We start from the raw sequence: 66,010 nt of genomic DNA, 5'->3' as shown, positions 1-66,010 counted from the left end.
AGGCACGAGGCAGCGGCTTATAGGACTCCGACTGTGCATTAATCACCTATTACTGCATACCTTCTCTTGTATTCCTGTCAATTCCTTATGATTTCTTCCCATCAAATAATTTTGGTGCTGAATAAAGTGAAGGCTTTCATTGTTTGCCTGTTCTGTGGGATCCTCCATCAGGAGATAAGATTCCTGTTCTGTGGGATCCTCCATCAGGAGATTTGATCTTTCAGACCCTGATGGACCGGCCCTGAATTCTGTTCCTATTTCTAATCTGGATTATCGGTGTTTATTTTTTCTCTGTTCTTTCACCCACTGCTCTGGACCCACTCCAACCCTTAACCTCAATTCTAATTAGAACATTCCACTGAGTAAATACTCCACACTCGAACGTTAAAGATTGATTAGCACTGGCTTAACCCACTCTGTTACTTCCAAAACCACTCGATCGCCTCAGTTAGAGATTTCTTCACTATTAGACCCACTCCGACTCCCGATATCCTTCGCTTTCCTCCTTCCCGAGAGTTCAATCAAAACCTCAGGTGCTGATTAATGCCATCGATGAATTCATGTTGCTTTCTAGGGGTGTATTTGAATTAATCTAATGCAGCCTTTCACCATAAACCTTTCTATTGTGTAAAAGAAATCTAAATATTGAACTGGATGAAGGAGAAGGTCAAACCGTACTGCATTAAAAATTAAAGCTTCTCCCCCCCACCCCCTCATGGGGTTGGCCATGGCTCCGTGGCAGCACTCTCGCCTCTGACGCAGAAGGTCATGGGTTCAAGACCCACTCCAGAAAGTTGAGCACAAAATCCAGGCTGATGCTTCAATGCAGTAGTGAGGGAGTGCTGCACTGTTGGAGGTGGCCATCTTTTGGATGAGACATTAAATCAAGGCCAGGTAGATATAAAAGATCCCACGGCACTATTTGGAAGAAGAGCAGGGGAGCTCTCCCCAATGTCCTGGCCAATATTTATCCCTCAACCAACATTAGTAAAATACAGATTACCTGGTCATTTATCAAATTGCTGTTCGTGGGATCTTGCTGTGCGCAAATTGGCTGCCGCGTTTCCTACATTACAACAGTGACGACACTTCAAAAGTACTTCATTGGCTGTTAAGCACTTTGGGACGTCCTGAGGTCGTGAAAGATGCTATATAAATGCAAGTCTTTCTTTCTCTTTCATAGATTTCAATTTCTAGGGCTGTAGAATATCCTGGTATATTTTAGTGGTTCCCGTCCCATCCACTGTGTTTATGGTAAGTTTAATGAGTGTCTTCTCTTCACCTCTTGGACGATCCCTCCTGACCCACTGCATTTTGTGCCCATCAGAAACTTGTTATTACACTCAGTGACGCATTCTGCGTTTTAATGGAAGTCGAGGGCTTCAGCAGAGCGTACGAGGGGTCAAAGGTCAACCTTCTCACGTCAATTACAGGTGAGGAAGGTCCATCGACCCACCTTTTAAAAAATAAATTCTTGGGATGTGGGCATCGCCGGCAAGTTCGGCATTTATTGCCGATCCCTAGTTGCCCTGAGAAGGTGGTGATGGGCCTTCTTGTTGAACCACTGCAGTCCGTGAGTCGATGCTGCTCCCACGGTGCTGTTAGGTTGGGAGTTCCAGGATCTTGACCTAGTGACTATCTTATTTCATCCGTCCAGAGAGATCCCAAAGTCCACCCCCATTTCAGCCTCCAGGGTTGCTGGGTAATCCCCACCCCCACCCCCTGCAGTTAACTGGTTGCAGTCAAAATGGAAGTAAGGACCTCAGGTCCTGTGGGTTATGGAGTGGGGAAATCAGCTGAGGTTCTTGCTCCCGCTCACTACCCAGTCACACCTACTGGTAGTGCGTGTGAGAACATTGCCCAAAGGGCAGAATTAGGCAAAGTCGGTAACACTCTGCTAAAAACCCCGCTGACACTGGGTGCAGTAATGGAGGGTGATTGGTGGAACCCATGGCTCACCAAAGAGTCAAGGATAAGATTGGGAAGGCAAGTCAGTACAACAGACCATTAACAGAAAGGCCCTGTGCATTATGAATCAATTAATCTGACTGACCACCGTTGTGTTGTCAGACTGTTCGTCCGACATCCAGTCCTGGATGAGCTGAAATTTCCTCCAATTAAACATTGGGAAGACTGAAGCCATTGCCTTCGACCCTATCACAAAACTCCATTCTCTAACCATTGATTCCGTCCCCCTCCCTGGGCATCGCCTGAGGCTGAACCCGACTCTCCACAACCTTGGCTTCCTCTTTGATCCGGAGCTGAGCTTCCGATTCCATACCCTCTCCATCACTAAGACGGCCTAATTCCACCAACATAATATCGCCCATCTCCACCCCGGCCTCAGGCCACCAGCTGCTGAAACCCTCATCCATGCTTTTGTTGCCTCCAGACTTGACTATTCCAATGCTCTCCTGACCGGCCTCCCATCTTCCACCCTCCATAAACTTGAGCTCATCCAGAACTCTGATGCCCGTATCCTAACTCACACCAAGTCCTGTTCTCCCGTCTCCCCCTGTTCTCGCTGACCTACATTAACTAAATTAGTCCACTAATGCCTCAAATTTAAAATTCTCATCCATGTGTTCAAATCCCTCCATGACCTCGCCCCTCCCTATCTCCGTAACCTCCTCCAGCCCGACAGGAACTCTGTGTTCCTCCAACTCTAGCCTCTTGCGCATTTCCAACTTCTTTCTGCCCACCATTGGCGGCCGTGCCTTCAGCTGTCCAGGAACATAGGAACAGGAGTAGGCCATTCAGCCCCTCGTGCCTGCTCCGCCATTTGATAAGATCATGGCTGATCTGTGATCTAACTCCATATACCTGCCTTTGGCCCATATCCCTTTGGTTACCAAAAAGCTATCTATCTCAGATTTAAATTTAGCAATTGAGCTAGTATCAATTGCTGTTTGCGGAAGAGAGTTCCAAACTTCTACCACCCTTTGTGTGTAGAAATGTTTTCTAATCTCACTCCTGAAAGGTCTGGCTCTAATTTTTAGACTGTGCCCCCTACTCCTAAAATCCCCAATCAGCGGAAATAGTTTCTCTCTATCCACCCTATCCGTTCCCCTTAATATCTTATAAACTTCGATCAGATCACCCCTTAACCTTCGAAACTCCAGAGAATACAACCCCAATCTGTGTAATCTCTCCTCGTCACTTAACCCTTGAAGTCCAGGTATCATTCTAGTAAACCTACGCTGCACTCCCTCCAAGGCCAATATGTCCTTCCGAAGGTGCGGTGCCCAGAACTGCTCACAGTACTCCAGGTGCGGTCTAACCAGGGTTTTGTATAGCTGCAGCATAACTTCTGCCCCCTTGTACTCTAGTCCTCCAGATATAAAGGCCAATATTCCATTAGCCTTGTCTAGGCCCTAAACCCTGGAATTCCCTCCCTAAACCTCTTTGCTCCTTTACCACTCTTGCCTCCTTTAAGTTGTTACTTAAAACCTACCTCTTTGACCTGTCATAATGTCTCCTTCTTTGGCTTATTGTCAATTTTTTTGTCTGATTAGGCTCCTGGGATGTTTTACCATGCTAAAAACGTTATATAAACACAAGTTGTTGTTGAGTGGAGAGAGACAAAACTAGGGCAGATCACACACTTGCCCAAGGCAGTAAGTGGAGGAAAGGTCACCAACACGTTCAAGCAAGCTGACTCCAACAGTCATGAGTCTAGATTGGGCTCCTGTGAAGCGCCCTGGGATGTTTTACCACATTCAATGCATTATATAAACGTACATTGTTGTTGAGTGGAGAGAGACAAAACTAGAGCAGATCACACACTTGCTCAAGGCAGTAAGTGGAGGAAAGGTCACCAACACACTCTAGCAAGCTGACTCCAACAAGCATGAGTCTAGAGATTGCAACCCAAACAGACAACCAACACCTGGTACATTGATAAGATCCGAGCTGGGTTATCACAGGACGTTTGGTTGTTCAGTCTGGAAGGGGTGGTTCAAAGTTTTCCAAATTTTTATCCTTACCCCCTACTGATGACGGTAAGTTTCAGAAAGAGGGAGAGGGACAAAGAGAGCGAGAGGGAGAGGGACAGAAAGAAAGAGAGAGAGGGAGAAAGAGGGAGAGGGAGAGAAAGAGAGAGAGGGAGAGGGAGAAAGAGAGGGAGAGGGAGAAAGAGAGAGAGAGGGAGAAAGAGAGAGAGAGGGAGAAAGAGAGAGAGAGGGAGAGAAAGAGAGAGAGGGAGAGAAAGAGAGAGAGGGAGAGAAAGAGAGAGAGGGAGAGAAAGAGAGAGAGGGAGAGAAAGAGAGAGAGGGAGAGAAAGAGAGAGAGGGAGAGAAAGAGAGAGAGAGAGAGGGAGAGGGAGAAAGAGAGAGAGGGAGAAAGAGAGAGAGGGAGAGAGAGAGGGAGAAAGAGAGAGGGAGAAAGAGAGAGAGAGAGAGAGAGAGAGAGAGGGAGAAAGAGAGAGAGGGAGAGAGCTGATCCCTAGTAGCCCTGAGAAGGTGGTGATGGGCCTTCTTGATGAACCGCTGCAGTCCGTGAGTCGATGCTGCTCCCACGGTGCTGTTAGGTTGGGAGTTCCAGGATCTTGACCTAGTGACTATCTTATTTCATCCGTCCAGAGAGACCCCAAAGTCTGCCCCATTTCAGCCTCCAGGGTTGCTGGGTAATCCCCACCCCCACCCCCTGCAGTTAACTGGTCGCAGTCAAAATGGAAGTAAGGACCTCAGGTCCTGTGGGTTATGGAGAGGGGAAATCAGCTGAGGTTCTTGCTCCCGCTCGCTATCCAGTCACACCTACTGGTAGTGCATGTGTGTGAACATTGCCCAAAGGGCAGAATTAGGCAAAGTCGGTAACACTCTGCTAAAAACCCCGCTGACACTGGGTGCAGTAATGGAGGGTGATTGGTGGAACCCATGGCTCACCGAAGAGTCAAGGATAAGATTGGGAAGGCAAGTCAGGACAACAGACCATTAACAGAAAGGCCCTGTGCATTATGAATCAATTAATCTGACTGACCACTGCTGTGTTGTCAGACTGTTCGTCCGACATCCAGTCCTGGATGAGCTGAAATTTCCTCCAATTAAACATTGGGAAGACCGAAGCCATTGCCTTCGAACCCACCACAAACTCCGTTCTCTAGTGATCGATTCCGTCCCCCTCCCTGGGCATCGCCTGAGGCTGAACCCGACTCTCCACAACCTTGGCTTCCTCTTTGATCCGGAGCTGAGCTTCCGATTCCATATCCTCTCCATCACTAAGACGGCCTAATTCCACCAACGTAACATCGCCCGTCTCCACCCCGGCCTCAGGCCACCAGCTGCTGAAACCCTCATCCATGCTTTTGTTGCCTCCAGACTTGACTATTCCAATGCTCTCCTCACCGGCCTCCTGTCTTCCACCCTCCATAAACTTGAGCTCATCCAGAACTCTGTTGCCCGTATCCTAACTCACACCAAGTCCTGTTCTCCCGTCACCCCCTGTGCTCGCTGACCTACATTAGCTCGCGGTCCACTATCGCCTCAAATTTAAAATTCTCATCCTTGTGTTCAAATCCCTCCATGACCTCGCCCCTCCCTATCTCCGTAACCTCCTCCAGCCCTACAGGAACTCTGTTCCTCCAACTCTGGCCTCTTGCGCATCTCCAACTTCCTTCTGCCCACCATTGTTGGCCGTGCCTTCAGCTGCCTAGGCCCTAAACCTTGGAATTCCTCCCTAAACCTCTTCTCCCCTCTACCTCTCAAGTCCTTTAAGATGCTGCTTAAAACCTACCTCTTTGACCTGTCGTAATGTCTCCTTCTTTGGCTTGATGTCAATTTTTTTGTCTGATTTGTACATTCAAAGATATTAAATGCATCGAGGGATATGGGGATAGTGCAGGAAAATGGAGTTGAGGTAGAAGATCAGCCATGATCTTATTGAATGGCGGAGCAGGCTCGAGGGGCCCTATGGCCTACTCCTGCTCCTGCTCCTATTTCTTATGTTCTTATTAGGCTCCTGGGATGTTTTACCATGTTAAAAGCATTATATGAACACAAGTTGTTGTTGAGTGGAGAGAGACAAAACTAGGGCAGATCACACACTTGCCCAAGGCAGTAAGTGGAGGAAAGGTCACCAACACGGGCAAGCTGACTCCAACAGTCATGAGGTGCCCTGGGATGTTTTACCACATTAAATGCATTATATAAACGTACATTGTTGTTGAGTGGATAGAGACAAAACTAGGGCAGATCGTATAGAATCAGAAAAATTTAACGGCACAGAAGGAGGCCATTGTTCATAACTGTGCCGGCCAAAAAAAGAGCTATCCAGCCTAATCCCACTTTCCAGCTCTTGGTCCGTAGCCCTGTGGGTTACGGTGCTTGAAATGCACATCCAATTGGTTTTAAATGAGTTGAGGGATTCTGCCTCTACCACCCTCTCAGGCAGTGAGTTCCAGACTCCCACCACCCTCTGGGTGAAAAAATTTCTCCTCAGCTCCCCTCTAATCCTTCTACCAATTACTTTAAATCTATGCCCCCTGGTTATTGACCCCTCTGCTAAGGGAAATAGGTCCTCCCTAGCTACTCCATCTAGGCCACCTCATAATTTATACACCTCCATTAAATCTCCCCGCAGCCTCCTCTGTTCCAAAGAAAACAACCCCAGCCTATCCAATCTTTTCTCATAGCTAAAATTCTCCAGCCCTGGCAACATCCTCGTAAATCTCCTCTGTACCCTCTCTAGTGCAATCACATCCTACCTGTAATGTGGTGACCAGAACTGTATGCAGTACTCAAGCTGTGGCCTAAATAGTGTTACATAAGAAACAAAAGAAACAAGAGCAGGAGTAGGCCATAGGGCCCCTCGAGCCTGCTCCACCATTCAATCAGATCATGGCTGATCTTCAACCTCAACTCCACTTTCCCCACCTGATCCCCATGTCCCTTGATTCCCCTAGAGTCCAAAAATCTATCTATCTTCGCCTTGAATCTATTCAACGACTCAGCATCCACAGCCCTCTGGGGTAGAGAATTCTAAAGATTCACAACAAGTGAAGAAATTCCTCCTCATCTCAGTCTGAAATGGCCGACCCCTTATCCTGAGATTATGACCCCTCGTTCCAGGCTCTCCAGCCAGGGGAATCAACCTCTCAGTATCTACCCTGTCAAGCCCCCTTAGAACCAAATATGTTTCAATGAGATCACCTCTCATTCTTCTAAACTCCTGAGAGTATAGGCCCATTCTACTCAACCTCTCCTCATAGGACAACCCTCTCATCCCAGGAATTAATCTAGTGAAATTTTCTTTGCACCACCTCGAAGGCAAGTATATCCTTCCTTAGATAAGGAGACCAAAGCTGTACACTGTGCTCCAGGTGAGGTCTCACCAAAGCCCTGTATAATTGCAGTAAAACTTCCTTACTCATACTCCAACCCCCTTGCAATAAAGGCCAATGTGCCATTTGCCTTCCTAATTGCTTGCTGTATCTGCATGCCAACTTTTGGTGTTTCTTGTACCAGGACACCCAAGTCTCTCTGAACACCAACATTTAATAGTTTCTCACCATTTTAAAAATATTCTGTTTTTCTATTCTTCCTACCGAAGTAAATAACCTCACATTTCCCCACATTATACTCCATCCGCTACATTTTTGCCCACTCACTTAATCTGTCTATATCCCTTTGCAGGCTCTGTGAGCTCCTCACGGCTTACTTTCCCACCTAGCTTTGTATCATCAGCAAACTTGGATGTATTACACTCGGTCCCTTCACCTAAGTCATTAATATAGATTGTAAATAGCTGAGGCCCAAGCACTGATCCTTGCGGCACCCCACTAGTTACAGCCTGCCAACCTGAGAATGACCCGTTTATCCCTACTCTCTGTTTTCTGTCCATTAACCAATCCTCTATCCATGGTAATATATTAGCCCCAACTCCATGAGCCCTTATCTTGTGTAACAACCTTTTATGTGGCATATATCGAATGCCTTTTGAAAATCCAAATATACGACATCCACTGGTTCCCCTTTATCTACCCTGCTAGTTACATTCTCAAAAAACTCTAATACATTTGTCAATCACGATTTCCCTTTCATAAAACCATGTTGACTCTGCCTAATCAGATTATGATTTTCTAAGTGCCCTGTTACCACTTCCTTAATAATGGATTCCAGCATTTTCCCGACGACTGATGTCAGGCTAACTGGCCTGTAGTTCCCTGTTTTCTCTCTCCCTCCTTTCTTGAATAGTGGTGTTACATTTGCTACTTTCCAATCTACTGGAACCGTTCTAGAATCTAGGGAATTTTCAAAGATCACAACTAATGCATCCACTATCTCTGCAGCCACCTCTTTTAGAACCCTAGGATGTAGACCATCAGGTCCAGGGATTTATTGACTTTTAGTCCCATTAGTTTCTCCAGTACTTTTTTTCTACTGATATTAATTCATTCAAGTTCCTCACACTCATTAGCGCCTTGGTTCCCCACAGTCTACATACGAACATATGAATTAAGAGCAGGAGTAGGCCATTCGGCCCCTCGAGCCTGCTCTGCCATTTGATAAGGTCATGGCTGATCTGATTGTGACCTCAACCCTACTTTCCCGTCTACCTACTATAACCTTTGACTCCCTTGTTAATCAGGAATCTATCTAACTCCGCCTTAAAAATATTCAATGACCCTGCCTCCACCGCTCTCTGGGGAAGGGAGTTCCACAGAGTCACGACCCTCTGAGAGAAGAAATTTCTCCTCATCTCCATCTTAAATGGGAGACCCCTTATTTTTAAACTGTGGCCCCTAGTTCTAGTCTCTCCCACAAGGGGAAACATCCCCTCAGCATCTACCCCTTCTAGTCCCCTCAGGATCTTACATGTTTCAAAAAGATCACCTCTCATTCTTCTAAACTCCAGTGTACACAGGCCCAACTTGTCCAACCTTTCCTCATAAGATAACCCCCTCATCCCAGGAATCAGTCAAGTGAACCTTCTCTGAAGCAATTATGTCCTTTCTTAAATAAGGAGACCAAAACTGCACACAGTATTCTAGATGTAGTCTCACCAATGCCCTGTACAACTGTGGCAAAACATCTCTACTTTTATATTCCATTCCCCTTGCAATAAATGACAACATTCCATTTGCCTTCCTAATCACTTGCTCTACCTGCACACTAACTTTTTGTGATTCATGTACTAGGACACCCAGATCCCTCTGTACCTCAGAGTTCTGCAATCTCTCTCCATTTAAATAATATACTGCTTTTCTATTCCTCCTGCCAAAGTGGACAAATGCCCCCCACTCAAAGAGGAGACCGCATTGTGAGCAGCGAGTACAGTATAACAAAGTGAAAGCAGTACAAGTAATCGGACATGGAAGTAGCTGTTTCCAGTCCACTTTTGCTAAATCACATCACAGCTTAGTAAAATTAGCCTTTCCCCAATTGAGAACTTTAACTCCTGTTCTATCTTTGTCCTTTTCCATAACTGTGCTAAATCTAACTGAATTATGATCACTACCACCAAAATGCTCTTCCACTGATACTCCTTCCACCTGCCCAGCTTCATTCCCTAAAACTAAATCCAGAACTGCCACCCCCCCCTTTCAATGGGCTTGCTACGTACTGGCTAAAAAAGTTCTCCTAAATGCATTTTAAGAATTCTGCGCCCTCTATATCATTCACACTGTTTGTACCCCAGTTAATATTAGGGTAGTTGAAATCCCCTACTATTACTGCCCTATTGTTTCTGCACTTCAGAAATTTGCCTACATATTTGCTCAAGGCGATAAGCGAAGGAAAGGTCACCAACACGTTCTAGCAAGCTGACTCCAATAGTAATGAAATAGAATCATACAATCATAAGGATGGTATGTTGCCTCCCTGGTGCTCGGGTCAAGGATGTCACGGAGCGGCTGCAGGACATTCTGGAGGGGGAGGGTGAACAGCCAGTAGTCGTGGTCCATATCGGTACCAACGACATAGGTAAAAAAAAGGGATGAGGTCCTGCAAGGTGAATTTAAGGAGTTAGGAGATAAATTAAAAAGCAGGACTTCAAAGGTAGTGATCTCAGGATTACTACCGGTGCCACGTGCTAGTGAGTATAGGAACAGGAGAATAGACAGGATGAATGCGTGGCTGCAGGGATGGTGTAGGAGGGAGGGATTTAGATTCCTAGGACATTGGGACGGTTTTGGGGAAGGTGGGACCTGTACAAGCGGGACAGGTTACACCCGAGCAGGACCGGGACCAATGTCCTCGTGGGGGTGTTTGCTAGTGCTGTTGGGGAACCTTTAAACTAGAATGGCAGGGGGATGGGAACCTGAGCGGGAAGTCAGAAGGGAGTAAAGTTGAGCGCAGCAAGAGAGGGAAAGACCCAGGGGAAATTTACAATACAAATAATACAAATAGTTGTTCAAGAACAAGTGAAAGGGAAAAGCGTAGAGCAGCAGAAAGAAAGTGTACTTTAGGCACTACAGATAAAGTGAAAACTAGAAGGCGTAAGGCGATTAACCCAGCATCAAAGCTGAAGGTCAGGCTAGGGTGTGTGGCCCAACTAAGAGTTCTATATACAAATGCACGGAGTATAAGGAATAAATTAAACGAACTACAGGTTCAAATTCAAATTGGAGGGTATGACATGATAGCTATTACTGAGACATGGCTGCAGGATGGACAGGATTGGGAACTAAATATATCAGGTTATAAGGTCTACAGGAGAGATAGGGAAAATGGAAGAGGGGGAGGAGTAGCCTTAGTGATTAGAGATGAAATCACTTCAATGATAAAGGAGGATGTAATGAGAGGTAAGCAGCCAACAGAGAACTTATGGGTTGAATTGAGAAATAGGAAAGGATCTAAGACTATAGTGGGAGTTGTGTATAGGACCCCTGGCAGCAGCTCTGAAGTGCTAGATTGTATAAATGCAGAGATTAGACAAGTGTGTAACAAAGGCATAGTGGTCTTAATGGGGGACTTTAACCTTCACATAGATTGGGAAAAGCAGACTAGCAACTGTCAGAAAGGTAGTGAATTTCTTGAGTGTGTCCGGGATAGTTTTCTACAGCAGTATGTCCTAGAGGCAACGAGGGGGCAAGCCATACTAGATTTAGTAATGAGTAATTAACCAGATTTAGTTAACAGCTTAACTGTGCGTGAACATCTATCCAATAGCGAGCATAACATGATTGAGTTCAATGTAGTGTTTGAAAGGGAAAAAAGTGAATCAGCTGCTAAATTCTAGACTTGGGTAAGGCCGACTTCAATGGGATGAGACCAAGACTGTCCACAGTAAAGTGGGCAAATCTGTTAATGGGTAAAACGACTGATGATCAGTGGGAAATGTTTAAAGAAACATTTAACGTGATACAGAATCAGTTTATACCCCTGAGGGGCAAGAACTCTACTTGCCAAAAAAAACAGCCATGGACAACTAAAGAGGTAAAGGACAGTATAAGACATAAGGAAAGGGCATACAAAAAGGCAAAAAATGGCACAGATCCTGGCGAATGGGAAAGATACAAAGACCAACAAAGGGTCACAAAACAGATAGTAAGAGCTACAAAAAGAGAGTATGAAAAGAAACTTGCAAGGGATATCAAAACCAATATGAAGAACTTTTATAGTTACATTAGGAAAAAGAGGGTGGTCAGGAGCAGTGTTGGCCCCTTAAAAACTGAAAGTGGGGATATTGTCATTGACAATGGGGAAATGGCGGACATGTTGAACAATTACTTTGCGTCAGTATTTACAGTCGAAAAAGAGGATAGCATGCCGGAAATCCCAAGAAAACTAATATTGAATCGGGGACAGGGACGCGATAAAATTAACATAAGTAAAGCAACAGTAATGAAGAAAATAATAGCACTAAAGAGTGACAAATCCCCAGGACCAGATGGTTTCCATCCCAGGGTTTTAAAGGAAGTAGGTGGGCAGATTGCAGATGCCCTAACTATAATCTTTCAAAGTTCTCTAGATTCAGGAACTGTCCCTCTAGATTGGAAAATTGCACATGTCACTCCGCTTTTTAAGAAAGGAGAGAGAGGGAAACCAGGGAATTATAGACCAGTCAGCCTAACATTTGTTGTGGGGAAAATGCTGGAGTCTATAATTAAGGATAGGGTGACTGAACACCTCGAGAATTTTCAGTTAATCAGAGAGAGCCAGCATGGATTTGTGAAAGGTAGGTCGTGCCTGACAAACCTGATTGAATTTTTTGAAGAGGTAACTAAAGTAGTGGACAGGGGAATGTCAATGGATGTTATTTATATGGACTTCCAGAAGGCATTTGATAAGGTCCCACATAAGAGACTGTTAGCTAAGATAGAAGCCCATGGAATCAAGGGAAAAGTACGGACTTGGTTAGGATGTTGGCTGAGCGAAAGGCGACAGAGAGTAGGGATAATGGGTAGGTACTCACATTGGCAGGATGTGACTAGTGGAGTCCCGCAGGGATCTGTCTTGGGGCCTCAATTATTCACAATATTTATTAACGACTTAGATGAAGGCATAGAAAGTCTCATATCTAAGTTTGCCGATGACACATAGATTGGTGGCATTGTAAGCAGTGTAGATGAAAACATAAAATTACAAAGCGATAATTGTTAGATTAGGTGAATGGGCAAAACTGTGGCAAATGGAATTCAATGTAGACAAATATGAGGTCATCCACTTTGGATCAAAAAAGGATAGAACAGGGTACTTTCTAAATGGTAAAAAGTTAAAAACAGTGGATGTCCAAAGGGACTTAGGGGTTCAGGTACAGAGATCATTGAAGTGTCATGAACAGGTGCAGAAAATAATCAAGAAGGCTAATGGAATGCTGGCCTTTATATCTAGAGGACTGGAGTACAAGGGGGCAGAAGTTATGCTGCAGCTATACAAAACCCTGGTTAGACCGCACCTGGAGTACTGTGAGCAGTTCTGGGCACCGCACCTTCGGAAGGACACATTGGCCTTGGAGGGAGTGCAGCGTAGGTTTACTAGAATGATACCCGGACTTCAAGGGTTAAGTTACGAGGAGAGATTACACAAATTGGGGTTGTATTCTCTAGAGTTTAGAAGGTTAAGGGGTGATCTGATCGAAGTTTATAAGATATTAAGGGGAACAGATAGAGTGGATAGAGAGAAACTATTTCCGCTGATTGGGGATTTTAGAAGTAGGGGGCACAGTCTAAAAATTAGAGCCAGACCTTTCCGGAGTGAGATTAGAAAACATTTCTACACACAAAGGGTGGTAGAAGTTTGGAACTCTCTTCCGCAAATGGCAATTGATACTAGCTCAATTGCTAAATTTAAATCTGGCTTTTTGGCAACCAAAGGTATTAAGGGATATGGGCCAAAGGCAGCTATATGGATCTTATCAATGGCCATGACCTTATCAAATGGCGGAGCAGGCACAAGGGGCTGAATGGCCTACTCCTGTTCCTATGTTCCTATAATTATAGAAAGGTTCCAGCACGTAAGGAGGCCATTCGGCCCATCGAGTCCGTGATGGCTCTATGCAAGAGCAATCCAGCTCATCCCACTCCCCCGCCCTTTCCCTGTAGCCCTGCAAATTTTTTCCTTTCAAGTATGAACCAGTTCCCTTTTGAAGGCCATGATTGAATCTACCTCCACCACCCCCTCGGGCAGTGCATTCCAGATCCTAACCACTCACTGTGTAAAAAAAAATTTCCTCATGTCACCTTTGGTTCTTTTGCCAATCACCTTAAATCTATGTCCTCTGGTCCTTGACCTTTCTGCCAATGGGAACAGTTTCTCTCTATCTACTCTGTCTCGACCTTTCATGATTTTGAATACCTCGATCAAATCTCCTCTCAACCTTCTCTGTTCCAAGGAGAACAATCCCAGCTTTTCCAGCCTATCCACATAACTGAAGTCCCTCATCCCTGGAATCATTCTAGTAAATCTCTTCTGTGCCCTCTCTAAGGCCTTCACATCTGGACACAATACTCCAGTTGTGGCCGAACCAGTGTTTTATAAAGGTTCATCATAACTTCCATACTTTTGTATTCTATGCCTCTATTTATAAAGCCCAGGATCCCGTTTGCTTTTTTAACCGCTATCTCAACCTGGCCTGCCATCTTCAACGATTTATGCACATATACCCCCAGATCTCTCTGTTCCTGGACCCCTTTTTGTATTGTGCCCTCCAGTTTATATTGCCTCTCCTCGTTCTTCCTACCAAAATGTATCACTTCGCATTTTTCTGCGTTAAATTTCACCTGCCACGTGTCCGCCCATGCCACCAGCCTGTCAATATCCTCTTGAAGTCTATCACAATTCTCCTCACTGTTCACTACACTTCCAAGTTTTGTGTCATCTGAAAATTTTGAAATTGTGCCCTGTACACTCAAGTCCAAGTTATTAATATGTATCAAGAAAAGCAGTGGTCTCAGCACTGACCCCGGAGAACACCACTGTACACCTCCCTCCAGTCTGAAAAACAACCGTTCACCACTACTCTCTTTTTCCTGTCATTTAGCCAATTCTGTATCCATGTTGCTACTGCCCCCTTTATTCCATGGGTCATAATCTTGATGATAAGCCTACCGTGCGGCACTTTATCAAATGCCTTTTGAAAGTCCATATACACCACATCAACCACATTGCCCTCATCTACTCTCTCTGTTACCTCATCAAAAAACTCCATCAGGTTAGTTAAACACAATTTGCCTTTAACAAATCCATGCTGGCTTTCCCTAAACAATCCACACTTGTCCAAGTGACTGTTAATTCTGTCCCAGATTATCATTTCTAAAAGTTTCCCCACCATTGAGGTTAAACTGACTGGCCTATAGATGCTGGGTTTATCCTTACACCCTTCTTTGAACAAGGGTGTAACATTTGCAATTCTCCAGTCCTCTGGCACCACCCCCGTATCTACGGATGTTTGGAAGATTATCCAGTACCTCCTCAATTTCCACCCTTACTTCCCTCAGCAACCTAGGATGCATCCCATCCAAACCAGGTGACTTATCTACTTTAAATACAGCTAGCCTTTCTAGTGCTACCTCTATCAATTTTTAGCCCTTCCAATATCTCAACTAAATCCTCTTTTACTGTGACTCTGTAGGTCGGAGGAGACTGGACAAGGGGAGAAAAAGTAGAGTCAAGATAGGAGGAAGCATTCTCTCCCTTGAATGCCCCACCTTGAAGTTCTGCTCTTCTCTCTGACGGGATTTCCGTTTGTCTCTTTTGCTTTGTTCACTTTTATTAATTTCTGTTTCCCTTCTTGTGTTTGATCATGTTTCTTCTAAAACTCACTTTCACAGCCGCATCTCTTTCCTCAGCTACTGTTTCCGGCTCCGACTTATTCCAACTTAAATTCCACCCTCCATGTTTTGGATCCACCCGTGATTGCAGGTATCTCCATGAGATTCAGCGTTCCTCGAATCACTGCCCTCGCCACTTCCTGAGATCCACGCTCACGCCATGCACCCCTTGTTCCGACGCCCTCCGCCACTTTAACAGTTTCCAGTTCCCCGGCCCTAAACGTCTCCTTTTCACCATGGACGTCCAGTCCCTCGACACCTCCATCCCCCACCAGGGCAGCCTGCGGGCCCTCTACTTCTTCCTTGAACGGAGGCCCAACCAGTCCCCATCCACCACCACCCTCCTCCGCCTGGCTCAACTTGTTCTTCAGCTCCTCCTTTGACCCCACTCACTTCCTGCAAATAAAAGGTGCCGTATGGGTCCGAGCTATGCCTGCCTTTTTGTGGGCTACGTGGAACATTCCTTGTTCCAGTCCTATGCAATGGAGACAGAGGGCATGGCTGAGGTGCTAAATGAGTGCTCTGCATCTGTCTTTACCAAGGAAGACAATGCTACCAAAATCACAGCAAGTGAAGAGGTAGTCGAGATACTGGATGGGCTAAAGATTGCTATTTCCTCTCAACAGCCTGGGATAGATTTCATCCGGCCCTGGTGATTTATCTACTTTCAAAGATGCTAATCCCCTGAATACTTCCTCTCTATGTTTATCCCATCCAATATTTCACACTCCTCCTCCTGAACTACAACATCTGCATCGTCCCCCTCTTTTGTGAAGACAGATGCAAAGTATTTATTAAGAACCGTACCCACATAATGAGAGGGTTTGATGGAGTTGACGTAGAGAAGATGTTTCATTTGTCGAGGAGACCCTCAGGGGTGAGGGAGGACGCGGTAGAGATCGAGAGCTTTCTGCTCCGTGTCCCCCGTGGGATGGGTTTGCTGGGAGGTTTAGAGGTCAAGGGTCAAGTGGACAAGCTAGTAGATGGAACAGGAGTGAGAAATGGAGACTGGGTGGGTTGACGTCAGGCACGGCCCAGCCCAGAGAGAGATAAAGAGCAGAGTCGGAGAGAAAGGAAAACAAAGGAACAGATTAAAAGAGAAGGTGATAAGAGACGGAGCAACAGATGGAGTCTTAGAAAGGTTCAAAGCACAGGAAGAATCAGCAGCCGCAGGAGGGGAGGGGAGTGGAGTAAAGGAAGAGCAGAAAAAACAAGCAAGAGAGAGGAAGAGCATAATAAAAGAAGGGGCACACGGAGAGAGAGAGAGAGAGAGAGAGAGAGAGAGAATCAGTCACGGTAAGTTACAAGTATCACTGGGGCCTCGAATCTGAACGCTTCCTCACTTTTCCTGATGCATGACCACTTGTATTTACTGACTGGTTACTGGGGAAAAGCACCAAGGATATTCAGGATTGGTCAAGCACTCCTCGACCTGACCTGTCACAGTATTGCACCATCCGTTGGGAATCTGGACAATATCAGTTTTTCACGTTCTCGTCCAGGTTCGAGAGCTGGGAATTTATTCCGGGGGAGGGGCTATGGGCAGTCGCAGTTCTCCAGCATGATGAGGAGGAGGGATGGAAGGACCTGGTCTAAATATAAAGGAACAATGTATTAATCCCTCGTGATTCAGCATAGACTAGGGGAGGTAGCACACACCGTAAAGACACAGCTGGTTAATGGAATGCTCTGAAGACATCGTCTGCTCAGCAGTTCAGCTCCTGCTGCACCCTGAACATGAGTAACCCTTACCCTGCCCAATAAACAGTGACTCTGTACAGTTACAGAGTGAGTAACCCTTACCCTGCCCAATAAACAGTGACGCTGTACAGTTACAGAGTGAGTAACCCTTACCCTGCCCAATAAACAGAGACTCTGTACAGTTACACAGTGAGTAACCCTTACCCTGCCCAATAAACAGTGACTCTGTACAGTTAGTGAGTAACCCTTACCCTGCCCAATAAACAGTGACTCTGTACAGTTAGTGAGTATCCCTTACCCTGCCCAATAAACAGTGACTCTACAGTTACAGAGTGAGTAACCCTTACCCTGCCCAATAAACAGTGACTCTACAGTTACAGAGTGAGTAACCCTTACCCTGCCCAATAAACAGTGACTCTACAGTTACAGAGTGAGTAACCCTTACCCTGCCCAATAAACAGTGACTCTACAGTTACAGAGTGAGTAACCCTTACCCTGCCCAATAAACAGTGACTCTACAGTTACAGAGTGAGTAACCCTTACCCTGCCCAATAAACAGTGACTCTACAGTTACAGAGTGAGTAACCCTTACCCTGCCCAATAAACAGTGACTCTGTACAGTTAGTGAGTAACCCTTACCCTGCCCAATAAACAGTGACTCTACAGTTACAGAGTGAGTATCCCTTACCCTGCCCAATAAACAGTGACTCTACAGTTACAGAGTGAGTAACCCTTACCCTGCCCAATAAACAGTGACTCTGTACAGTTACACAGTGAGTATCTCTTACCCTGTTGAATAAACAGTGACTGAGGCAAAGGGTACCAAGGGATATGGAGCAAAAGCGGGTAAAGAGAGATGAGTTACAGATCATCCATGATCTGACTGAATGGTGGACAGGCTCGAGGGGCTGAATGGCCTACTCTGGTTCTTATGATTTTCTTTTTGGGATCATTAAGCTTTTGCCCAGGAGATTAAATGGGCTGTAGTCCATACCGGACATGAGCTGTGAGCAGATTTCACAAGATAATCGGTATTTACGGTTGAGAAAGGCATGGATGTTAGGGAACTTGGGGAAATAAATAGTGATGTCTTGAGGAGTGTACATATTAGAGAGGGAGGTGCTGGAAGTCTTAACGCGCATCAAGGTAGATAAATCTCCGGGACCTGATGAAATGTATCCCAGGACTTTAAGGGAGGTTAGGGAGGAAATTGCGGGTCCCCTAGCAGAGATATTTGAATCATCCACCGCTACAGGTGAGGTGCCTGAAGATTGGAGGGTAGCAAATGTTGTGCCTTTGTTTAAGAAGGGCGGCAGGGAAAAGCCTGGGAACTACAGACCAGTGAGCCTGACATCTGTAGTGGGTAAGTTGTTAGAGGGTATTCTGAGGGACAGGATCTACAGGCATTTGGAGAGGCAGGGACTAATTAGGAACAGTCAGCATGGTTTTGTGAGAGGAAAATCATGTCTCACGAATTTGATTGAGTTTTTTGAAGGGGTAACCAAGAAGATAGATGAGGGCTGTGCAGTAGACGTGGTCTACATGGACTTCAGCAAAGCATTTGACAAGGTACCGCATGGTAGGTTGTTACATAAGGTTAAATCTCATGGGATCCAAGGTGAGGTAGCCAATTGGATACAAAATTGGCTTGACGACAGAAGACAGAGGGTGGTTGTCGAGGGTTGTTTTTCAAACTGGATGCCTGTGTCCAGCGGTGTGCCTCAGGGATCGGTGCTGGGTCCGCTGTTATTTGTTATTTATATTAATGATTTGGATGAGAATTTAGGAGGCATGGTTAGTAAGTTTGCAGATGACACCAAGATTGGTGGCATTGTGGACAGTGAAGAAGGTTATCTAGGATTGCAACGGGATCTTGATAAATTGGGCCAGTGGGCCGATGAATGGCAGATGGAGTTTAATTTAGATAAATGTGAGGTGATGCATTTTGGTAGATCGAATCGGGCCAGGACCTACTCCGTTAATGGTAGGGCGTTGGGGAGAGTTATAGAACAAAGAGATCTGGGAGTACAGATTCATAGCTCCTTGAAAGTGGAGTCACAGGTGGATAGGGTGGTGAAGAAGGCATTCAGCATGCTTGGTTTCATTGGTCAGAACATTGAATGCAGGAGTTGGGATGTCTTGTTGAAGTTGTACAGGGCATTGGTGAGGCCACACTTGGAGTACTGTGTACAGTTCTGGTCACCCTATTATAGAAAGGATATTATTAAACTAGAAAGAGTGCAGAAAAGATTTACTAGGATGCTACCGGGACTTGATGGTTTGACTTACAGGGAGAGGTGAGACAGACTGGGACTTTTTTCCCTGGAGAGTAGGAGGTTGAGGGGTGATCTTATAGAAGTCTATAAAATAATGAGGGGCATAGATAAGGTCGATAGTCAAAATCTTTTCCCAAAGGTAGGGGAGTCTATAACGAGGGGGCATAGATTTAAGGTGAGAGGGGAGAGATACAAAAGGATCCAGAGGGGCAATTTTTTCACTCAAAGGGTGGTGAGTCTCTGGAACGAGCTGCCAGAGGCAGTAGTAGAGGCGGGTACAATTTTGTCTTTTAAAAAGCATTTGGACAGTTACATGGGGAAGATGGGTATCGAGGGATATGGGCCAAGTGCAGGCAATTGGGACTAGCTTAGTGGTATAAACTGGGCGACATGGACATGTTGGGCCGAAGGGCCTGTTTCCATGTTGTAACTTCTATGATTCTATGATTCTAATTACAGATAAAGACATTTGGCCCATCTTAATTCATCCATTCAGAGAAAGCATAACACCCCTCCACACACTATCACATCCAATTGTATCTTAAATGATCCCAGGACTTTTGTCTCCAATACTTTACCTTGTAGTTTATTCCACAGCTTGATCAGTGAAGGAGAATTTCATGATATCAGTCGTAAAATGACCATTCACTAGTTTGAATCAGTGACCTCTTGTTCTCCTCCTGCGGTTTCATTTAAAGTAATATTCTATTCAAGAAAGGAGGGAGAGAGAAAACAGGGAACTACAGGCCAGTTAGTCTGACATCAGTCATCGGGAAAATACTGGAATCCGTTATTAAGGAAGTGGTAAGAGGGCACTTAGAAAATCATAATATGATTAGGCAGAGTCAACATGGTTTTATGAAAGGGAAATTGTGTTTGACAAATCTGTTAAGAGTTTTTTTGAGGATGTAACTAGGAGGGTAGATAAAGGGGAACCAGTGGATGTCGTATAGTTGGATTTTCAAAAGGCATTCAATAAGGTGCCACATAAAAGGTTGTTACACAAGATAAGGGCTCACGGGGTTGGGGGTAATATATTAGAATGAACAGAAAACAGAGAGTAGGGATAAACGGGTCTTTTCAGGTTGGCAGGCTGTAACTAGTGGGGAAATGTGAGGTTATTCACTTTGGTAGGAAGAATAGAAAAACAGAATATTTTTTTAAATGGTGAGAAACTATTAAATGTTGGTGTTTAGAGGGATTTGGATGTCCTCGTACACGAAACACAGAAAGTTAACATGCAGGTACAGCAAGCAATTAGGAAGGCAAGTGGTATGTTGGCCTTTATTGCAAGGGGGTTAGAGTACAAGAGTCAGGAAGTCTTACGATGATTGTACAGGGCTTTGGCAAGACCACACCTGGAGTACTGTGTATAGTTTTGGTCTCCTTACCTAAGGAAGGATATACTTGCCTTAGAGGCGGTGCAATGAAGATTCACTAGATTGATTCTTAGTATGAGAGGGTTGTCCTATGAGGAGAGATTGAGTAGAATGGGCCTATACTCTCTGGAGTTTAGAAGAATGAGAGGTGATCTCACTGAATAGAATCATAGAATGGTTACTGCAGAGAAGGAGGCCATTCAGCCGGTTAAGTCTGTGCCGGCTCTCTGAAAGAGCAATCCAGCTAGTCCCACTCCCCCGCCATTTCTCCGTAGCCCTGCAGATTTTTTCCCTTTCAAGTACTTATCCAATTCCCTTTTGAAAGCCACGATTGAATCTGCCTCCACCACCCCCTCAGGCAGTGCATTCCAGATCATAACCACTCGCTATGTAAAAAAGTTTTTCCTCATGTTGCCTTTAGTTCTTTTACCAATCACCTTAAATCTATGTCCTTGACCCTTCCGCCAATGGGAACAGTTTCTCTCTACCTACTCTGTCTAGACCCTCCATGATTTTGAACACCTCTATCAAATCTCCTCTCAACCTTCTCTCCTCTAAGGAAAACAACCTCAGCTTCTCCAGTCTATCCATGTAATTGAAGTCCCTCATCCCTGGAACCATTCTAGTAAATCTTTTCTGTACCCTCTCTAAGGCCTTCACATCCTTCCTAAAGTGTGGTGCCCAGAATTGGACACAAGACTCCAGTTGTGGCCAAACCAGTGTTTTATAAAGGTTCAACATAACCTCCTTGCTTTTGTACTCTATGCCTCTATTTATAAAGCCCAGGATCCAGTGTGCTTATTTAACCGCTTTCTCAACCTGCCCTGCCACCTTCAATGACCTGTACACATATACCCCCAGGTCTCTGTTCCTGCACCCCCTTTTGAATTGTGCCCTCTAGTTTATATTGCCCCTCCTCATTCTTCCTACCAAAATGTATCACTTTGCACTTCACTGCGTTAAATTTCATCTGCCATGTGTCTGCCCATTCCATCAGCCTGTCTATGTCCTCTTGAAGTCTATCACTATCCTCCTCACTGTTCACTACACTTCCAAGTTTTGTGTCATCTGAAAATTTTGAAATTGTGTCTTGTACACCCAAGTCCAAGTCATTAATATATACGAAGAAAAGCAGCAGTCCTAGTACTGACCCCTGGGGAACACCACTGTGCACCTCCCTCCAGTCCGAAAACAACTTCACCACTGCTCTCTGTTTCCTGTTACTTACCCAATTCTGTATCTGTGTTGCTACTGCCCCCTTTTTATTCCATGGACTTCAACTTTGATGACAAGCCTATTATGCAGCACTTTATCAAACACCTTTTGAAAGTCCATATACACCACATCAACTGCATTACCCTCATCTACCCTCTCTGTTACCTCATCAAAAAACTCAGGTTAGTTAAACACGATTTGCCTGTAACAAATCTGTGCTGGCTTTCCCTAATCAATCCACACTTGTCCAAGTGACTTAATTCTGTCCTGGATTATCATTTCTAAAAGTTTCCCCACTACCGAGGTTAAACAGACTGGCCTGCAGTTTCTGGGTTTATTTTTTTGAACAAGGGTGTGTTGTTTGCAATTCTCCAGTCCTCTGGTATCGCCCCCGTATCCAAGGACAGTTGGAAGATTATGGCCAGTGCCTCCACAATTTCCACCCTTACTTCCCTCAGCAACCTAGGATGCATCCCATCTGGACCGGGTGACTAATATAGAAACATAAAACTCTTAGAGGGCGTGACAGGGTAGATGCCAAGAGGCTGTTTCCCCGGGCTGCTGAGCCTAGAACTAGGGGCATAGTCTTAGGATAAGATTCACAAGCTTCTGAGTGAAGAAATTTTTCCTCATCTCGGTCCTAAATGGCCGACCCCTTATCCTGAGACTATGCTCCCTAGTTCTAGACTCTCCAGCCAGGGGAAACAGCCTCTCAGCATCTACCCTGTCAAGTCCTCTAAGAATTTTATATGTTTCAATGAAATCACCTCTTATTCATCTAAACTCCAGAGTATAGGCCCATTCTACTCAACCTCTCCTCGTCAGACAACCTTTTCATCCCAGGAATTAATCTAGTGAACCTTCGTTGCACCGCCTCGGAGGCGAGTATATCCTTCCTTAGATAAGGAGACGAAAACTGTACACAGTACTGCAGGTGAGGTCTCACCAATGCCTTATACAACTGTAGTAAGACCTCCTGACTATTGTACTCCAATCCCCTTGCAATAAGGCCAACATGCCATTTGCCTTCCTAATTGCTTGTTGTACCGACATGTTAACTTTGTCGTGCAGAACGACACCCAAATCCCTCTGAACACCAACATTTCTTAATCTCCCACCTTTTAAAAAAATATTCTGCTTTTCTATCCTTCCTACCAAAGTGAATAACCTCAAGAGATATTAGGACAGGTGACCAAAAGCTTGGTCAAAAAGAAGAATGAGAGGCAGAGAGGTTTAGGGAAGGAATTCCAGAACTTAGGGCCTAGGTAGCGGCAGGCACAGCCACCAATGGTGGAGCGATGAAAATCAGGGATGCGCAAGAGATCAGAATTGGAGGAGCGCAGAGATCGCGGAGGGTTGCAGGAGGTTACAGAGATAGGGAGGGGCGAGGCCATGGAGGGGTTTGAAAGCAGGGATGAGAATTTTAAAAAGCGAGGCGTTCCCAGACCGGGAGCCGATGTAGGTCAGCGAGCACAGGGGTGATGGGTGAATGGGACTTGGAGAGAGTTAGGATACAGGCAGCAGAGGTTTGGATGAGGCCAAGTCATCATCAACTTCTGAACTCTTATGACATCTGGAGAGAACATAAGAACATAAGAAATTGGAGCAGGAGTAGGCCAATCGGCCCCTCGAGCCTGCTCCGCCATTCAATAAGATCATGGCTGATCTGATCCCAACCACAAATCTAAAGAACACAAGAAGTCGGAGCAGGACCCGGCCACATAGCCCCTGGGCCCTCTCCGCCACCCACAGGGCATTGACCGATCCGAACTCAGCTTCATGTCCAATTTCCTGCCCGCTCCCCATAACCCCTAATTCCCTTTACTTCTAGGAAACTGTCTATTTCTGTTTTAAATTTATCTAATGATGTAGCTTCCACAGCTTCCTGGGGCAGCAAATTCCACAGACCTACCACCCTCTGAGTGAAGAAGTTTCTCCTCATCTCAGTTTTGAAAGAGCAGCCCCTTATTCTAAGATTATGCCCCCTAGTTCTAGTTTCACCCATCTTTGGGAACATCCTTACTGCATCCACCCGATCAAGACCCTTCACAATCTTATATGTTTCAATAAGATCGCCTCTCATTCTTCTGAACTCCAATGAGTAGAGTCCCAATCTACTCAACCTCTCCTCATATGTCCGCCCCCTCATCCCCGGGATTAACCGAGTGAACCTTCTTTGTACTGCCTCGAGAGCAAGTATGTCTTTTCTTAAGTATGGAGACCAAAACTGTATGCAGTATTCCAGGTGCGGTCTCACCAATACCTTATATAACTGCAGCAATACCTCCTTGTTTTTATATTCTATCCCCCTAGCAATAAAAGCCAACATTCCGTTGGCTTTCTTGATCACCTGCTGCACCTGCATACCAACTTTTTGATTTTCTTGCACTAGGACCCCCAGATCCCTTTGTACTGCAGTACTTTCCAGTCTCTCGCCATTAAGAAAATAACTTGCTCTCTGATTTTTCCTGCCAAAGTGCATAACCTCACATTTTCCAATATTATATTGCATCTGCCAAATCTCCGCCCACTCACCCAGCCTGTCTATATCCCCTTGCAGGTTTTTTATGTCCTCCTCACTCTCTACTTTCCCTCCCATCTTTGTATCATCTGCAAATTTTGATATGTTGCACTCGGTCCCCTCCTCCAAATCGTTAATATAGATTGTAAAGAGTTGGGGACCCAGCACCGACCCCTGTGGAACACCACTGGTTACTGGTTGCCAGTCCGAAAATGAACCATTTATCCCAACTCTCTGCTTCCTGTTCGATAACCAATCCTCCACCCATGCCAGAATATTACCCCCAATCCCGTGATTTTTTATCTTAAGTAATAATCTTTTATGTGGCACCTTGTCGAATGCCTTCTGGAAGTCTAAATACACTATGTCCACTGGTTCCCCTTTATCCACCCTATACGTTATATCCTCGAAGAACTCAAGCAAATTTGTCAGACATGACTTCCCCTTCATAAAGCCATGCTGACTTTGTCCTATTAAATTATGCTTATCTAAATGTTCCGTTACTGTCTCCTTAATAATAGACTCCAAAATTTTACCCACCACAGATGTTAAGCTAACTGGCCTATAATTTCCAGCCTTCTGCCTACTACCCTTTTTAAATAACGGTGTTACATTAGCAGTTTTCCAATCTGCCGGGACCTCTCCTGAGTCCAGGGAATTTTGGAAAACTATCACCAAAGCATCCACGATCCCTACTGCCACTTCCCTCAAGACCCTAGGATGGAAGCCATCAGGTCCAGGGGATTTATCCGCCTTGAGTCCTATTATTTTACTGAGTACCATCTCCTGAGTGATTTTAATCGTATTTAGCTCCTCCCCCCCCCGAGAGTCCCCTGTTTGTCCAGTGTTGGGATATTCTTAGTGTCCTCTACTGTAAAGACTGAAACAAAATATTTGTTCAGCATTTTTGCCATCTCCATGTTTCCCACCATTAATTTCCCGGTCTCATCCTCTAAGGGACCTATGTTTGCCTTAGCCACCCTTTTTCTTTTTATATAACTATAGAAACTCTTGCTATCTGTTTTTATATTTTTTGCTAATTTCTTTTCATAATCTAACTTCCCTTTCTTAATCAATCCTTTAGTTACTTTTTGCTGTCTTTTGAAGAATTCCCAATCTTCTATCCTCCCACTAAGTTTGGCTACCTTATATGTCCTTGTTTTTAGTCGGATACTATCCTTGATTTCTTTACTTAGCCACGGATGGTCACTGGGCAGTGATGGGGAGCAGGAACCTCAGGTTTTTTGCATCATCCCTCCTCCTCCTCCTCCCTCACCCCGCAGCCCTGGGTTACCTTGGTACCAACTGGTCCCATCGTGTGTGGGGGCAGGGATATTGTCCTTGATTAATGATTGACCCTCATTAACCCAAGGCCTGAGTTTGGAATGCTTCACGACATTGCTTCTGACGACCTTGGCCCAGTAGGGACCCAACATTTTGTACACAGCCGGTCTAAGGAAAATTCTAGTCTTTCCACCCAGCGTGAGCCCTGTTGGCCATAAGTGTTGCATTTTGTCTTCCATCTTCATTCCAATATTTCCTGGATCAGTGGGTAGCACTCTCACCTCAGAGTCCGAAGGTCATGAGTTCAAGTCCCAGTCCAGAGGCTAAGCACATAATCCAGGCTGACACTCCCAGTGCAGTACTGAGGGAATGCTGCACTGTCAGAGGTGTTGTTTTTCAGATGTGATATTAAACAGAGGACCAGTCTGCCCTCAAGTGGATGTAAAAGATCCCACAGCACTATTTGATGGAAGAGCTGGGGAGCATTTATATATTAATCCTTCAACCAACATCACTAAAACAGATTATCTGTTCACTTATCTCATTGCCCCAGATACCCCAGTAATTCACCCCAATAGTCACTCTTCATGTATGACGACCACCTGGCTATTCAACTGTGAGCAGCATCACAGCCAAGCACAATCCCATCCCCTGAAAGCTGCCCTTTCCTTCAGGGAGAGGACAGCAGAGGATAGAGAACCCAGATAGTGTTACCCCCCAACTCAAAGACTTAATTAAAAAGCAGAACCAAAAAAGGCATTTTAATAGAGAAATACATTTATTTATATTAAAAAAGATGACCCACATTCCCCTCAGGAAAAGAATAAGGAACATGAACACTTTAAGGCAATACATTTCCTTTGATCTGACTTACACCCAACCCCCCTTCCCTCTCCCAAAGAGACCAACTCACGCTGGGGTACAGTTGCCCTCCGCTCCCTCGCCCCAAGTGCCAGTCTTCAGGCAAGCGCAATGAGGTTAGTCAACTGTGGAGGGCATCACAGACAAGCCCGATCCTCTTCTCACACCAGGTCGACACATGTGTACATCAAGTTGGGTGGAGGGGAAGAGAAGGGCCAAGGGAGGTCAACCCAACTGCACCCAGGAGCAGGAACCCCAACCTTGGTTTGCCCCAGGAAGACACATGACATCTCCACCAGACATCTCCACACCGCTGCAAACAGTCCATTGTCGGAGGGAGGTGGATTTCGTTGGAGCCCCACTTTCTCCCTTGTTCCTCTGAATCAAACGTCCCCCTCCATCAGCATAAATGGCTGACCATTTATACATTTAACAAAAACACACTCCTCCTAGCTGTTAATTGCCAGCTGACACCATATTGAAAAGTGATCACTTCACAAACCCATCCACAGGCTCGAGATTTAAAGAGACAGTGCACCCCCCCCCCCCCCCTTGTCCAATGGTGGCCTGTAGCTTTAAATAATTCAGTAGTGCACAGTGTTCCAAACATACATCAGTAGTGGACAAACTGGAGCCGGGCGGGGTCATTCCTGTCTCCACGTCCTCCGAGCCAATGCCAGTCTTCAATTGGCCGCTGACGCACAGCTTTGGCACCTAACATAGCAACTGTGATGGAGGAGAGGGGAAAAAGGGGGGAATAAAAAGGCAGTGTAGACACATCAGATCGGGAAGGATGGAGGCCGGGGGGGGGGGGGGGGGGGGGGGGTAATGTGAAGAGTTAACAGAAAAAAAACACTGGAGGGAAGGGAGATATAAAGACCCAAGTCGAGGAAAGAAGATTGAAAGGGTGCGTTCCTTCCAGAAGTGTTTAACCCTCAGACTTGCCACGGTCCAGGAGGACGCGGTTAAAGCTCCATCCCCAGTGCGGTGGCTCCTCTGAGCTTCCCTTGGCTCAGCCTGATCCAGTGTCCCCAGTGCTGGCTCACTGTCCACAGAGGTCCACACACGCCTGCCCAGATGTGAAGAGGTGGTAAATGCTAACCAGTGGGAACATGACCAGGGCGCCAATCAGCGAGCCAACCTGGATCGCCGCCCCACACCAGACCAGGGCCGAGTGACCTGCTGCGTGGAGGATGCTGCCGATCGCCACCTTCAGGTAGGAGAAGAACCCAGTGAACAGCATCCAGGAAATCACCTGAGAGAGAAAAACCATTAAAAAAGGTCAAATCAAGGCAGTGCCTCGAACCAGGGCCACTAAACTACAGCAACGTGTCCCTCCTTCCCCCCCCCACTACAAACAGACAGAGGGGGTTGAACCCCAGTATGTGCCCAGGTAGGAGTGGGGAGGGGAGGGGGTTTGAACCCCAGGCTGTGCCCAGATAGGGACCCTACAATCTGATCAAGGGGTCGAACCCCGGTCTGTGCCCATGTCATTGAACACTGCCAGCGTGCTGGTAGAGTTGCTACAATCAGCCAGAGTTCGAGCAGGGCAAACCAGCCAGTTTCTGCTCCTGTTGGCTCTCCAGTGCCCCCTGCTGGAGGTACACCTAGAATGGTTACAGCACAGAAGGAGGCCATTTGGCCCATTGATTCTGTGCTGGCTCTATGCAAGAGCAATCCAGCTAGTCCCACTCCTCTGCCCTATCCCCATAGCCCTGCAATTTGTTCCCCTTTCAAGAACTTATCCAGTTCCCTTTTGCAGACCACCCCCTCGGGCAGTGCATTCTGGATCCTAACCACTCGCTGTGTAAAAAAGTTTTTCCTCATGTCACCTTTGGTTCTTTTGCCAATCACCTTAAATCTATGTCCTCTGGTTCTTGACCCTTCTGCCAATGGAAACAGTTTCTGTATCTACTCTGCCTAGGCCATTCATGATTTTGAATACCTCAATCAAATCTCCTCATAACCATCTCTGTTCCAAGGATAACAACCCCAGCTTCTCCAGTCTCTCCACATGACTTCCATACTCTATTTATAAAGCTCAGGATCCCATATGCATTTTTAACTGCTTTCTCAAACCCTGCTGCCTTCAACGATTTGTGTACATAGACCCCCCAGATCCCTGTTCCTTTACCCCTTAGAATTGTGCCCTTTAGTTTATACTGCCGGACAAGAGTAGGATCTGGTGCGACAGAGACACTCCCAACATCTGTTTAGCCCATTTGGCACTCACTGCCAGGCTTCTTAAAATGATCAGGACAATTGGTCCAGGCCTCTAGATTAGGAGTTCAGTAACCCAACTGCAATGCCTACCACCACACTGGAAGATGCCCGACAGTGAGTGCCAAAGGGGCTCGAATACAAAGGGGAGGAAGTTATGCTTCAGTTGTACAGAGCCTTAGTCAAACTCCATTTGGAGCACTGCATTCAGTTTCAGGCACCACACCACAGGAAGGGATTATTGGCCTTGGAGGGGGTGCACTGCAGAGTCACTATAATGATACCAGGGCTAGAAGGGTTAAATTATGACAGGTTGCATAGACTAGGCTTGTACTAGAGTATAGCAGATCAAGGGTGATCTAATTGAGGTGTTTAAAATCATTAAGGGATTTGATAGGGTCGGGTGAGAGAAACTATTTCCTCTGGTGGGGAAATCCAGAACAAGGGAGAAACAATCTTAAAATTAGAGCTCAGCCATTTAAGAGCAAATTCAGGAAGCAATGTTTTCCCCCACAAAGTATTGGAAATCTGTATCTCCCCTCTCCCAAAAAGCTGTGGGTCAATTGACATTTTCAAGACTGAGATAGATAGATTTATGTTTAGGTAAGGGTATCAAGGGATACAGAGCAAAGGTGGGTTAAATGGAGTTGAGGTACAGATCAGCCATGATCCAACTGAATGACAGAACGGGCTCGAGGGGCTGAATGGCCCCCTGCTGTTCCCACATACTGGGGCTGCTTGTGACTCCAGGAGAGAAGAACAAAGACATTCTAGAATCAGAAAGTTATGGCTCAGAAGGAGGCCATTTATACTGGCTGGAAAAGAGCTAGCCAGCTTAATCCCACTTTCCAGCACTTGGTCTGTAGCCCTGTAGGTTACAGCACTTCAGGTGCTCATCCAGGTACTTTTCAAATGAGTTGAGGGTTTCTGCCTCTACCACCCTCTGGTAGAAGGATTAGAGGGGAGCGGAGGATAAACTTTTTCACCCAATCACTAATCTATGCTGCTTGGTCACTGACCCCCCCCTGCTAAGGGAAATAGGTCCTCCCCATCCTCTATTTAGGACCCTCAATTTTATATACTTCAATTAAGTCTCCCCTCAGCCTCCTTTGTTTGAAAGAAAACAACCCCAGCCTATCCAATTTTTTCTCAGCTAAAATTCTCCAGCCCTGGCAACATCCTCGTAAATCTCCTCTGTACCCTCTCTAGTGCAATCACATCTTTCCTGTAATGTGGTGACCAGATATGTGCACAGTACTCAAGCTGTGGCCTAACCAGTGTTTTACACAGTTCCAGCATCACCTCCCTGCTCTTATATTCTGTGCCTCAGCTAATAAAAGGAAAGTATCCCATATACCTACTAACCACCTCATCCACCTGTCCTGCTACCTTCAGGGATCTGTGGACATGCACTCCAAGGTCCCTCACTTCCTCTACATCTTTCAGTATCCTCCCATTTATTGTGTATTCCCTTGCCTTGTTTGCCCTCCCCAAATGTATTACCTCATGTCTCCTGATTGAATGCCATTTGCCACTTTTCTGCCCACCTGACCAGTCCATTGATATCTTCCTACAGTCTAGCTTTCCTCCTCAACCATACAGCCAATTTGTGTATCATCTGCAAACTTCTTGATCAAGCCCTCCACATTCAAGTCCAAATCATTAAAATATATACCACAAAGCAAGGGACCCAGTACCGAGCCTTGTGGGACCCCACTGGAAACAGCCTTCCAGTCACAAAAACACCTGTCCACCATTGCCCTTTGCTTCCAGCCACTGAGCCAATTTTGGATCCAATTTGCCACTTTCCCTTGGATCAGTCTGCCATGTGGGACCTTGTCAAAAGCCTTGCTAAAATCCACATCCACTAAATCAAATGCACTACCCTTATTGAATTTTGAGGTGATAACAAGGAGGGTCAATCAAGTTAGTCAGACACGACCTTCCCTGAACAAATCCATGCTGACTGTCCTTGATTACAAGGGATGGGCAATAAATGCCGGCCTTGCCAGCGACGCCCACATCCCATGAACGAATAAAAAAAAACTCCGTGCCTTTCTAAGTGACGGTTTATCCTGTCCCTCAGAATTGATTCCAATAATTTACCCACCACTGAGATTAGACTGATAGAGTAATTAATTATAGCCCAATCTCTTTCTCCCATTTTAAACAATGGTACAACGTTAGCAGTCCTCCAATCCTCCAGCACCGCACGTGTATCCAGTGAGGATTGGAAAATGATGGTCAGAGCCTCTGCTATTTCCTCCCTTGTTTCTCCTAACAGCCTGGGATACATTTCATCCGGGCCTGGCGATTTATCTTTCAAAGATGCTAAACCCCTTAATACTTCCTCTCACTATGTTTATCCCATCCAATATTTCACTCCTCCTCCTTAACTACAATGCCTGCATCATCCCTCTCTTTTGTGAAGACAGATGCAGAGTATTCATTAAGAACCACACCTACATCTTCTGCCTCCATACAGAGGCCAAAAAGGTAACCTAATAGGCCCTACTCTTTCCTTAGTTATCCTCTTGTTCTTTATGTTTTTATAAAACTTTTGGTTTTCCTTAATTTTACTTGCCAGTATTTTTTCATGCCCTCTTTGCTTTCCTAATGTTTTTTTTAATTTCACCCCTGCACTTTCTATACTCCTCTAGGCTTTCTGCAGTATTGAGCTCTTGGTGTCTGACAAACTTCCCTTTTTTGCCTTATCTTACCCTGTATGCTCCTTGACACTCAAGGGGCTCCAGATTTGGCAGTCCCACCCTTTTCTTTGTGGGATCTCCCCCTTGAATCTCCCCCACTGCTCAGACACGGTTCTTGCCAAGTTGTCACTCATGCATCACATAACCTGATTCCACTAATGGCTTAAGCAATAAAATGAATTAAGGTCTGTGGTCTAGTTAGTCTCCCACACTGTACTTACCACCAAAGCAACCCCTGCAGGCTTTCCCAGCAGCGGGGGGCACGGACTGAATGCTGCCAACGCCAAGATGTAAGCCCCAAACAGACCCCCTAGCAATGCCAGGACACTCAGTCCGACGCTAGACCTGCACAAAAACAAATCAGAGAATGGATTTTTCAACATGTAGAATCTCTGAAATTTTCTGCAGTCACAGAGACCAGGTGAAGCAACAGACGACTGTACATTGTCTGGCAAAGGGGCCAGACAGTCACTGCTCAGTGTGAAGAATTTGGTTAGACCACACTGAGCAGAGTTCTGGTCTCCACATTACAAAAAAAAGGATATAGAAGCACTGGATTAAGTGCAAAAAAGATTCACAAAGATGATACTAGATCTGAGGTTATAACTCAGGAAAGATTGAACAGGTGGGGGCTCTTTTCTCTAGAAAAAAATTCTGGTGGCCTATTCGAGGTCTTTAAGATTATGAAAGAGTTTGATAGGGTAGACGTAGAGAAGATGTTTGCACTTGAGGAGAATCCCAAAGTAGGGGCCATAAATATAAGGTAGTCACCAATAAATCCAGTAGGGAATTCAGGAGAACTTTCTTTTCTCAGTGGTTAGAATGTGGAGCTCGCTAGCACATGGAGTGGTTGAGGCAAATAGCATAGATGCATTAGGGAGAAGCTAGATAAACACATGAGGGAGAAAAGAATAGAAGGGTTAGATGAAGTAGGCTCATATGGAGCATAAACACCAACACAGACCAGTGCGAATGTAGAAAACATCACAAGACCCTTTAGTCAGGGGGAAAGGACATTGAGCTGTGGAGGGAGAGATTAGGAAGGGTGTCCAAAAACCAGGTGGAGAAAGGAGTGTTGAAAAGGATTGTGAAAGATAGAGAGGTGAAGGGGTTTCGGAGAGGAGGTCCAGAGAGTGATGGCAAAACAGTTGAAGGCTTGAACACAGATGGTGGGGCATGGGAGGGAGATGGAAATGGATATGCATAAAGGGTGTCAAGGCCTTTGAGAGTGCACAGAGCAGATTTATCAGAATGATGCTAAGGATGAGTGACTTCAGTTATGTGGAGAAATTGGAGAAGCTGGGATTGAGGAGAACATTTGCAGGCAAATTACAGAGAGTTAAAAAGGGATCTTGCCCAGGTGGATTAGATCAGAAACTGTTAGGCAAAACAGTAATTGAACAATGGGAGGCCTTCAAGGGGGAGTTGGTTCAGGTACAGAGTAGACACATCCCTACGAGGAGGAAAGGAAAGGCATTCAAAGCTAGAGCTCCCTGGATGACTAAAGATAGAGATTAAAATGAAACAGAAAAAAGGAGGCTTATGACAAAGGTAAGGTTCATAATAGAGAACCAGGCTGAACAGAAACAAAGGAGATCTGAAAAAGGGAATAGGAGGGGCAAAGACAGAATGAGAATAGATTAGCAGCTAACATGAGAACACCCAAAAGTTTTTTTTAAATAAACATACAAATAGTAAAAGGGGAGTCAAAGGAAGTGTGGGACCGATTAGGGACAAAAAAGGAGATCTTGTGGAGGCAGAGGGCATGGCTGAGGCACTAAATGAATATTTCACATCGGTCTTCACTAGAGGAGAGGATGCTGCCATTGTAGCAGTAAAGGAGGAGGTAGTAGCGATATTGGACAGGATAAAAAATAAAGGAGGTACTTAAAAGATTGGTAGTACTCAAAGTAGAAAAGTCACTCGATCCAGATGGGATCCATCCTAAATTACAGAGGGAAGGGTGGAAATTGCGGAGGCTCTGGCCACAATCTTTCAATCTTCCTAAGATATGGGGGTGCTGCCGGAGGACTGGAGAATTGGAAATGTTACACCCCTGTTCAAAAATGGGGAGAGGGATAAACCCAGCAATTACTAGTCAGTCAGCCTAACATTGGTGATGGGGTAAACCTTTAGAGTCAATAATGCAGGACAAGGTTAATTGGCACTTGGAAAAGTATAAGCTAATAAATGAAAGTCAGCATGGATTTGTTAAAGGAAAATAGTGTTTGACTAACTTGATTGAGTTCTTTGATGAAGTAATGGAGAGGGTTGATGAGGGTAGTGTGATTGATGTGTATATGGATTTAAAAAAGGCATTTGATGAAGTACCACACAATAGCCTTCTTAGCAAAATTAAAACCCATGGGATTAAAAAAGGGACAGTGGCAGCATGAATACAAAATTGGGTAAGGGTCAGAAAGCAGAGAGTAGTGGTGAACAGTTATTTTTCAGACTGGAGGGAAGTATACAGTGGTGTTCCCCAGTACAGGATCACTGCTCTTTGATCTATATTAATGACCTGGACTTTGGTATGGAGGGTATAATTTCAAACTTTACAGATGACAGGAAGCATGGAAATGTAAACAATGTGGAGGATAGTAACAGACTTCAGGAGGACACAGACAGACTGGTAAAATGGGCAGATACATGACAGATGAAGTTTAACAGAAGTGTGAGGTGATGCATTTTGGTGGGAAGAATAAGGAGAGGCAATATAAACTAAATGGTACAATTCTAAAGGAGGTGCAGGAACAGAGACCTGGGGGTGCACACACACAAATCTTTGAAGGTGGCAGGACAAGTTGAGAAGGCTGTTAAAAAAAACATATGGGATCCTGGGCTTTAATAGCAGCATAGAATACAAACACAAGGAAGTTATGCTAAACTTTTATCAAACACTGGTTAGGCCTCAGCTGGAGTATTGTGTTCAATTCTGGGCACACTTTAGGAAGGATGTCAGGGCCTTAGAGAGGGTGCAGAAGAGATTTACTAGAATGGTGCCAGGGATGAGGGATTTCAGTTATGTGGAGAGACTGGAGAATCTGGGGTTGTTCTCCTTAGAACAGAAGGAGAAGGGGAGATTTGATAGAGGTGTTCAAAATTGTGAGGGGCTTTGACAAGAGTAAATAAGGAGAAACTGCTTTCAGTGTCAGGAGGGTCAATAACCAGAGGACACAGTTAAGATAATTGACAAAAGAAATTGGGAGGGGGAGGGAGGAAAAAAAAAGAGAAAGACATTGTTTAACCCAGTGAGTTATGATCGGGAATGCTCTGCCTGAAGGGGTGATGGAAGCAGATTCAATAGTAACTTTCAAAAGAGAATTTGATAAATACTTCAAAAAAGGAAAAACACAGGGCTATGGGGAAAGAGCAGTGGAGTGGGACTAATTGGATAGCTCTACCAAATGCCGGCAATGGCACGATGGGCCGAATGGCCTCCTCCTGTGCTTCAAGATTCTATGAAAAGGCTAAAAAAAAGTCAGGACAGAGGGTTGCAGGACAGGGTATCAGACTGGAGGAGGTTGCAGAGAGGGTGGAGCCAGGGATTTAAAGATGAGGATTTTAAAATTGATCGTGTTTTTTGGGAACTGGGATCCAATGTAGATTGGCAAGGACGGGAGTGACAGGCAAGCAGGACATTTGGTTTTTGACCCGAGTGTCTGGAAGGTGGGAGGAGGGGAGCAAAAGGACGCTCTAGAATAAATTCAGTGCACAGGAGGCAATTAGAACAGCGAGATATGAACAAATCCAATAGGGAACTCGAGAGAAAATTCTTTCCCCGGAGAGCGGTAAGAATGTGGAACTTGCTACCACAAGGAGTAGGTCACTAGCATTTAAGGGGAGGCTTGATAAACACGTATGCTGATGGGGTGAGATGAAGTAGGGTGGGAGAAGGCTCGTGTGGAATATTAACACCGGCATGGACCAGTTTCTGGGCTGTACATTCTACGTATATAGAAAGTGGTCTCACCTCCAGAGTGCAAACATGGCGATGAAACAAGCCACTGGATTGGCTAGATTCCCAAGCACCACAGCCAGATGGAAGGTGGTGCTCCCATAGGGCAGGCAGGAGTAGGTCTGTATAGATGGCAGCACCCCATTGGTCAGGGCGTTGGAGAGGGCCAGCAAGGCCAGGAGGTAGAGGTTACGAGAGGTGCAGAACGGAGCCGAGGGTTTGGGGGCCTCCGCGCTCACCTCAGACAGACGGTGGGATTCCTCGGCGCCGCCCGGCTGGTGGCTGGGGGCCCCCCTGTCTCGGGCCCCCCGCCAGGACAGGCCGGCGAAGGACAGGAGGGAAACGGCCAGCAGGCCCGTCAGCAGCCAGAAGAAGGAGCCGGCCGAGAAGCTCTCCTCCAGGTAGTGCGGCCGGAGGGAGAGGGAGCCGTTGGCGGTCGAGCCGTTGCGGCACTCCAGCTGGCCCACGCCCTGCGCCAGGGCCGCCACGCACGGGAAGAGGGCGCTGAAGCCCTGGCCCACGAAGAAAGTCCGGATGAAGGCGGGCGGGAGGCGGGACATGAACGGCAGGAAGGTGACATTGGAGGTGCAGCAGGCCAAGGCCAGGACAAAGGTCAGGGTCAGGTAGGGGACGCTGTGCCTCTCCCCGCCCAGGAGCACAGTCCGATCCCAGGAGAGGGCCAAGGCGGCCGAGGAGACCACCCCCAGGGCCTGGATGGTGTAGATGACGTGCCGCTCGTTCAACAGGCCTGGGGAGAATTTATGAGCGAGGGTGATGGAGACGGGACCGATGTTCGATAAAGCGATCAGCACCGTCAGATAGGCCGGCAGGTTCCACCCTGGCAAACGGGGAGAACGTTAAAAAAAAGGTAGATTAGCGATAGTCTGAAACACCCCCCCCCCAAATCACCTCAAGAAAACATCCCAGGATCCCTTTAAATGCCATTGTTTAGATCTCTAGGCAGATCAGTTGGGAAGTGGCACTTCAACAACATACGGCTGCACAGGCACGATGGGCCAAATGGTCTCCTGCTGTGCTATATATCCTCCTACGATAGCCGGACTAGAGATACAGTCAGTTAACACTGGTAGACGTTATCGAGCCAGACCATCTGGTAGAGGACCTGAGCATCCCTCCGTACAATGGGTCCATCAACATCCCAACTGGGAACAGGCCCAAAAAAAAAATCCATTTCCACATGGATGAGTGAGACTCTACCCTCACAGCTGTGGTTCTTCCCAGTGGTGTCCAGGCTCAGATCAGCTGACATGGGGGGGGGAATTAAACCCCTGGCCTTCATGGCCCTCTCAGATACTCCCAGGCCGATCTCACTGAGCCATGGGGGGGAGCTCAGAACGATCTGTGTTTGGAACTTTTTATCTCTGGCACGGTCCTGTACCAGGACGACAAGAGCCTCAGTTTTATCAGGGAACGAACTTGTATTTCATTACCTCACGACATCCCAAAGCACTTTACAACCAATGAAGTACTTTTGAAGTGTAGTCACTGTTGTAATGTAGGGAAACACAGCAGTCAATTTGCACACAGCAAGATCCCACAAACAGTAATGTAATAATAACCAGGCAATTTATTTTAATTGAGGGATCAATATTGGCAGGACACTGGGGAGAACTCCCCTGCTCTTCTTCAAAATAGTGGCCTTGGGATCTTCACATCCACCCGAGGGGGCAGACAGGGCCTCGGTTTAACATCTGATCTGAAAGACGGCACCTCAGACAGTGCAGCACTCCTTCAGTACTGGCACCGGAGTGTCAGCCCTAGATCGTGTGCTCAAGTCTCTGGAGTGGGACTCGAACCCACGACCTTCTGACTCCGAGGCAAGAGCGCTGCCACTGAGCCACGGCTGACATCTTAGGGCATCGGAGATGCCCAATAAGGCCAGACCAGAGTCCAGCAGTGAAACCAATGCACAGGAATTTCAAAGGGCCTCTAGTTTCAGATTTCCCCCCCCCCACCCCCTCATGCATTGCTTGCTGGGTGACAATCCCCTTCCAGTATCTCTGCTACTGCTAATCCCTCACATGCGAGACAAGACAGCACAATAATAAGCTATTCAACTGCAGAGGGCATCACAAATGCGTGTGATTCTACCCTCACAGTTGTGGTTCTCCCCAGTGGTGTCCAGGCTCAGATCAGCTGACTGAGGGGAGGGAGGGGGAGGAGATTAAACCCCTGGCCTTCTTGGCCCATACTCCAAGATACTCCCAGGCCGATCTCACTGAGCCATGAGGGAGCTCAGGACGAACGGTGTTTGGAACCTTTCACCCCTAGCACTCACCTTCAGGAAGGGCCTTAGTCACCACTGGAAGCTCCACCCACAAGGAGTTCACCGCAACCCACGACCCCATTCCAAACATGGCAACCAGAAGGTGGCTGAGGAGAGGGTTACCCCAACCGGACGTGGACATCTTGGAGTCAGGCAGTCTGGGAAGGGAAAGGAGCATAGTCACTCTAGGGAGAGATCACGACAAGCACCACCGGTGCTGGGCTCGACCCCATCTCAGCAACCCCCCCTTCAAAACACAACTTAGTAAAATCCAGAGCAAGATGCCTTTCGGCCCATCAAGTCCATTCCATCTGGAATACATGGATTATTCAATCGTGGAGTTCATGCACTGCCTCACCCCTCCCACTACTGCCTAAAACAGACCCTGAATTATCTCCTCCTCCCACAGGCCATTCACATATCAACCATCCGATTTCTAATCTCTGATCCTCGTAAACTTTGTGCCTCTTCATTGTCCCAGTTACTAGCCGGTTTACTCTCGACTCCTCCACAGCCATCACTATTTTGCTGTGGGTTGCGTCGCCTCAGTCTTTTTGCAGCCAAAATATTAGTTATTGGAGACTTGCTTCATAACTTAGAAGAACTTGTATTTATTTATATAGCACCTTTCACAACTTCAGGACATTCCAAACACTTTACAGCCAATGAGGTACGTTAGAAGTGTAGTCACTGTTGTAATGTAGGAAACACAGCAATTTATGCACAGCAAGATCCCACAAACAGTAATGTGATAATGGCCAGATAATCTGTTTCAGTGATGTTAGTTTGAGGGATAAACATTGGCCAGGACACCGGGGAGAACACCACTGCTCTTCTTTGTAATAGTGTCATGGGATCTTTTATGTTCACTAAGAGGGCGGACGTTTAGCGTCTCATCCGAAAGACAGCACCTCCGATAGTGCAGCACTCCCTCAGTACTGCACTGGGAGGGTCGGCCTAGATGATGTGCTCAAATCTTAAGTGGGACTTGAACCACGATCTTCTGAATCTGAGGAAAGAGAGCTACCACTGAGCCACAAGGTTGAATAGACCCTCGAGGCCAGGAATCATCCTGGTCATGCTTCTCTGAACCCTTCCTAACATCCCTTTTATTAGAGTGGAACAGACCTCACCATTGATCAGTACAGAGCCAATCTAACTTGTCCTGAGTCGTGACCCAGTGTCCGACAGATACACTCTGGTACCCACGTTATTGATAACTGCTACTGGCTGCTCAGATGCTTTCAGTGATCAGTCTCAAATCTTATCCCTTCTCTACCAGCAGAGAGCCTCTTCAATAACTTGCATTTATATCACACCTGTAACATGGTAAAATGTCCCAAGGCGCTTCACAGGAGCGATTATCAAACAGAATTTGACACCGAGCCACATGAGGAGATATTAAGACAGGTGATCAAAAGCTTGGTCAAAGAGGTAGGTTTTAAGGAGCATCTTAAAGAGGGGGGGCGGGGAAGTGAAGCTGAAGGCACGGCCACCAATGAAAATTGGGGATGAGCAAGAGGCCAGAATTGGAGGAGTGCAGAGATCACAGAGGGTTGTAGGGGGTTACAGAGATAGGGAGGGGAGAGGCCATGGAGGGATTTGAAAATAAGGATGAGAGTTTTAAAAATCAAGTGTTGCCGGACCAGGAGCCAATGTAGGTCAGCGGGTATAGGGTGATGGGTGAACGGGACTCGGTGAGCGTTAGGATACGGGCAGCAGAGTTTCAGATGAGCTCAAATTTATGGAGGGTGGAAGATGGGAAGCTGACCAGGAGAGCATTGGAAGTAAAGTCTGGAGGTAACAAAAGCATGAATGAGGGTTTCAGCAGCAGGCGGCCTGAGGCTGGGGTGGAGACAGGTGATGTTATGTTGGTGGAATTAGGCCGCCTTACTGATGGAGGGGATTATGGGATTGGAAGCTCAGTAAATAGGAAGCCAAGGTTGTGGAGAGTCTGATTCGGCCTCAGGCGGTGCCCAGGGAGGGGGGACAATCATAGAATGTGCAGCATAGAAACAGGCCATTCAGCCCAACAGTTCCGTGCTGGTGATTTTGCACCACACGAGCCTCCTGCCTCCCTACTTCATCTAACCCTATCAGCATATCCTTCCACTCCTTTCTCCCTCATGTGCTTATCTAGCTTCCCTGTAAATGCATCTGTGCTAGTCGCCTCAACTACTGCATACTTTCTCACTTATTCCACATTCTAACCACTCTCTGGGTGAAGAAGTTTCTCCTGAATTCCCTATTGGATTTATTAGTCATCATCTTATTTACAGACCCTAGTTCTGGTCTCCCCCACAAGTGGAAACATTTTCTCCACGTCTACCCTGTCAAACCCTTGCGTAATCTTAAAGACCTCTATCAGGTCACCCCTCAGTCTTCTCTAGAGAAAAGAGCTCCAGCCTGCTCAATTTTTCCTGATAGAGGTTAACCTCTCAGTTCTGGCATCATCCAGAATCAATGGTTAGAGAACGGAGTTTGTGGTGGGTTCGAAGGCAATGGCTTCGGTCTTCCCAATGTTTAATTGGAGGAAATTTCAGCTCATCCAGGACTGGATGTCGGACGAACAGTCTGACAACACAGCAGTGGTCAGTCAGATTAATTGATTCATAATGCACAGGGCCTGTTAATGGTCTGTTGTCCTGACTTGCCTTCCCAATCTTATCCTTGACTCTTCGGTGAGCCATGGGTTCCACCAATCACCCTCCATTACTGCACCCAGTGTCAACGGGCTTTTCAGCTGTGTGTTACCGACTTTGCCTAATTCTGCCCTTTGGGCAATGTTCACACACACACGCACTACCAGTAGGTGTGACTGGATAGCGAGCGGGAGCAAGAACCTCAGCTGATTTCCCCTCTCCATAACCCACAGGACCTGAGGTCCTTACTTCCATTTTGACTGCAACCAGTTAACTGCAGGGGGTGGGGGTGGGGATTACCCAGCAACCCTGGAGGCTGAAATGGGGGTGGACTTTGGGATCTCTGGACGGATGAAATAAGATAGTCACTAGGTCAAGATCCTGGAACTCCCAACCTAACAGCACCGTGGGAGCAGCATCGCCTCACGGACTGCAGTGGTTCAACAAGAAGGCCCATCACCACCTTCTCAGGGCAACTAGGGATCGACAATAAATGCCGACAATGCCCACATCCCAAGAATTTATTTCTTTTTTAAAAAAGGGCCTTCCTCACCTGTAATTGTCTTCAGCAGTTTGACCTTCGCCCCCCCACGTACGCTCTGCTGAAACCATCGACTTCCATTAAAATGCAGTGCGTCACTGAGTTTAATAAGTTTCTGATGGGCACAAAGTGCAGTGGGACAGGAGGGATCGTCCAAGAGATGAAGACGACACTCATTACACTCGTCATTAACACAGCAGGGTGGGGGAGAACTCATTAAAATATACCAGGATATTCTATAGCCCTAGAAATTGAAATCTATAAAAAAAGAGAAAGACTTGTGTCTTTCACAACCTCAGAATGTCCTAAAGCACTTTACAGCCAAAGTAGTTTTGAAGTGTAGTCACTGTTGTAATGTAGGAAACGTGGCAGCCAATTTGCACACAGCAAGATCCCACAAACAGCAATGAGATAATATATTTTACTAATGGTGGTTGAGGGATAAATATTGGCCAGGATATTGGGGAGAGCTCCCCTGCTCTTCTTCCAAATAGTGCCGTGGGATCTTTTATGTCCGTCTAAAAGGGCAGACAGAGCCTCAGTTTAACATCTCATCCGAAAGATGGCATCTCCCTCAGTAGTGCTGAGAGTGTCAGCCTGGATTTTGCGCTCAACTCTCTGGAGTGGGAATTGAACCCACGACCTTCTGACTCCGGAGAGAGTGCTACCCACTGAGCTACAGCAGACACTGAGGGGGAGATGCTTTAATTTTTAATGCAGTACGGTTTGACCTTCTTCATCCAGTTCAAATATTTAGATTTCTTTTACACAATAGAAAGGTTTATGGTGAAAGGCTGCATTAGATTAATTCAAATACACCCCTAGAAAGCAACATGAATTCATCGATGGCATTAATCAGCACCTGAGGTTTTGATTGAACTCTCGGGAAGGAGGAAAGCGAAGGATATCGGGAGTCGGAGTGGGTCTAATAGTGAAGAAATCTCTAACTGAGGCGATCGAGTGGTTTTGGAAGTAACAGAGTGGGTTAAGCCAGTGCTAATCAATCTTTAACGTTCGAGTGTGGAGTATTTACTCAGTGGAATGTTCTAATTAGAATTGAGGTTAAGGGTTGGAGTGGGTCCAGAGCAGTGGGTGAAAGAACAGAGAAAAAATAAACACCGATAATCCAGATTAGAAATAGGAACAGAATTCAGGGCCGGTCCATCAGGGTCTGAAAGATCAAATCTCCTGATGGAGGATCCCACAGAACAGGCAAACAATGAAAGCCTTCACTTTATTCAGCACCAAAATTATTTGATGGGAAGAAATCATAAGGAATTGACAGGAATACAAGAGAAGGTATGCAGTAATAGGTGATTAATGCACAGTCGGAGTCCTATAAGCCGCTGCCTCGTGCCTGATCAACCCCTCCAACAGGTCAGTCAGGATTTATTAGATGTTTTATAACAATTACTGCAGTGAAAAGTGGTGAGGGATGTAGCTCAAAAGCCTTTTTGTGTGATTTATGACAAATGTAAGATTCATAACAGGAGGGAACCAGGCTGAATACAGAAAGTACAGAGATCTAAAAAAAGGGGAATAGATTAGCAGCTAACATAAAAGGGTAGTCAAAGGAAGGGTGGGACCAATTTGGGACAAAGATCTTCTTGTGGAGGCAGAGGGACGAAATGAATACTTCACATCGGTCTTCAGTAGAGAAGAGGATGCTGCCATTGTAGTAGCGATATTGGATAGGATTAAAGATAGATAAAGGAGGTATTTAAAAGATTGGCAGAACTCAAAGTAGAAAAGTCACCCGGTCCAGATGGACTGCATCCAAGGTTACTGAGGGAAAGAATTGGGGGGGGGGGGGGGGGGGGGAAGGAGGAGGAAGAAAAAAAAGGAAAAATAAGAGGGGTCAGGTGAGGGGCAATTTAGAAATCTAATGAGAAAAAAGTCAGGGCAACAGCACAGTGATTTGGGTGAAGATAAACAGTGTGGCAGGAAGAGACAGAGTTTACCAATAATAGAGCATCAACAAGCAAGGTCAAAGCAGGAAAAACATGGTAACAATTCAAAATTAAAAAGGCTTTTTACAAATGTTCATGCATTCAGATAAAAAGATAGATGAATTAGTGGCATAAAGAGATAAATGGGTTTGATCTAAGCCATTAGAGACATGGCTGCAAAGATTGGGAATTAAATATTTCAGGGTACTTGACTTTTCAAAAAGACAGGCAGAATGGAAAAGGAGGGGGTGTAGCCCTGATAAAGGATGACATAAGGACAGTGGTGAGAAAGGACCTTGGCTCAGAAGATCAGGAAGTAGAATCAGTATGGGTGGAAATAAGAAATGACAAGGGGCAGAAAACACTGGTGGGAGTAGTTTATAAGCCCCCGAATAGTTGCTATTCCATTGGACAGAGTATTAGTCATGAAATAATAGGAGCTTGTAACAAAGGTAATGCAGTAATCATGGGGACTTTAATCTTGTGGAAAGTGGGATTTAAAAAAAAAATTCATTCATGGGATGTGGGCGTCACTGGCAAGGCTGGCATTTATTGCCCATCCCTAATTGCCCTTGAGGTGGTGAGCTGCCTTCTTGAACAACTGAGGGGCTTGCTAGGCCATTTCAGAGGGCGATTAAGAATCAACCACATTACTGTGGGTCTGGAGTCACAGGCCAGACTGGGCAAGGACAGCAGGTTTCTTTCCCTAAAGGACATCAGTGAACCAAATGGGTTTTTATGACAATCTATTAGTTTCATGGCCACCATTACTGATACTAGTTTTTATTATTCCAGATCTTTATTTAATTAATTGAATTTAAATTCCCCAGCTGCCGTGGCAGGATTTGAACTAATGACTCTGGATTATTAGTCCAGGCCTCTGGATTGCTAGTCCAGTGACATAACCACTGTGCTACCATACCCATCTATTAGGCTGGGTGGCTCATTTTCGGCTGGTGCAGACACAATGGGCCAAATGGCCTCATTCTGTGATGTAAATTTTCTATGATTCTACATATGGACTGGGCAAATCAAATTGGCATGGGTAGTCTGGAGGAAGAGTTCATGGATGCATTTGAGATGGTTTCCTAGAGCAATAAGTCATGGAACCAACCAGGGAACAGTCTATTTTAGATCTTGTATTATGTAATGAGACAGGGTTATTAGTAATCTCAGTAAAGGATCCTCTGGAGAAGAGTGATCATAATATGATGAATTTCACATTGAGTTTGAGAGTGATGTACTTAAGTCCAAAACTAGAGGCTTAAACTTAAATAAAGCCAATTACATAGGGGCGAGTTGGCAAAGGTAGATTGGGAAATTAAATTAAAGGGTAAGACAGCTGAAAAGCAATGGCAAAGATTTGAAGAAATATTTCAATATTCTCAACAAATATACATTCCATTGAGAAATAAAAACTCCACGGGAAAAGTGATCCACACATGGCTAACTAAAGAAGTTTAGGATAGTGAGATTAAAAGAAGAGGCCTATAATGTTGCCAAGAAAAGTAGTAAGCCTGAGGATTGGGAGAGTTTTAGAAATCAGAAAAGGATGACCAAAAAAATTGATAGGGAGAAAATAGAATGAGTAAACTAGCAAGAAATATAAAAGCAGATTGCAAGAGCTTCTACAAGTATGTAAAAAGGAAGAGTAGTGAAAGTCCCCGAGAGACCGAGACAGGAGAAATTTTATAGTGAGGAATCAGGAAATGGCAGATGCATTAAACAAATATTTATTTCTGTCCTCACAGTAGAAGACACAAAAAGCACACCAGAAATAGTGGGGAACAAAGGGGCTAATGAGAGTGAGGAACTTAAAGTAATTAATATCAGTAGAGGAAAAAGTACTGGAGAAACTAATGGGAATAAAAGCTGATAAATCCCTCAGACCTGATGGCTTACATCTGAGGGTTCTAAAAGAGGTGGCTGCAGAGGTTATGATCTTCCAAAATTCTCTGCATTCTAGAATGGTCCCAGTGGATTGGAAGGTAGAAAACATAACCCCACTATTCAAGAAAAGGAGGGAGAGAAAAAACAGGGAACTACAGACCAGTTAGCCTGACATTGGTAATCAGGAAAATGCTGGAATCCATTAAGGAAGTGGTAACAGAAAATCATAAAATGATTAGGCAAAGTGCAGCGTCAACAGGGTTTTATGAAAAGGAAATAGTGTTTGACAAATTTAGAGTTTTGAGGATGTAACTAGCAGAGTAGATAAAGGAGAATCAGTGGATGTATATTTGGATTTTCAAAAGGCATTTGATAAGGTGCCACAGAAGAGGTTGTTACACAAGATAAAGGCTCTGGGGTTGGGGGTAATATATTAGCATGGATAGAGGATTGGTTAAAGGGCAGAAAACAGAGTGGGAATAAACAGGTCATTCTCAGGTTGGCAGGCTGTAACTAGTGGGGTGCCACAAGGATCGGTGCTCGGGCCCCAGCTATTTACAATCTACATTAATGACTTAGATGAAGGGACCGAGTGTAATATATCCAAGTTTGCTGACAATACAAAGCTAGGTGGGAAAGTAAGCTGTGAGGAGGACACAAGGAATTTGTGAAGGGATAAACAGGTTAAGCGAGTGGGCAAGAAGGTGGCAGATGGAGTATAATGTGGGGAAATGTAAGGTTATTCACTTTGGTGGAAAGAATAGGAAAAAAAGTATTTTTTTTTTAAATGGTGAGAAACTATTAAATGTTGGTGTCCAGAGAGATTTGGGTGTCCTAGTACAAGAAACAAAGTTGCATGCAGGTACAGCAGGCAATTAGGAAAGCAATGGAATGTTGGCCTTTATTGCAAGGGGGTTGAGTACAAGAGTAAGGAAGTCTTACTACAATTGTACAGGGCTTTGAGACCTCACCTGGAGTAGTGTACTGTTTTGGCTTAGGCAGTGCAACAAAGGTTCACTAGATTAATTCCTGGGATGAGAGGGTTGTCCTATGAGGAGGGGATGAATAGAATGGGCCAATACGCTCTGGAATTTAGATGAATGAGAGGTGATCTCATTGAAACATAATCCTGAGGGGGCTTGACAGGGTAGATGCTGAGAGGTTGTTTCCCCTGGCTGCAGAGTCTAGAACTAGGGGATGTACCATCAGGATACAGGTTTGGCCATTTAAGACTGAGATGAGGAGGAATTTCCTCACTCGGGGTTGTGAATCTTTGGAATTCTCTACCCCAGAGGGCTGTGGATGCTGAGTCCTTGAATATAGTCAAGGTTGAGAAAAAGAGATTTTTGGACTCTAGGGGAATCAAGGGATTATGGGGATCAGGCAGGAAAGTGAAGTTGAGGTCAAAGATCTCAAAGGCCCTTCGGTTGATGGGCCGAAGGGCCTCTATCCGTGCTGTATAACTATCAGCCATGATCTGATTGAATGGTGGAGCAGGCTCGAGGGGCCATATGGCCCACTCCTATTTCTTATGTTGTAAGGGTGGAAATTGCAGAGGTTCTGGCCACAATCTTCCAATCCTCCTTAGATATTCCAGAGGACTGGAGGATTGCAAATGTTACACCCCTGTTCAAAAAAGGGAGGGAGGGGGATAAACCCTGCAATTACAGGCCAGTCAGCCTAATGTTGGTGGTGGGGAAGCTTTCAGAAACAATAATCCTTGGAAAGGTATGGGCTAATAAATGAAAGTCAGCATGGATGTTTTTTATTTCAAGCTCTATATTTTAGGCATCCAGGGAGCTCTAACTTTGGACACTCAGTCTCACACCCCCTCCTCTCAAAGGGATGTGTCTACTCTGTACCCAAACCAACTCCCCCTTGAAGGCCTCCCATTGTTCAATTACTGTTTTGCCTAACAGTTTCTGATCTAATCCACCTGGGGAAGACCCCTCTTTAACTCACTGAAATTTCACATTTGATTGTTGCTTGTCCTTTTCCATAACTATTCTAAACCTAATGATATTGTGATCACTGTTCCCCAAATGCTCCCCCACTGAAACATGCCCCAGAACTAGATCCAACACTGTTTCCTTCCTGGTTGAGCTGGAAACACTGTTCTAGAAAGTTCATGAACACAATTCAGGAATTCCTCCCCCTCTTTGCCCTTTACACTGTTACTGTTCCAGTCTATACTGGGCTATTTGATATACAAGAACATTTTTTTTAAAAAATAAAGGCACATCAAAAGGTCTTCCAGCCCATCAGCCTTCTCCCCTCCTAGGTCCATGCGGAATCTAGAACGAATTAACTTGCATTTATATAGTACCCATCACGTCCTCGGGACGTCCTAAAGCACTTCACAGGCAATGAAGTACTTTGAAGAGTAATCACTGTTGTAATGCAAGGAAAACACAGCAGCCAATTTGTGCACAGCAAGGTCCCACAAACAATAGATGAGACAGAAGACAGTTGATCAGTTTTGGTGTTGGCTGAGGATAAATGTTGGCCAGGACACCGGGCAGGAGCCCCGAGAGGACTGGATCCTCTCGGGGCTCCTGACTCTGCACTTGTGCTGGTTGCCTGCACCCTGTTTCTTCCTGTCTTCTCATTTCTCTATCTGCCCGTTTGTTTATTTTTATTCCCTTCTTGATTCCCTCTCTATCCCTGTCCTTATGTCCGAATTCCTTCTCTGATCTCATCTTTGCCAGATAGTTGAGGGCTATCTGGCTTCATCACAGCAGCTTCTTAAATTTCTGTTACGTGAACAGAACTTCTCCTGAGGTCCCCATCATCGTAGATGCCTGTCTTCAGCCAACTCGATTCATTCCACGTGATAGGAATGTAGGAACAGGAGGAGGCCATTCAGCCCTTTAAGCCTGTTCTGCCATTCATTAGATCTGTAACCTAACTCCATTTACCTGCCTTGGTTCCATCTCCCTTAATACCCTTGCCTAACAAAAATCTATCAAACTCAGTTTTGACATTTTCTATTGACCCCCAGCCTCAACAGCTTTGGTGGAGAGAGAGTTCCAGATTTCCACTCCCCTTTGTGTGAAGTGCTTCCTGACATCACCCCGGCTCTCATTTTAAGGCTATGGCCCCCTTGTTCTGGACTCCCCACCAGAGGAATTGGTTTCTCTATCTACCCTATCAAATCCTTTAATCATCGTAAACACCTCAGTTCAATCACCCTCGGGGGGAATACAAACCTAGTCTATGCAACCTGTCCTCAATTTAACCTTTTAATCCCTGGCATCATTGGTGAATCTACACTGCACCTCCTCAAAGGCCAACATATCCTTCCTGAGGTGCGGTGCCCAGATCTGAGCACAGCTCTCTAGATGGGTCGAACTAGAGCTTTATATAACGAACATAACTTTCTCCTTGTATTCCAGCCCCCTTAAGATGAGGGCCAATATTCCATTAGACTTTAATAATTAAGCTTCTTCGATGCTAAATTCAAGATGTCTCTAATCAGGGGGATTCTTTAAACAAACATGAGCCAGAGTTGATGCTCACTCCAAGATCTTTGATCAAAGAAGGAGGTGGGACCAGATCAGGTGTGGCCTGGACTAGAAGACCTCCCTCTGGCTGGTTAGATCTGTGCCCTGGGCCAATTTAAACAGGGGCTAGGGCTGGATGGGCCAAGCGTACTGGAGTAACTGCTACTGACTATAATCCAAGCCTCACTAAATGAACTCAAAAAACCCGATTAACATTAAAAAATAGAACAGCATCCTCCAGTGGGTCAAGGCTGCAATGCACCCATTTTATAAAAAGGTTTATCATAATTTATTTTTAAATTCTCAGCATGTGGGCACCGCTGGCAAGGCCAGCATTTTATTACCCCTCAGTAGTTGCCCCTTAAAGTTGGAGGTGTGCCTTCTCCTTGAACTGTTGCAGTCCGTGTAGCGATGCTGCTCCCACAGCATTGTTAGGAAGGGTGTTCCGGGGTTTTGACCCAACAACAATGCAGGAACTGCGCTAAATACCTCACCCCACTTCTAAAATCCTCCAGCCTTGTAAACCCTCCCCATCCCAAACTCTCCGTTCCTGACTCAAGCCTCCTTTATTTCCCCCCATACCCCAGCAGGGGTCCCTGGCTAACAATCAGGAGTGACGATCCCAGTCGATGACTGCTCTGTCCCCAACAATACAGGGCAGCAGAGTTTTGGATGAACTCAAGTTTCCACGATCTGTTCTAGATACCTCACCAACAGGTTATATTGGGGACAGTGCCCTTAAAGCACCTCCAAACTTTGTGAAGGACAGGAAAGAGGCAACTGTTAGCAATGGCAATCCCACAGCTCAGCACCAAACAAGGCACTGTGTGGTATTTTAAATATTGATCTTGTCCTCTTGATTTGGTCACAGTTAAAATCATACTGGGACTTATCAACTGGATTTTGAAACCAGCCTCCAGGGGATGGACACACATGCCCTTCTCTTACCCTCAACATACTGATTTCTAGATCTATTTAGATCTAGTATTGTGCAATGAGAAAGGGTTAATTAATAATCTTTTGTAAAAGGAGCCCTTAGGGAAGAGTGACCATAATATGACAGAATTCATTAAGTTTGAAAGTGAAGTAGTTCAATACGAAACTAGGGTCTTAAATCTAAAGAGAGGAAACTACAAAAGGTATGAGCTGCAAGTTGGCTGTGGTTGATTGGGGAACTATATTAAAAAAGGTATGGCAGTAGACAGGCAATGGCTAGCATTTAAAGAATTAATACATAATTTGCAACAAATATATATTTCTTTAAAGGCACAAAAACCCACCAAGAAAAGTGGATGAACCATGGTTAACAAGAGAAATTAAAGATCATATTAAATCAAGAGGCCTATAAAAGTTGCCAGAAAAAGCAGTAAGCCTGAGGATTGGGAGCATTTTAGAATTCAGCAAAGGAGGACCAAGAAATTGATAAAGGAAAAATAGAAAGAGTAAACTAGCGAGAAACAAAAACTTCTATAGGTATGTAAAAAGGAAAAGACTGGAAGGCAAATGCAGGTCCCTTACACACCGACGGGAGAATTTATAATGGGGAATAAGGAAATGGTAGAGAAAGACAAAGTATTTGTTTAATGTCTTCATGGAAGACGACACAAAAAACCTTCCAGAAATACTAGAGAACCAAGGGTCTAGCAAGAATGAGGAACTGAAGGAAATTAGTACTAGCTAAAAAAAGTACTAGAGAAATTAATGGGACTGAATGTCAATAAATCCCAAGGACCTGATGATCTACATCCCGGGGTTTTGAAAGAGGTGGCTATAGAGATAGTGGATGCATTGGTTGTCATCTTCCAAAATTCTATCAATTCTGGAAAGTTTCCTGCAGATTGGAGGGTGGCAAATGTAACTCCACTATTTAAGAAAGGAGGGAGAGAGAAAACAGGGAATTACAGACCTGTTAGCCTGACATCAGTAGTAGGGAAAATGCTAGAGTCTATTTTAAAGGATGGGATAACAAGACACTCAAAATAATAGGATTAGGCAAAGTCAACATAGATTTATGAAAGGGAAATCATGGTTGACAAACCTATAGGAGTTCTTTGAGGATGTAACTAGTAGAATAGATAAGGGGGAAACTAGTGGATGTGGTGTATTTGGATTTTCAGAAGGCTTTCGATAAAGTCCCACACAGGAATATACTGGCATGGATAGAGAATTGGTTAACAGACAGAAAACAGAGTAGGAATAAATGAGCCTTTGTCAGGTTGGCAGACTGTGACTAGTGGGGTACCACAGGGATCGGTGCTTGGACCCCAGCTATTCACAATCTATATCAATGATTTGGATGAGGGAACCAAAGGGAATATTTCCAAGTTTGTTGATGACACAAAACTAGGTGGGAATGTGAGTTGAGGAGGATGCAAAGAGGCTTCAAGGGGATATAGACTGGCTAAGTGAGTGGGCAAGAACATGGCAGATGGAATATAATGTGGAAAAATGTGAAGTTATCCACTTTGGTAGGAAAAACAGAAATGCAGAGTATTTTTTTAAAAATGGTGAGCAATTGGGAAATGTTGATATTCAAAAGGGACCTGGGTGCTCCATGGACATGAGTCACTGAAAGCCAACATGCAGGTGCAGCAAGCAATTAGGAAGGCAAATGGTATGTTGGCCTATATTACAAGAGGATGTGAGTGGAGGAGTAAAGAAGTCTTACTGCAATTATGTAGGGCCTTGGTGAGACCGCACCTGGAGTATTGTGTACAATTTTGATCTCCTTATCTCAAAGGATTTACTTGCCATAGAGGGAGTACAATGAAGGTTCACCAGACTGATTCCTGGGATGGCAGGATTGTTGTACGAGAGATTGAGTAGACTAGGCCTGTATTCTTGAGTTTAGATGAATGAGAGGTGATCGCATTGAAACGTACAAAATTCTTACAGGGCTCGACAGGGTAGATGCAGGGAGGATGTTTCCCCTGGCTGGGGAGTCTAGAACCAGGGGTCACAGTCTCAGAATAAGGGGTAGGCCATTTTGGACCGAGATGAGGAGAAATTTCTTCACTCAGGTGAATCTTTGGAATTCTCTGCCCCAGAGGGCTGTGGAGGCTCAGTCATTGAGTACATTCAAAACAGAGATCAATAGATTTCTAGATATTAAAGGCATCAAGGGATAGGGGGATGGTGCAGAAAATGGTGTTAAAGTTGAAGATCAGCCATGATCTGATTGAATGGCGGAACAGGCTCGATGGGCCGGATGGCCTACTCCTGCTCCCATTTCTTATGAAGCAGTTTGTTTCGCTGGCACACTATACCTTATTTAGGGACAATGACAAGGGTTTTAAACCACTCTTAACCACTATGCAAGATTAGCATCTTTGAAAGTAGATAAATCACCAGGCCTGGATAAAAATGTATCCCAAGCTATTGAGAAGCAAGGGAGGAAATAGCAGAGGCTCTGACCATCATTTTCCAATCCTCACTGGCTTATAGGCATGGTGCCAGAGGATTGGAGGACTGCTAATGTTGTTTAAAAAAGGGAGTGAGGGATCGACTGAGTAATTATAGGTCAGTCTAAACTCAGTGGTGGGCAAATTATTGGAATCAATTCTGAGGGACAGGATAAACAGTCACTTAGAAAGGCAGAGTAATCAAGGACAGTCAGCATAGATTTGTTACAGGAAGGGTGTGTCTGACTAACTTGATTGAATTTTTTGCGTTGGTAACAAGGAGGGTTGATGAGGGCAGCGCTATTGATGTAGTCTACATGGATTTTAGAAAGGCTTTTGACAAGGTCCCATATGGCAGACTGGTCAAAAAAGTACAAGCCCATGGGATCAGAGGGAGAGTGGCAAGTTGGATCCAAAATTGGCTCAGTGGCAGGAAGCAAAAGGTAATGGTTAACAGGTGTTTGTGACTGGAAGGCTGTTTCCAGTGGGGTTCCACAGGGCTCAGTACTGGGTCCCTTGCTTTTTGTGGTGAATCTTACAACACCAAGTTATAGTCCAACAATTTTATTTGAAAATTTAACCTGGTGTTGTAAGATTCTTTACATTTGTCAACCCCAGTCCATCACCAGCATCTCCACGTCATGGCTTTTTGTGATATAAATGAATTGGACTTGAATATAGGGGGCATGATTAAGTTTGCAAATGACACAAAAATTGGCCATGTGGTTGATAGTGAGGAGGAAAGCTGTCGACTGCAGGAAGATATCAATGGACTGGTCAGATGGGCAGAAAAGTGGCAAATGGAATTCAATCTGGAGAAGTGTGAGGTAATGCATTTGGGGAGGGCAAACAATGCAATGGAGTACACAATAAATGGGAGGATACTGAGAAGAATCACTGGATTGGGGGTAATATTCTGGCATGGGTGGAGGATTGGTTATCTAACAGGAAGCAGAGCGTTGGGATAAATGGTTCATTCTCAGACTGGCAACCAGTAGCCAGTGGTGTTCCGCAGGGGTCGGTGCTGGGTCCCCAACTCTTTACAATCTATATTAACGATTTGGAGGAGGGGACCGAGTGTAACATCAAAGTTTGCAGATGATACAAAGATGGGAGGGAAAATGGAGAGAGAGGAGGACATAAAAAACCTACAAGGGGATATAGACAGGCTGGGTGAGTGGGTGGAGATTTGGCAGATGCAATACAATATTGGAAAATGTGAGGTTATGCACTTTGGCAGGAAAAACCAGAGAGCAAGTTATTATCTTAATGGCGTGAAACTGGAAAGTACTGCAGTACAAAGGGATCTGGGGGTCCTAGTGCAAGAAAATCAAAAAGTTAGTATGCAGGTGATCAAGAAGGCCAACGGAATGTTGGCTTTTATTGCTCGGGGGATAGAATATAAAAACAGGGAGGTATTGCTGCAGTTATATAAGGTATTGGTGAGACCGCACCTGGAATACTGCATACAGTTTTGGTGTCCATTCTTAAGACATACTTGCTCTTGAGGCAGTACAAAGAAGGTTCACTCGGTTAATCCCGGGGATGAGGGGGTGGACATATGAGGAGAGGTTGAGTAGATTAGGACTCTACTCATTGGAGTTCAGAAGAATGAGAGGCGATCTTATTGAAACATATAAGATTGTGAAGGGGCTTGATCGGGTGGATGCGGTAAGGATGTTCCCAAGGATGGGTGAAACTAGAACGAGGGGGCATAATCTTAGAATAAGGGGCTGCTCTTTCAAAACTGAGATGAGGAGAAACTTCTTCACTCAGAGGGTAGTATGTCTGTGGAATTTGCTGCCCCAGGAAGCTACATCATTAAATAAATTTAAAACAGAAATAGACAGTTTCCTAGAAGTAAAGGGAATTAGGGGTTATGGGGAGCAGGCAGGAAATTGGACATGAATTTAGATTTGAGGTTAGGATCAGATCAGCCATGATCTTACTGAATGGCAGAGCAGGCTCGAGGGGCCGATTGGCCTACTCCTGCTCCTATTTCTTATGTTCTTATGTAGGTGTAGAGGAAGTGAGGGACCTTGGAGTGCATGTCCACAGGTCCCTGATTAAGAAAACATATGGGATTCTTTCCTTTATTAGCCAAGGCATAGAATATAAGAGCAGGGAGGTTATGCTAGAACTGTACAAGACACTGTACAGTTCTGGTCTCCACATTACAGGAAGGATGTGATTGCATTAGAGAGGGTGCAGAGGAGATTTACAAGGATGTTGCCAGGACTGGAGAATTTTAGCTATGAGAAAAGATTGGATAGGCTGGGGTTGTTCTATTTGGATCAGAGGAGGCTGAGGGGAGATTTAATTGAAGTGTACAAAATTATGAGGGGCCTATTTCCCTTATCAGAGGTCAATAACTATGGGGCATAGATTTAAAGTGATTGGTGGAAGGATTAGAGGGGAACTGAGGAGAAATTCCTTCACAGAGTGGTGGGGGTCTGGAACTCACTGCCTGAAAGGGTGGTAGAGGCAGAAACCCTTAATTTACCTAAAAAGTACCTGGACATGTTCCTAAAGTGCTGTGACCTACAGACCAAGTGCTGGAAAGTGGGATTAGGCTGGGTGGCTCATTTCTGGCCGCTGCAGACACGATGGGCTGAATAGCCTCCTTCTGTGCTGTAAATTTTCTATGATTCTATGCAACATTACAGGTCGACAGGTCAGGATAAGGAAGCATCCTACAGTTGAATAACCCCACCACTCAACAACAACTTGCATTGACGTAGAACCTTTAAAAAAGTAGTAAAATGTCCCAAGGCACTTCACAAGCAATTTCCAAACAAAATTTGACACCCACCCACATCAGGAGATATTAGGACAGGTGATGAGAATTTTAAAATTGAAAGCAAAATACTGCAGATGCTGGAAATCTGAAATAAAAACAGAAAATGCTGGAAAAGCTCAGCAAGTGAGGCAGCATCTGTGGAGAAAGAAAGTTAACTTTCCAGGACAGTCCTGACGAAAGGTCTTCGATCTGAAATATTAACTTTTCTTTCTCCACAGATACTGCCACACTATGAGCTTTTCCAGCATTTTCTGTTTTTATTTTAAAACGAAGGCATTCCCGGACCAGGAGCCAATCTAGGTCAACAAGCACAGGGCTGATGGGTGAACGGGACTTGGTGCGAGTTAGGATACAGGCAGCAGAGGTTTGGATGAGCTCAAGTTTATGGAGGGTGGAAGATGGGAGGCCGGCCAGGAGAGCATTGGAATAGTCCATTTGCTCTTTGTTTTCATCAGTGAGCACTGGATCTTCGCTCAACATAGGCTCCCAAATTCCTGGATTCTCAACTGCACTGGACTATGTAGTGTCAGCTGCTGTGTCTCTGGTCTACTCAATTGCTTAAGTTTCAAGGCAACTTTGTCTAGCCGACAGCCCCATCCCCCACCACTGCTTTTACCTGTTGAGCTCATGACTGTCCTACTGGGTTCTCAGCCTTATTTTGCTACAGTGCGGTTCCTGGCCAGAAATTCACTCTCCTGGGCCGTAGTCCATCTCTCCACCATTTCTAGATCTTAGTGACTTCCAACTTTGCCACTGTTTTTCTGCCCCGTGATCAATTCTACACACCTCCTGCTCTTCATTCCCACGGAAATCCCTCCAGCAGTGCGTCCTCCAATACTCTACCCTTCAAATAGTTTCTGGACTCACTCACCCTCCCTCCACACCTGTCTCCAAACCTGGACATCAGTTAGTTGATGCTCCAACCTGACTCCACCTGATCTACGTCAACTTTATCCCACTGCGGGACCTCTGACTTTAACCTTGCACTCCCTCCTAGTGTGTCCTCTCTATTCCCTGTTCACTCCTCTGGCACCAAGATCTCTCCTAATCTTGCTATGAAACCACACCTATGTAGCTTGAGTTTCTGTGTCCATTTTGACTGCCTCTCTGGTCCCCAGCCCATCGCTTCCATTTCCCCTTTTCTTTACCCCTCCCAGGCCCCTCTTTCCTGTCACCGTGCCTCCTTTCATTTCTCCCCTCTCGGGTACTCTGCCCCTCCCAAAAATCACTACCCCAACTGTTCTACTCTTCTGCTGCCATCCCAGGCTTGACTCCCTCTTAGATCAGCCCACTGCTTCCCTTCGCATCCTCCGAAGGGCCCATCGAGGCACTCCTTGCTGCCTCCTTACGAGCAGCAACCCCAACTGCCCCACCCTACTCTCGCGCTGACCTTCCCACACAGCGTGCGCACTGGGGGCTAACCCTGCCAATCTCCTTCCTGTCCCACTCACCTCTCCCAGCGCTGACCCTGTGGACTCTGATAGCTGATCTGCTATCACTGCCCCTCTCCACATCTCCCTCCAGAATGTCCATTCACTTGTGAACAAGGCCCTTGCCATCCATGAGCTCATTGTGGGTGATTGCATCAACATCACGGCCTTGACAGAAACCTGGCTGATGGATGACGACACCGTCCCACTTAATGAAGCCTCCCCACCTGGCTATATCTTAGACAACATCCCCCGCCCAGACCGCTGCGGTGTGGCCCTTATCAAATCACACCTTGGTCTGTCCCCCTACTCCTCTGGCACCTTCTCTTCCTTTGAGCAGCTCACCTTGTTCCACCCCACTTGCCTCTCCTTTAAAATCCCCATTCTCTACTGCCCACATAAGTACCATGGCGAGTTTCTCAGATATCTTCACTGCTTTCCTCCCTCAGCACCGAGCGACGTCTCATCCTCAGTGATTTCAACCTCCATCTCAACCCATCATGCTCTCTCTTGAGTTCACTGCCCTCCTATCCTTCCATAATCTCAATCCATATAAACTCCCCTAATCCTCAACCTTAACATCTCACGTGGCCTCTCTACTCCCATTGGGTCAATCACAGATAAGGCCAACTCTGATCACTTCCTTGTATCCCTCTCCACCCACATCCCCCTTCCCAACCCCACTTCCTGTGTCTACCCCTGGAAAAAACTCTACCCCCAAGTCACTTACAGCGGCACTTGCAAATTCCCAACTGTCGAGCCTTTGGCCCTCCATTCACTACGGCATTTCTGCCGCTACTGATCTGTTCAATCACACCCTCCCCTCCACCTTTGATGCCCTGGTCACCATTAAAACTATTACACTCTCACCCTAGTCATTCTCCCTGGTATGGCCCTCATCTCCACTCCCTTAAGTCCAAGGGGCGCAGAGTTGAACATTTATGGTGGACAACTGGTTTAGCCATTCATCGCCAGATCTGGCTGGACCACATAAAGCACCATCGGGTCCTGCTCTCCTCTGACAAAACTGATTATTCTGGGATCATCCTGGAATGCAAAGAGAACCGCTGGCTTCTTCACCAGAAAACGTCTTAAACCCCTCTCCCCTGTCCCTCCACCGCCAATGAAAAGTGTGAGGAGATGACGACTTTTGTCACTAAGATTGAAACCATCTATTCAGCTACCTCTTCCCTCCCTTCCCCTAGCTCACCAAGCCAAACTTCCCCTAACATTCTCCACTGCTCTAGCCCTGAACTCACATCTTTCTCTCCTATCTCCCCTCATGCCCTCTCCAAGCTCACCTTGACCATGAGACCCACCTCCTGCTCCCTTGACCCAATTCCCACTAAACTGCTGACCACCCAACTTCCCTTCCTGGCCCCCATGTTAGCTGATATTGACAATGGTTCCCTCTCCTCAGGTACTGTCCCCCTCCCCTTCAAATCTGCCGTCATCACCCCCCTCAAAAAACCCACCCTTGACTTCTGTCCTTGCAAACTACCGCCCCATCTCCAGCCTCCCTTTCCTCTCCAAAGTCCTTGAACGTGTTGTCACTTCCCAAAATCTGTGCCCATCGTTCCCGCAACTCCATGTTTGAATCCCTCCAATCAGGTTTCTGCCCCACCACAGCACTGAAACTGCTCTTAGTCACAAATGACATCCTGTGATTGTGACCGTGGTAAACTATCCCTCCCCATCCTTCACCTGTCTGCAGCCTTTAACAGTTGATCAAACCATCCTCAGTTATCCAGCTGGGTGGGACTGTGCTTATCTGTCCCGTCACAGCCAGAGAATCGCCTGCAATGGCTTCCCTTCCAGCTCCGTTACCTCTGGAGTCCCCCGAGGATCTATCTCCCCCCCCCCCCCCCCCCCCCTCCTAGCCCTCCTAGATCTACATTCTGCCCCTCGGCGACAGCATCCGAAAACACGTCAGGTTCCAAATGTACGCTGACGACACCCAGCTCTACCTCACCACCACCTCTCTCAACCCCTCCGCTACACTGACACTCAGTCCAGGAACAGCTGGATTTTAAAATTCTCATCCTGGTTTTCAAATCTCTGTGGCCCCACCCCTCCCTATCTGTAACTTCCCACAACCCTTCGAGATCTCTGCTCTCCTCCGATTTTTGCCTCTTGTGCATCCCTGATTTTCATCGCTCCACCATTGGAGGCCTTAAGCTCTGGAAATCCCTCCCTAAACCTCTCCCTCCCCTCAAAATCTACCTCTGAAAGCTTTTGGTCACCTGTCCTAATCTCATGTGGCTTGGTGTAAAATTGTTTGATAATCGCTCCTGTGATGCGCCCTGGGATGTCTTACTGCGTTAAAGGCACGATATAAATACAAGTAGATGAAGTCTGGAGGTAAAAGGCATGGATCAAGGTTTCAGCAGTCAATGAGCTGAGGCAGGGGCAGAAATGGGCTCAATGAAGGAACAGCTACATATGTCCAAGTCAGAATAGTGTGTGACAGGAGGTGATTGTGTTTCCCAGGCACCCACTGCCTCGTCCTTCTAACTGGAGGTCACAGGTTCGGGAGGTGCTGTCGAAGGAGCCTGGGCAAGTTGCTGCAGTCTTTCCTCATAACTGAAGGGCTCCAACACTCAGCTCTGCACAACCTCCCATACTTGAACATAAAAACAGAAAATGCAGGAAAATATTCAGCAAGTGAGGCAGCATCTGTGGAGAACGAAAGAGTTAACGTTTCAGGTCGAGGACCTTTTGTCAAAACTGGAAGATGTTAAGAGTTAACAGTTTTTAAAGCAAGTGCAGAACCAGGGAAGGGGGTGGAAAGAACAAAAGGGAAGGTGTCTGAGAGGGCAAGAGTGATTAAATGACAAAAGGGATGACAGTAACAGGACAAGTTAAGGAACAAAGATCAGTCTAGAGGAGCTGTAAATGGCAGCAGCAGAACCATAACCAGCAGCTGCAGGCCAATTAAAAAAAGTCAGCAGTGGTTATGTTCTGAAGTTATTGAAATCAAGGCTGAGTCCAGAGGGTTGTAAAGTGCCTAAACAAAAGATGAGGTGCTGTTCCTCGAGCTTCACTGGAACAGTGCAAGAGGCCGAGGACAGAGGTCAGAGTGGGAGTGAGAATTAAAATGGCAAGCGATCGGCAGGTCAGGGTCACACTTGCGGACAGAGCGGAGGCGTTCAGCAAAGCGATCACCCAATCTGCATTTGGTCTCCCCAATGTACAGGAGACTGTATTGTGAGCAGCGAATACAGTATAGTGAATTGAAAGTAAAAGTAAATCACTGAGTGTTTAGGGCCCTGGACGGTGGGAAGGGAGGTGGTGAAAGGGCAGGTGTTGCATCTCCTGCACTTGCATGGGAAGGTGCCATGGGGAGAAGAGTGGATGATGGAAGAGAGCCATCTCTGATGAAAGACAGGCCGGACGGGTTGCACCTAAATGGAGCCGGGACCAATGTCTTTGCGGGGAGGTTTGCTAGTGCTCGGGGTGGGGTTTAAACTAGCTTGGCAGGGGGATGGGAACCTGAGCAAAGATTCAGGAGAGAAGCAGAGCTGGAAATGGAAGGCAGGAAATTAGTAAGCAAGTTTGGAAGGCAGAGGAAACAAAGGTTAGAAATTAGACAAAAAGGAGTTTGGCAGTGCTTAATGGTGTATATACCTAATGCAAGGAGTATAGTGAATCAGGCAGATGAGCTAAGGGCACAGATAGACACGTGGCAGTACGATATCTTAGCGATTACACAAAGATGGATTAAAAAGGGGCAGGACTGGCAGCTCAACATTCCTGGTTAGAGTTTTCAGACAAAATAGAGGGGGGGTTAAAAAAAGAGGGGGAGGTGACAATATTGGTTAAAGAAACAATTACAGTTGTGAGGAGGCCTGATATGTTAGAAGGATCAACAAATGAGGCCATATGAGCTAAAGAACAAAAGAGGGGCATTGACACTACTGAGTGTACTATAGGCCCCCAAACAGAGGGAGATAGAAGAGCAAGTATGTAGGCAAATTTCTGAGAAGTGCAGAAACAATAGGGCAGTAGTAGTAGGAGATTTCAACTATTCTAATATTAACTGGGATACAAACAGTGTGAAGGGTATAGAGGGTGCAGAATTCTTAAAAGGCATTCAGGAGAATGTTTATAGCCAGTACGTAGCAAGCCCAACAAGGGGGGGGGTGGTGGAGAGAGAAAACAGTTCTGGATTTAGTTTTAGGGAATGAAGCTGGGCAGGTGGAAGGAGTATCAGTGGGAGAGCATTTTGGTGGTAGTGATCATAATTCAGTTAGATTTAGCATAGTTATGGAAAAGATAAAGATAGAACAGGAATAAAAGTTCTAAATTGGGGAAAGGCCAATTTTACTAAGCTGAGAAGTGATTTAGCAAAAGTGGACTGGAAACAGCTACTTTAAAGTGTCAAAGCAGTGAGAGATTCAAGGGGTTAAGTGTAAACATGTTCCCACAAAGAAAAAAGGGTGCAACTCCCAAATCTAGAGCCCCCTGGATTACAAGGAGTATACAGGGTAAGATAAGGCAAAAAAGGGAAGCTTATGTCAGACACCAGGCGCTCAATACTGCAGAAAGCCTAGAGCAGTACAGAAAGTGCAGGGGTTAAATTAAAAAGGAAATTGGGAAAGCAAAGAGGGCATGAAAAAATACTGGCAAGAAAATTAAGGAAAATCCAAAGATGTTTTATAAATACATAGAACAAGAGGATAACTAAGGAAAGAGTAGGGCCTATTAGAGGTAACCTGTGTGGAGGTGCAAGATGTGGGTATGGTTCTTAATGAATACTTTGCATCTGTCTTCACAAAAGAGAGGGACGATACAGAGATTGCAGTGAAGGAGCAGGAATGTGAAATATTGGATGGGATAAACATAGTGAGAGAGGAAGTGTTAAGGGTTTAGCATCTTTGAAAGTAGATAAATCACCAGGCCCGGATGAAATGTATCCCAGGCTGTTAAAAGAAGCAAGGGAGGAAATAGCAGAGGCTCTGACCATCATTTTCCAATCCTCACTGGATTGAGGCATGGTGCCGGAGGATTGGAGGACTGCTAACGTTGTACCATTGTATAAAAAAGGGAGCGAGGGATAGACCGAGTAATTACAGGCCAGTCAGTCTAACCTCGGCGGTGGGCAAATTATTGGAATCAATTCGGAAGGACAGCATAGTCATTTAGGAAGGCACGGACTAATCAAGGACAGTCAGCATAGATTTGTTAAGGGAAGGTCGTGTCTGACTAACTTGATTGAATTTCTTGGGGGGTAACAAGGCTGGTCGATGAGGGTAACACGTTTGATGTAGTCTACGTGGATTTTAGCAAAGCTTTTGACAAGGTTCCACATGGCAGACTGGTCAAAAAAGTACAAGCCCATGGGATCCAAGGGAAAGTGGCCAGTTGGATCCAAAATTGGCTCAGTGGCAGGAAGCAAAGGGTAATGGTTCACAGGTGTTTTTGCAGCTGGAAGGCTGTTTCCAGTGGGATATCAAGGCTTGGTACCAGATCTCTTGCTTTTTGTGGTATATATTAATGATCTGGACTTGAATGTGAGGGGCTTGATCAAGAAGTTTGCAGATGATACAAAAATTGGCCATGTGGTTAATAGTGAGGAGGAAAGCTGTAGACTGCAGGAAGATATCAATGGACTGGTCAGGTGGGCAGAAAAGTGGCAAATGGAATTAAATCCAGAGAAGTGTGAGGTAATGCATTTGGGGAGGGCAAACAAGGCAAGGGAGTACACAATAAATGGGAGGATACTGAGAGGTGTAGAGGAACAAAGGGACCTTGGAGTGCATGTCCACAGATCCCTGAAGGTAGCAGGACAGGTAGATACAGTGGTTAAAAAGGCATACGGGATACTTTCCTTTATTAGATGAGGCATAGATTATAAGAGCAGGGAGGTTATGCTGGAACTGTATAAAAGACTAGCTAGGCCACAGCTAGAGTACTGTGTACAGTTCTGGTCACCACATTACAGGAAAAGTGTGATTGCACTAGAGAGGGTGCAGAGGAGATTTACGAGGATGTTGCCAGGGATGGACAATTTTAGCTTCGAAAAGATTGGATAGGCTGGGGTTGTTTTCTTTGGAACAAAGGAGGCTGAGGGGAGATTTAATTGAGGTATATAAAATTATGACAGATCCTCCCTAGCCACTAGTCCTATTTCCCTTAGTGGAGAAGTCAGTGACCAGGGGGAGCATAGATTTAAAGTAATTGGTAGAAGGATTAGAGGGCAGCAGAGGAGAAATTTCCTCAGCCAGAGGATGGTGGGGGTCTGGAGCTCACTGCCTGAAAGGGTGATAGAGGCAGAAACCCTCAACTCATTTAATAAGTACTTGGACATGCACTTGAAGTTTCATGATCTACAGACCAAGTGCTGGAAAGTGTGTTTAAGCTGGATAGCTCTTTTTTGGCCGGCAAGGACACAATGGGCCGAACAGCCTCCTTCTGTGCCTTAACTTTCTATCATTCTAATAGTGGACAAGGTGTCCCAGAGAAAGTGGTCCCTTTGGAGTGCTGGGAGGGGGAAGATGTGTTTGGTGGTGGGATCACACTAGAGGTGGCAGAAAGGGATACGTTGAATGTGGTGAAAAGGGGAAACCCTATCATGGTTCTGGGAGGGAGGGTAAGGGTAGGACAGATACAGATGAGGGTCTGGCCCACTCTTCCATCACCCCAAACACCCACCCTCCCCGTGCAAGCGCAGGAGATGCAACACCTGCCCCTTCACCTCCTCCTCCCTTCCCGCCATCCAAGGCCCCAAACACTCCTTCCAGGTGAAACAGCAATTTACTTGTACTTCAATTTAGTATATACTGTATCCACTGCACACAATGCAGTCTCTACATTGGAGAGAGGATACACAGATTGGGTGGTCACTTTACTGAACACTTCCGCTCAGTCTGCAAGCGTGACCCTGCCCTGCCAGTCGCTTGCCATTTTAATTCCCCGTCCCACTTCGACCTCCTACACTGTTTTCCACAATGGAAGCTCGAGGAACAGCATCTCATCTTTCGATCAGGCACTTTACAACCTTCCAGACTCAACACTAATTTCAGATCATAACCACTGTTCCCATTATTATTTTTTTGATTGGCCTACAGCTGCTGTTAATGGTTCTGCTGCTACCATTTTCAGTTCCTCTAGTCCAATCATTTGTTCCTTCACTTCTCCCATTACCACCTTCCTTTTCTTGCACAATCATCCCTTTTGACATTTAATCAGTCTCACCCTCTACCCTAACACCAGAACTTCCCTTTTGTTCTTTCCTCCCCACCTCCTTTCCCTGGCTTCATACTGGCTTAAAAACTTGAACATCTTCCAGTTCTGACACAGGGTCATCAACCTGAAACTTTAACTCTGTTTCTCTTTCCACAGATGCTGCCTCACTTGCTTAGCTTTTCCAGCATTTTCTGTTTTTATTGCAGATTGCCAGCAACCACAGTACTTTGCTTTGAACACCCTCCCTTTGTCAGAGTAAGATGAGCCAAACACATTGGTCAAGGTATGGTCTGACCAGGGCACTGTACAGTTTGACCATGGACTGCTTAACTTGGATCCTACCATTTCAACCCATGAACAGGTAGAGTTGCTGTTGAGTTTACATAGCAACAGGAGGCCATTCAGCCCCTCAACCCATTCAGTTAGATCACAACTGATCAGCATCTCAACTCCATTTACCCACCTCAGTTCCATAACCCTTAACTAACAAAAATCAAGCAATCTCAGTTTTGAAATTTTCAACTGAACCCCCAGTCTCAAGAGCTTTTTTTTTTTTGCAGGGGGGCAGGGGAAGAAAAAAAAAAGAGAATCTAGATGTCCAGATTGCCCCCACCTCTTTGTGAAGTGCTTCCTGGCATCACCCCTGAATGGTCTAACTCTAAATTTTAAGGTTACACCTACCCCCCACCCCAAGGCAATGACCTTGGCTGATGAAAGCAGCCAGCAGAAGAGCTGTATCCTAGATAAAGAGTCAGTAACATTGGAAGCAAAGAGACAACTTTGTAAGTACTATGAATCTCCTTACCTGGAGTGAGCTGTACCAGGCCTGATCAGCTCAATGGAACTAGTGCCTTGTCCAAGAAGCCCCTTCCCAGCCAGCACTAACCCTGCCCACCCTCAGACACCCCCTGCCCTACACATGAACCAGGAATTTATACTCACCAAACAGGACTCCTCAATAAGCAGCAAGTGGATTGGCCTTGTTGTACTTATACCATCCAATCCTGATGAATCAGATCTTAAAGGGGCACATGCCTCTTAAAGGGGATGATTCGATTTTTTTTTTCTCTGCCGATAAAAAAAATTCCAGAGTTGGGGGGTGCAGGTGGGAAACCACGTCAAAGAAAAGTGGGATTTAAAACACAAATAAGGCAGGAGATTACAAGAACCTTTTTAAAAAGGTGCAGATGCATAATACCTGATCAGGATTAGTAATAACAAATTACATTTTTAACAAAGGTAATGTCTCACAGCATTTATCAAAGGTGGACACCAAGCTGCAAAAAGAAACCAAATCAAGAAAGAACCTGCATTAATATCATCTTATTTTGTTTTCAGGATATTCCAAAGACCAAAGTCAGCCTTTTTTTTTTCTCTGTCCAATGGTTGGTTTGCAAATTCACTCAAGACTACTTCACTGCTTTGAATATTGTCTCAACATCACAATTGCTAAGAAGTAATAAACTTGACCAGATTATGGTGAAAATATCAAATTATTCTCAAAAATTCAAAGTTATGATTCCATGACATTTCAACAAAGAGACACTTTCAGATTTTTTTCCTCCAAGGCCGAGCTGGTCTGCACTGATCCAGCCACTTTCAGATTTATTTATTTATTTATTTTTTTCTGAACAAAGAGACACTTTCAGATTTTTTCTTTTTTTTATCTTTTTTTTTCTTTAATAATTCAAAGTTGTCATTCTGAGAGATTGAAACAAAGAGAAACTTTCAGATTTTTTTTTTGTGTATTAGGCCCCCCTTTTATAAGAAGGGGGGGTGTGGGGTGTGTTTAAATACTAAAACCAAACAAACCAAAACCAAGTGTTCAAATTAAAATTTTATTCTCCTCGTCCAGGATGCACTCCAGCCCCCCAAAGTCAGCCTTGGCTCAGTGGTAGCCCTCTCACCCCTGAGTCAGAAGGTCATGGTGGGTTCAAGTTCCCACTCAGGTGACTTGAGCATATGATCCAGGCTGAAACTCCCAGTACCAGTACCGAGGGAGCGCCACGCCGCCGGAGGGTCGGCAGCGAGGGAGCGCCGCGCCGCCGGAGGGTCGGCAGCGAGGGAGCGCCGCGCCGCCGGAGGGTCGGCACCGAGGGAGCGCCGCGCCGTCGGAGGGTCGGCAGCGAGGGAGCGCCGCGCCGCCGGAGGGTCGGCACCGAGGGAGCGCCGCGCCGCCGGAGGGTCGGCACCGAGGGAGCGCCGCGCCGCCGGAGGGTCGGCACCGAGGGAGCGCCGCGCCGCCGGAGGGTCGGCACCGAGGGAGCGCCGCGCCGCCGGAGGGTCGGCACCGAGGGAGCGTCGCACTGTCGGAGGTTCCGTCTTCCAGATGAGATGGTAAACCAAGGCCCTATGCGCCCTCTCGTGTGGACACAAGAGAGCCCATGGCACCATTTCAAAGAAGAGCAGGGGCGTTCTCCCCAGTATCCCGGCCAATATTTTATCACTCAGCCACCATCACTAAAACAGATTATATGGTCATTATCTCATTGCTGCCTGTGGGATTGGTTGCTGTGTTTCCTACATTACAGCAGTGACTACTTCATTGGCTGTAAAGCACTTTGGAAGGTCCTGAGGTTGTGAAAAGCGCTATATAAATGCAAGTTCTTTCTTTAAGTGGTTGTCTGCTCGTGGAAGTTTTTCATGTGGTTGCTTCTCTCCCTCAGATAAAGTCAGGAGAGCCCTTGGCTTTTGTACATAACCCAAATGGTCTGAATATTTTTTCTTGATCCAAGTTTTCATACCTTCTTAATTCCTTTGTAGCTCTCAGTCAACTCAAACAGCGGAAAGAAAATAACAGGCAGGGTGAGGCCAGTAATGGGGAGTAAAGTGCAGCCTTCAGAAGTATATTCATGGAATGATTGCTTAGGCATGCATAATATTTATTAGGACTGTATCCCTTTGATCATGTTTACCTTTGTGACCCTATTAATACAAATAAGGTGTGTCCAAATGAACTATTAACAGGTTCTTAATGCCTCCTCTGTTGGTCCTTATGTCTGTAATGTTATTATTCTATTAGTTGAGGCAAATAGCATAGATGCATTT

The 66,010-nt window shown here is 45.7% G+C and overlaps 1 protein-coding gene across 2 annotated transcripts; it reads right to left on the bottom strand.

Annotated features, from left to right (window-relative positions):
* Positions 1 to 26,343: 26,343 nt before the first annotated feature.
* Positions 26,344 to 63,891, bottom strand: slc52a2 (solute carrier family 52 member 2). Of its 2 annotated transcripts, none has more exons than XM_067968748.1 (5): positions 63,768 to 63,891; positions 37,631 to 37,776; positions 35,347 to 36,169; positions 31,595 to 31,718; positions 26,344 to 27,700 (listed from the first exon to the last, which is right to left on the bottom strand). In XM_067968748.1, the coding sequence occupies exons 2-5, from the start codon at positions 37,758 to 37,760 to the stop codon at positions 27,488 to 27,490; spliced, it is 1,290 nt and encodes a 429-aa protein (XP_067824849.1). In that variant the 5' UTR covers positions 37,761 to 37,776; positions 63,768 to 63,891; the 3' UTR covers positions 26,344 to 27,487. The 2 variants fall into 2 exon arrangements, with proteins under 2 accessions (XP_067824849.1, XP_067824846.1); XM_067968745.1 differs by lacking the exon at positions 63,768 to 63,891 and adding an exon at positions 40,814 to 40,909.
* Between the last annotated feature and the right edge of the window lie 2,119 nt (positions 63,892 to 66,010).

The sequence above is a fragment of the Heptranchias perlo genome, chromosome 2 (assembly GCF_035084215.1).
Source record: "Heptranchias perlo isolate sHepPer1 chromosome 2, sHepPer1.hap1, whole genome shotgun sequence".
Classification (NCBI taxonomy): Eukaryota; Metazoa; Chordata; class Chondrichthyes; order Hexanchiformes; family Hexanchidae; genus Heptranchias; species Heptranchias perlo.
Note: the sequence above shows the minus strand (reverse complement) of the source record. Positions and strands in the feature narration are given on the sequence as shown.

Bases quoted from the DNA above. Each gene is read 5' to 3' on its own strand.
- slc52a2 (XM_067968745.1), bottom strand. From the start codon at position 40,872: ATGGTTTCAGCAGAGCGTACGTGGGGGGGCGAAGGTCAAACTGCTGAA. The intron at 31,719-35,346 runs GTGAGACCACTT...GTTTTTGTGCAG, and splicing joins GCCATGTTTGCACTCTGGAG to GTCTAGCGTCGGACTGAGTG. The intron at 27,701-31,594 runs GTAAGTACAGTG...TTTCTCTCTCAG, and splicing joins CTGCAGGGGTTGCTTTGGTG to GTGATTTCCTGGATGCTGTT.